We start from the raw sequence: 72,089 nt of genomic DNA on the forward strand, positions 1-72,089 counted from the left end.
TATATCCTCTTTTCATGAAGAGATCAAGAGCATGAGGCATACATGAGTGCACCGAATACTGACTTTAGGTTAATGATCTCTCCAATTGTGCTTATATCTACTCTACATTTGTCTTCTCACAAATTTGTGAGACGAATGCTGAATCACTTTGTAAATCAAGTAATCCCTCAACTGTATATGAAGATTGATATCGTGGTGCTCTAGAAATGCTATGTAGAGGCTCAGCTACAAGAAAAGGGAGATTGGTAAATACTTTTATATTTGTTTCTATCCTCCACCTCCCGATGTGTATGTATAGTGTTGGTCTTCTTATGAAGTTTTGTAACCGTGACCCACCATACCCCATTTATCATTCTTGATGAATCTAGTTGAAGCCTAGTCTACCACTGTCAAATGATGCTTTCTTGGCACCCATCAACTTGTCGGTCGTAATAATGAACTCCACATCAAACACATCCATGTTTCCATTATCTACTAAAGATGTCTTATGGAGTCTATCATATGGGCATGGTCATTATGTCAAATAGATTACATTCTTAGATTAACAATAACCTATCAACATCAAGAAACATCCATCGCATTGGTGTAATGATGTATATTGCCTTGGTACTTTATCAAACAAGTTAGTAGCTTTGCTTAGTAGAATCTTGACAACTATTGATCATGAAATCCATCTGAATACCTGCAGTTGCATCTATTTTTCCAAATGTATACAAAATTTGTAATCATGATGAACACTCTTTAGTGTGGAATTTGGTCAAATAGTTCACCTGCCTTGTTTATACTGCCCAAGCTGCAAGGATAACATCATTTTGAGACAATCGATCAACTAGTTTCCATGTCTTCTTTATGTTTCCACATAATTAGCATGTCACGTGGAGTGCCTGATCATGAGTAGAAAGTCTGCATCCTAGTGCATTTTGTCAAATAGGTCATAAACTTCATACTTTGGATAGCGCTTTCCTTAGACCAACATATGGCTTCACCAAGTTTTTCTCATGTTGATATTTGCAATCAAATAAAAAGTATGGGGTTTGGTTTCCATACAACCTTGTCTACATAGGCAAGAAAGCCACCACCCTTCTCTTATTATCAAAGGTTAATAATAACTGACTACCTATACATAAGCACCCAATTCTAGTCTCCTTCATTGATTTACATAGCTGACTCTTCAATAACCAACTTCACACTTTACTATCATGCCTCCTACATATCGGGCTACACCCTAACTCCTACTTGAGCTTCCTCCTTGAGGTTCTCTCACGACTGTTTCTTACCATTGAAGCTGCCACCTTTCTATCATCTCCAAAGCATTCTTGTTGGAGATTCTTCCTTTGCCATCCACCACCATCACCCTCGCATGCGACGATGGTAAATTTAGTGAAGTAAAAAAAAAATGTTCCAATGACTATTTAATCAATCATGGATTAGGGAGCACGAGCCAAGGAGTATCTGCAACAACTCTTTCAAACATTGTTCTTTCTCCTTCATCACACAACCCAACCCAAACCACTTCTTCATGATCTTCATGGCTACCTTGCATCTTTGTGTACATGTCATCCAATGCCAAATAACTTGGAATCATGCACATCATGGGTTTTGTATGGAGAAGTAATATCACTTTCCCTTGTAAATCAATAATCTTCACCTACTAATTTTTCTTGAGGAGGAAATCTGTTTCCAAGAGAGCTCTTAGGATTTCAACATTTCTCTCCCCAATGATTTCTTTGCACATTATCTTGCTTTTAGATTTTTGAAGCCTCTATCGAATACCTTGAAGAAATATCTTCGTTCTTTCATGACTGAGATGTATTTTCTATCATAGAGAGGCCTTTGAGATGACTCCTCTTTCGAATCTTATCTTTCAACATTCAAAAAAATGAGGTTAATAATTGTTTTTGAAATACGTGTTTTGAGCCTCTAGCCTTAACCTTTTTGGATGAGAGGTTAAGGTTAATGGTTCAAAATACGTGTTTTGGAAATTTATCTTAACCCCTTTTTGATGGAGAGGTTAAGATTTTAAGATGAAACACATGTTTTGGATCCCAAACCTTAACCTTTTTAGATGAGGTCAATGGTTGAAAATTTGTTTAAAAACACGTATTTTGGAAACTTATCTTAACCTTTTTTTGATGGAGAGGTTAAGATTTTGAGATGAAATTTGTGTTTTGGGAGGCATCATTAACCTTTGATAACTTAAGACTCGAGAACCAGATTTCAAAAATTCAAAGTGTTGGACAAGCCGGAGACAAAACAAATGCATCAAGATCAGGAAGTCATTAAAAATACAATAGATAATTGGCCCTTTCAAAGCTTGAAGTTTGATATGTTCAAATTTGTTTTCACTCAAAATATAGATGGAATTATTACAATTTAGCAAGTAAAAGATCCATGGCAACAATAATCAATTCAATTATATTTAATTAAAATTAAGATTAAGATTGAAAAGAAATAGTAGTTGATATTTTACTAAGATTATAATTAGATTTTCATATAAAATTGAAACTTTAATTAATCATATAATTAAAGTTAACCATTAAATAAGTATGAATATGATATTTATAATTATCTATTGTATTTTTAATGACTTCCTGATCTTGATGCATCTGTTTTGTCTCCGGCTTGTTACGCCGAGAGGCGTTCTATACAATGGCAGCACAAATGCCCAGCACGAGAATATGCCAAGATTCCTTGTCAATAAAAAAGAATTGGGAGCGGTTACAAACTTCCAAATTAAATATTAAAAAAGAATTCTTGAAATAATAGCTGGTTACGCCAAGAGGCGTTCTATACAATGGCAGCACAAATGCCCAGCACGGAAATATGCCAAGATTCTTTGTCAATAAAAAAGAATTGGGAGCGGTTACAAACTTCCAAATTAAATATTAAAAAAGAATTCTTGAAATAATAGCTGGCCGAAATAATAGGAAGCCAAATAAGGCCAAAATAATAGGCCCGAAAAAGTAGGGCCCGAAAAAGTAGGACTCGAAAAAATAGGGCCCGAAAAAAAGGGCGAAATAATTTCAATCTGATTTTTTTTTTTTGTTAAATATAATTTTGCATGCACATTCATGCTTTTTTTTTGCGGGGAGTGGGAGAATTTGAAACAAATTCGTGGAATGTGAAGAGACCTCTGTTGGGAGATATGAGGAGCCTCTCAGAAGTTATAAAACCAAGGCTCCTCATTTCATTTTCATTTTATGTTTTTGCAGAAGGAAGAGGTGGAGGTTATTAGAAGATTAGATTGGAGTTTTTGAATAGGAGTAAATTGAAGTTTTGGAGTAATATTTTTGCAGGTGAGATTTTTATTTTTTATTTACATTTTCATTTAGATTTAGATGTAGATGTAAATTGAAATTCAAAATTAGTTATAATATTCTACTTTGATTTAGATTTCAATTTTAATTAATTTTTAATTCTTCTGAAGATTATCTCTAAAGAACAAACGGGTTTTGTTCTAGTTTAATTTTATTGGTAACAATTCTCAAATTTTAAAATTAGAGGAAGAAACGTATTGCGTATTACGGTGTTTTAAGAATATGCATGTCTATTTTCTCCGAATTAAAAGTACTTTGACGTGTGGTCAGTTGTATATCTTCGAGACGAGTTTTTTTGATAGTTTCAAGTTGAGCTGCAGGGGTTCGAAAGCCAGTTTTCTTGATTTGTTTGTTTGATTGAGGCTCTCCTTGCCAGGTAAGTTCACAGCATCTTCACTGGTTTGTGTGAAATCTGAAAAAAAACTGAATCTGCTCTTGTAAACCCTTGAAAATTTTAGGGGGTAAGTTTTTAAAATTTTGTTGTAGGCGTGAATTTGAATTGGCCATTCAAACCGAGACATCAAACATGAGCAGACACGGTGAAAGAGGGAAGCAGTTCTCAGAGGGTGAAATTTCCTCGGAAGAAGACAGAAAGGGAGAGGATAGCGAGGATGAGAAGTTTGGAAGAGGCAGGAGAAATAAGCAGAAGATTGTGGAAGATAATTCTAGAATTAGGGTTTCTCCCGAGGAACGCAGGAATGAAAGGGATCGCGGCAGAAGGCACCGATCAGATGAAAGAAAATCCCGGGAAAAAGAAAAGCTTGTCGATTCCAGCGAAGAAAAGAACAACCGGCAGCTCTTGCACAGAAGTAGGGATGAAAAACATTCTGACAGTAAATGGCAACTATCTGATGACAATGAAGGCAGAACTAAATCGAGGGATAAAGGTGTTGATGGCCACACTAATAGGCATGACCTAGGTGGAGACAGGAACAGGGACAAAGAGAAAGAGAGGGGCAAAGACAGGGATAGAGACAGGGAGATGGACAAGTACAGGGACAGAAACAAGAGAAGACACGAAGATCCTGAAAGATATAGAGAAACGAGGAGTCACATAAAAGAGAAGCGTGAAGAAAAAGATGGTTATGAGAAAACTAGGTCTCATAAGGAGACAGGCAATACAAACAAGCGGGACAGACAGGCAGTGGAAATGAAAATTTCTGGTGTGCCTGCTCCATCTCATAATGGGAATGGCGAGGGTCCTGTAAGAGGAACGGAGAAAGGTACTGGAAGAAGTGGGGGGGTTTACATTCCCCCATTCAAGCTGGCGCAAATGATGCGCGATGTCGAAGATAAGAGTAGTGTGGAATACCAGCGAATGACATGGGATGCCCTTCGAAAGAGTATCAATGGGTTGGTAAATAAGGTAAATGCATCCAACATCAAGAACATCATTCCAGAATTGTTTGCAGAGAATCTGATCCGTGGAAGGGGTCTATTTTGTAGGTCCTGTATGAAATCCCAAATGGCATCCCCTGGATTCACAGATGTTTTTGCTGCCTTGGTTGCTGTAGTTAACACCAAGTTTCCTGAAGTTGGTAACCTGCTCTTGCGAAGGATTATATTACAGCTCAAAAGGGCATACAAGCGCAATGACAAGCACCTGTTGATAGCAGCAGCAAAATTCATAGCTCATTTAGTGAATCAACAAGTTGCACATGAGATCATTGCCTTGGAACTGCTTACTCTTTTACTTGAGAATCCTACAGATGATAGTGTAGAGGTTGCTGTTGGGTTTGTTAAAGAATGTGGATCTTTGTTGCAAGACCTTTCACCCAAGGGTCTCTATGGGATTTTTGAAAGATTTAGAGGTATTCTCCATGAGGGGGAAATTGACAAACGAGTGCAGTTTTTAATTGAAGGTCTTTTTGCAATTCGCAAAACAAAGTTTGAGGGTCATCCAGCTGTGCGTCCAGAATTGGATCTTGTAGAGCAAGAGGATCAGTTAACACATGAAGTTTTCCTAGAAGACGAACTTGATCAAGAAGCTGGTCTGGATGTTTTTAAACCAGATCCTGATTTCATAGAGCATGAGGCAACCTATGAAAAACTGAAGAAAGATATTCTTGGAGATGCTTCTTCAGATGAAGCAGAAGAGGAGAATGATTCAGGTGATGATTCAGATGATGATGATGATGATGAAGAGGAAGTTGAGGAAGCACTAAGAATACAGGATGAGACAGAGACAAACTTGGTCAATTTAAGGCGCACAATTTACTTGACAATCATGTCAAGTGTTGATTTTGAGGAAGCCGGTCATAAGCTATTAAAGATCAAGCTTGAACCTGGTCAAGAGATGGAGCTATGCATCATGCTCTTAGAATGCTGCAGTCAAGAAAGAACATACCTCCGTTATTATGGTCTTCTTGGGCAAAGATTCTGTATGATCAATAAAATTTATCAGGAATTTTTTGATAAGTGTTTTGTGCAACAGTATTCTATGATACATAGGTTAGAGACAAACAAATTAAGAAATGTTGCAAAGTTTTTTGCCCATTTACTTGGCACAGATGCCTTACCTTGGCATTGTCTGGCTTATATACGTCTGACCGAGGAAGATACCACTTCGTCTTCTCGAATCTTTATAAAGATTCTCTTCCAGGAACTGGCAGAGCAGCTTGGTATTTTGCTGCTGAATGAAAGGCTGAATGATCCAACAATGCAAGAGTCCTTTGATTCAATTTTTCCAAAGGACAATCCTAAAAATTCTCGGTTTGCTATTAATTTCTTTACTTCAATTGGTCTTGGTGGTATCACTGAGAGTTTACGCGAGTATCTGAAGAATATGCCGAAGCTGATAATGCAGCAGCAAAAGTCTATAGCGGAGTTAGATGTATCTACATCTAATGATGATTCTTCTAGCTCATCAGGCTCGTCAGATTCTGATACATCAGACTCAGATTCTGAGAGTGCGACTGATAGTGAGAGAAGTAAGGAACCACCAAGAAAGAAAAGTGATTCAAGGCATGAGAGTAAATATGAAAAAACGAGAAGAAAGAAAAGGGTGAGGATGTCTGACTCAGAGGATGAGAGTGACCGTGAAAAAAATGGAAGGAAAAGGAAGAGGAATTAAAATTCTGCATCTGGGCTTTAAATAATATTTATCAGTTGTTACTTTGGAACAGTTGAGGCTCTCTATCTTCTGAAGCTGTTTAATTGAGTTTTTGAATTTTGTTTATTATAATGATATTTTGGCCTGCTGCTACTAGATCTAAGTAAGCTTCCGAGTTCTTTTATGAAAAGGTAAAAATAGCTTCTTTTATAACTCTGTTTAATAGCCGTAGTCCTGTGGTGAAATGGTTGATATATTTGGATCTTTAATGATGCTTTGTGTTTTCAATAATATAAATTTGATGATTGAAAAATAATTTAATTTATTGGTTTGCTCAATCTTCTTTCTGTGTAGATTGAGCCCATTGCTGCAATTGCTATTAATATCCATTTACGAACACCAGTACCAGGTAAGATCTGGTGCTAAATTTAGCATGTTTGTATTATTCATTAGCTAGACTTTTTCTCTTATTTTTGGTCGTCTTTTGCTTTTGGTTGTGTGGTATGATGCAAACCTAGAATTCAGGGGAGAATATACCCTACAAATTTTGTATATTAAGGATATTTCTTTGGTTGTGAAATGGATCCTAAAAGCTCTTGATGACTGTGAAACCTGGAAACTTTTTGTGAGATATTGATAGTGGTTTCTCTTAATCTAAACCCCAAATGAAAAGAACTGTACTTTTTGCACCCGTTGTTTGGGAACTTTAAAAACCATACTAGTGAATCTTTGGTGTTTAGCTTAATCTAAAAGGACAGAAAACCAGTGAAAACTGAAAACATTTGCAGTGTAATGGGATGTGAATAATATCAAGATTTCTACTTCTGCCCTTTCAAGCTTATATGATAGTCTGTAAAATTATTAGTTAGCATTTTGCTTTAAATGAGATTCACTCTACTGTTAAGTATCGATAAAGAAGTTTAGTCAAACTGTTACATCCCTTGGCATGCCCCCAGACTTGAAATTTCACATTTCTGAAAAGCACTTTTAGCTTTATGAAGGTTTGCAGCTGCTGTTGCATACATTATTGCTGATTAGTGATTACACTAGCTACCCTAAATAAAAATCAGAACTGGGGTTTCTATGTTGGTGTTTCCATTTTTATTGCTACTGTCATATTTATCCAACAGTTGGTTAACATTATCAGATTTCCACAGTTCATTTGAAATCTGTGAATTTATATCTGGATTTTATTGTGTAAGTATTTTTAGCATCAACGTTTCGGATCGCACTCCATGATCCATTAAGTTTTTTTACCATCTACGTTTCGGATCACACTCCATGATCCATCATCAGGATGAGAGAATGCAAGAAAAGAAAAGAAAACTTACACAACAGTTGATTATCGGATTATCCAATTCCATTTTCATATATGGTTAATCTCAGTGTATAAGGGTTTCATATAAACAGTGGTAAATGACTCTATCACTGTTCATACAATATCAGTCACGATCAGCAGTCATATTTGACACATACAATTCATATCTTAGTATTTTACTATTTACTATTTAGTATTTGCAATTTTGTTATTTTACTAATTTACCACAGTTTCATTTGAAATGCGATTCTTATACATTCTTCATAACTAGTTTTTGAAGTACTATATCTATATTAGCTCTGCTCCAAGCCCCATCAATCATCCTGCCATCCCCAAATTTAGGCCCTTTGCCCCCCCATCTCGTCCCCTCATTCCCCTGTCCCAAAATTTGGTGAAAAATGATTTAAATCTAAATCAAGTATATAAAAATATTAAATGTTAATTTTAGAAAGACAATCAAAACATTTTCAAAATGAATGTATTAATTTTTTTAAAAATAACATAAAATCAAGGTGACAAGCTAATTATATGAATTTACCACCATTATTCAGAGAGCAAAGTTATCAAAATATGTAGGAAAGAAATGGATTCAAGGTTATTTCTCTTTGTTGAGCTGCTACACCATTGTCAAAGTTGCCACTCAACAAAATAACCCCAAACTAACTCTGCAACAATGAGCAGCTGTCATCACCATCACTATGTCAAGAATGCAGCCAACAAACAGAAATTCCTCTTTGCAAAGTTAGTGAGACAAAGATGGAATCTAGAAGTAACATTTAGATGCCCAGTGATGTAACTTTATGTGTTAAGTGAAATAATACCAAGCTGCTGGTTCGGATTCCGGTTCCGATGTGGGTTTGATATTCGGCTTGTAAGGTTGTTGCTATGATCGAAACTGCAGAAAAGACTGAGTTGGCCAAGAAGAAAAAGAATGATGTACTGTGATTTTATTCAAGATATCTTAATATCAAGCTCTGGTTAATTACTGTTATCTGAATATGTTGGGGGTCTTTTATAACTGTTGTTTTGCTGATATGTTAATGCTTCCAAAGATCTTTTGGCATATTGGAATACATAAACTGTTATAGCTTTTTGTACTTTTGAAAAATGTGAACCTTGTTGGGGTTTGTAATGTTGCTCTTAATGTTAGATGATTTCACAGGAACTTTTGATTTGTATCATTGGTCTTAGATGCTCTATAAGCTGTGTACTTTTCCTACTATGAATTATTGAAACTATTAAAAAAAAAATTTATAAAGCACAATGAAGTTATTGAACAAAGTCGGTCAATACAAAGCAGTTTTACAATTTTTCACTTCAACATTCTTATCCTTGTTTAAGGATATGCACAAAATCTAACTGTAGGGAGTACTTCTTTGCCTATTTTGTCAGAGTAAGTTTTATACCAGACATGGTTAAAACAACTATGTCCATCATATAAATATGAAGTTTTTGCCCACTTAGTGGGGTTTGTTAAAACTTTGCTTGGTCGATCAAACCCTTTGTTGCCTGCTATGATACTGGAAAAGAACACATTGCTTTATGAACCTAAAATATGAACATAAGAACACATGAGCATTGCAACATTCGTAAAAATAATATTTAATCATCTTAAATATTTAAATCTAATCACTATATAATAGAGTAAGATTCCATTTACAAGGCTTAAAATGCATAAAACATGTGAAAACATAAAAATGCTAAAAGACTGATAAAAACATGGAATGGAAACTGTATTGTATGAATATATTGTGTAGAAAGAGGAAAAGGTTCATGGCTCAAACTTAATGCATAAATAAAGATTCAATGTTGCCACTTACTTTCAAATATCTTGGAAAGTATCGAATTTTCTGTCAAGGATGCTGTACCCATCACAACATAAGTCTCAAAGTACAAAACAAAAGTTGAAAACACAATTAATCTCCAAGGCTCCACACTACAGAATGTGAAGTGGAAGCCAATGCCCCTGATTCTCACTTCTCTTCCACGTGACTGTGATCATATATAATTGAGAGCCTAGTTCAACATAGCCAAGCCATCTTCATTAAATGAGTGCTTCTCCTGAGCTGCAATCTTTTCCAATTCAGGATCATCTCATCAAGTTCAATTGGCTGACCACCTTTAACAAGTGCCTGAGTTTTTGACCTACTACTATGCTAGAAATTTGAAATGATTGAACTTGAACTACTAAAAATCATAAGTAGGAAAGTTAAAAACTGAGTATCATTGAACTTCCGTCTTTGGCATTATTATGTTCTTGTGTTGCTTTGTTAATATCTAAACTCTGTGACATAAAATTAAAAAACTTTCAGGCTTGCTCATGGTCATATCTCTTGGTCTGAGCTTCTAATTTAGATTTTTTTCCTTCATCTCAATTTCAAAGAATTCTAGACTTTGAAGCTTGTGGGAGTAGAGTTAGTTATTTTACCTTTTTACAGAGTAGAGTTAGTTATTTTACCTTTTTACAGTTTTCATGTATATATTAAAGGTATAATAGGGTTCTTTTTTGATGTGTCCATTAAAACTCATTGCCCGAACCTTCTGACTAATTATAGCGAGACTTTACTAATGTTATTATCCTTATGCAGGCCAGGAGATACAATTGTATTACAGAAGTTGATCCCCAAATAAACACTACCCAAGGATTGCAATCTTCAACCTTTTCAAATCATAGGTAAGTGTGCAGATCACTTTCCAGGCACCAATGAGAAACAAGATTATTGTTGAGTCTAGGCGAGCAGGAAAAAGTGTGAAGATTTGTATCAAAAAAGAAAATTAGATGTTTCTCTGGTGGATGCCATCTAAGGGGACTTGAAGATGCTAAACAAAGAAACACGAGTGGAGGAAAAGTAGGAGAGGACCAATCAACATTTCCCATGGGAATTAAAAGTGAGAATTTTCCAATTCATGAAGCAAGCATGGAATATTCATGGAACACTACAATATAGATTGAAAAAATTCTGAATTTGGGAAAATGAACAATATTTCTGAACTTCAAGCTCAACACAGAGGAGGAATGGCTATAGAGAGTGCTGCTGAGAATATTTGCAGTTCTGTCTCTAGTGGTGACAGCTTCAATGAATGGGATTGCATGTCTTTGGGAAAATGCAGCCTTCGAAGGCATTTTCCTGATATGATTGATAGGAATTTGACATCATATCCTTTATATATGAAAAGAAGGATAAGAAGATTGCATTAGGAGAAAAACAGACTAGTCAAGTACATGAACTTGAATCGCTTGCGCTTCGGTCTGTATTGAATGCACTGTGTTTGTGGACGTCTTGGCCGGCAGTAAGAACAATTTTTTAGTGGTCTTCGCCTTTCTTTGAACATATCAGTTGATGAACATAGACTGGAGCTGAAATATGTGTCCTGTACTGCGAGCAGAATTATATTGCGAAAAAATTTCAACTAATGTTATTCAATTTCATCACTAAAGTAGTGGACACCATCAATGAAGAAGACTATAATATGTTGCCTTGTTCTATTGAAGACTTGTGAGCACAACCACTATTATCGAAAACCAAATAAACAATAACACACCCTGCAGCTAGCAAACTAATGCAAGTATAACTATCAACCAAATAACAAAACTATGGCTCGAAGGTCGCGTATCCAATAAAACACTTACACTGCAAACCCCATGTCCACTAATGAATCTTTATCATATACCTTGCAAAACAAAATGCTACAAACTTAGTTCAGACCATTTACAAATTACAGCTGATTCATAATGCCAAGATGGCAAGCATCCAAAGGCTTGTAAGGACTTTTGAACACCTCCCTGTTTACATTTACGAATTACAGCTGATTCATGATGTCAAGATGGTAAGCATCCAAAGGCTTGTAAGGACTTTTGAACACCCTGTTTACATCCAACTACAGAAGTATGTTGCTTTAACTCTTACCACCATTCTGCTTCAAATTTACACTTTTGACAAACTAATATATAAAAGAAATTCAAGGGGAATTGACATCCAAATCACTTGCATTACAACTTTAAAACAGTCAACATTTGAGAGAAGTTTATTTGTTTTCTAAATTTGGAATTATTATAGAGTTTGAACCAAAAATTACCCAATAAACTTATTTATCTAGTATAATGCCATAGATATCTCTAGACATGTCCCAACCTAAATACCTTGCCATTCAAGGTCTTCTTGAGTTTTTTCTCATAAAACTGCTCCATCTAGTCTGAATTCAGGAATACAAAAAATGCGCATCACTAGAAGTAAATTCAAAGTCTTAGGGATGATATTTTCAAAGTAAAATAGCTGTATGACAAAAGCGGTGAATGAAGATGATGCACCAAACAGACAAGGATGTGTTCCAAGTATGCAGCTATTTTACTTTGAGAATATAACATGAAACTTGCAATACAAAGCTGGTTTTAGCTTTAAACGAACATTGCATCAAATATCAGAAATATGCGCATCTGGTAAATAGTACATAGTTGATGCAAGTGATAATACAAAGGTGGAATATTTCTGCATGATAAGTTGTACAAATCACAGAGGAACTTGAAGTTTGCCTTTAGAATCGAATATATTGAAACCCTGGGGAGCTGATGTAACTGGAAAGTATCCTCGTGTGTTGCAAGCAGCCAACAAACTTTAAAAACTTGTTAAAAAATGCTCAACTTGGGTTTAAAATTTGAAATGGAGGAAGATAAAGTCCCACATTTTTCACTTGGAATTTAGAGCTAGGTTGCATGGGTATGGACACCTACACCCCTAGGACATGTGCCCACGTACCCAATTACTGGGTACTTAGTGGAGAGCATCATAGCTAAGCACCTTGATTAAGATCTCTTATTTTGTTTCACTTTTTTGTTTGTGTATTTGTTTGTTGTTTATCAAGCTTAATTCAATACTTAATTAAGTTTGAAACTTTGATGTAACACTGATTAACAGTAACTTTATCACTGTTCAACTCAGAAGTTCATCATTTGTAATATGTCATTGTTATATGATTTATGATCTTCTTGTTCATTTTCAAAGTTTCTCTTTTCTATTATGCATCTAAACATTCACCATATATTATTATTACAAACATATTTCAAATCTGAAATTGAAAATAATACATTATATTTCCAAACTGTATCACTGGGGGAAATAACCCAATAGCTACCTAGGCTAACTTCACACACTTACAATTACTAATATATATATTGAAATTTAGTTGATTTCGATGAACCTCTGTAGGTGAGTGAAGTGCTTAAAGCTAGTTTTTTGGCTTTCCCAAATTTATGGATCTCTCTATAGAACACGTAGAGTGCAAGGTGGTCTAAAAGTGCCATTTTAAAACGTTCTCTTGGAAACTCTTACGTTCACTCCCCAAAAGGCGCTCACCAAAAAAATAGTACCTTTTGTACAAATGGACCAATTAGAAACCAAGAAAGCTAAAAAATGATCAACTATTATTGCATGTGTTATTGACTATTAGTTTCTGTGCTACCATTTTTTGAGTTTTTTAAGAGTGGTAATTTGGGGAGGGGGGGGGGGGGGGGTAGCTTACTATAGGAGGCAGTGGTAGTACAAACATGGGCGACAACTAGCTCATTTTCCCTTTTCTTGTTTAGAAAAACCATTCTCATGAATCATTGTTCAGATTTTCTATAAATAGTAAATTATATTAAAAAAAGTTTGATGTGCCTAGGTACATCCGTCCCCTATTTTGAATAATAGCTATACCCGTACCCGTATTGGTACCTTGAGTAGCCAAGTACCCCATCCCCTATTTTGAAAAACGACTGTACTAGTACTGGTACTCTAAGTACCCCTGTTCCCATGCAAACCTTGATTTAGAGTGTTTTGGGTGTTTTGCTTGGTGAACAAATAGAAATTGCAATCACTGAGTGAAAAATGGGCAATGTGCTTGATAGGAATAGTCTTGATAATAGACTTGTCTTTCAAGGTATTAGGGCTCTTTCTCTTTCGAGGGTATTTGCCAACTACATCTTGGCCTTTTGGAGAGGACTATCACATCTCAAGACTTCTACCTTTTTGTGTTGTTTCCCAATTAACAAACTCATGGCTTCCTTGCTCACAATGCCTCCAAATCTATGTAGTTACATTGTAGCATTGTGGAGGCTCCTTCCTAAGACTCAAGGGAATGTATTTAGCTCCTTCAACTGCTTTCTAGGCAATCTTCTCTTACCGATTTCACAAAATGGCTCCAAAATGGCTTCTATGCCTTTTAGGTCTCCATTTAGGCCTTCAATTCCAGTTTTGGGCCTCTAATTCACAAAAATCAACCTTTTCAATGTTCCTTGAGATTCATGAGGTCTTAATGCTTAGTATGGCTTGCAGATACCTAAACCCCAATATGAGGGTTTTAAGGGTTTATTGTGTTTCACAGACCAGGCCTGAACTTTGGCTTCTAAAACCTCATTGAATGGATTGGTCAAACCTTGTGCTTAAACATGGACATTCTTCATTCATCCCTCTAACACATCCATGAACCAAAATCAACTTTCTTGATCACTTGTGCAAGTATTTCACCCTGTCACTGTGACAACACCTAGCTGGGTAATCACCAGACTCATGTAGGGCTTGTTGTTAGATTGTGGTGACTGATCAGGAAAGTACTGTACATACTTCATAAATTCTTTGGGGCTTGTCGGTATTTTTTTTGGGGCCCTATTTTATTGAGATTTTGGGCCGACATGTAATTATTAATTATAACCCTAAAGCGGTTAAAATACTTGTATAGAAGGGCTTAGGGTTAGGGATTGTTTCATAAGGTGTGATGCGAAATTGGTTCTTGCGGTGGTATTGAGCTGTAAGGGATTACAAATTCTAATTAGGTTGTAATCATTGGATCATAAAAATATTGGACTTGCTGTTTGGTGGACATAGCCCAGGGATTGGGTGAACCACGTTAAATCTTGGTGCCTTGTGTTCTTTTCTGTGTGATCTATTATTTTTTGTTATTGTTTATATTTGCATGTAATTGTTATTTCTGTCCGTGGTTTAATCCTAACACTTGTCACTAAAAATAGAAAATCGTAACATTTCACCTCCTTCCAAAAATGGAATAAAGTACAGAGGGTCTACTATCAACTCCCACAAGGCCATGCAATTTTAATAGTGGAATTTGATTCTAGACCCCATTCTTTTTAGTCAACTTGGTTTGGGCCAGAGATTGGCATATTAAGAATACTTTTTATCTGTCTTATCTGTGCTAACTAAACACTTCCTGATCTATGTACAGAGTTACAAGAACATTAAACTATCTATTGGAAACAAAAAAACTCACAACCTAATGCATTGGAAAGAAAATGCCACATACACAAATGCATAATCGAAATTGCTTAAGGTTGATTCACTTTCTATTCAAAATGGCAACATCCAACCTTGCTAACTGGTTTGGATGAGCTTAAGTAGGCTTCTTACAACTTCCTCAACCAACTTTTGGGTGTGGGTAACCAACTAGACCCATATCTCATGAAGTTGCAATTCTTGCTCAAAAAGTTGTCAAAGTTGCAAAGTTGCAACTTGACAACTTTTGCAACTTTTGACAACTTTTGCAATTTTATCCAATGCATCATACCAAAGTGTGTAGAAGATTGCCAAATGTCATCTTGAAGCTATTTGGACCTCTCCCATGCCATTTGACTTCTAGGTTCAATATGACTAACATGTCAAATTTTGCTTCTATGATGCAATTTGAGCATTCTGTTACAATCTTTTGCATGTTGGTTTGCATACATGCCATATAGGCTTTGACTCACCACATAGCCTCACCTAGACCCTTATTACATACACCTACCCTAATTAGGGCTTACACAACCAAAATTGTTAAACTTGACTAGGTGCTTCTGCACCATTCTCCCCAACAAACTAAAACCCATATGGGACCGTGGGAGATATGAGAGTGAGATCAATTCCTTATTTCTTGAAGTCAATTTTCGATATCCAAGTTGACTCACTATTAGGTTTACCTTTCCATTTTATGACGTATTCCATGTAGATCTTGGATCTGGTCTTCTTGCCCACTCTGGAACTCAAAGCTTTGTCATCTTGGAACTGCATGAGTTGGTTTTGGCAAGTTCGTAGTAAGTGTTTAGAGATCCACATCCTTTGAAGTATTAGGTGGTGCAAGTCCCTTATATGCAATCATGTCTGCAACATTGAAAATGGTGGACAATCCCATGTCACTAGGCAAATTCACCTTGTATGCATTATTACCATACTTGTCAAAATTTGGCACGGACCTATTCTCTTCATTTGTAGCTTGTGAGGTTCACCTTTTTGGAATATGACTTTGTTCAAATGCACCATGATGAAGTCACCCACTTGGAATCTCTCCTTCTTTCATCAACTCCCCATTTCATTTTAGTTGTATTGTCAATGAGGTTCTTCCTTACCATGTCATGCACTTCCTTCATGGTCAGAGCAAAGTCTTCAACAACACCACTCCTATCTGCATCTTCTCTCAACTTTTTGAGCTTACATATAACTCTGGGATGTAAACCATATACAAGTTCAAAATGACTTTTCCCTATTGTCTTGTTTATGATGTCATTATAGGCATATTCTTCCTATGGCAAGATAAGGTCCCATGTTTGGCCATATTCCTTAGTGAGACATCACAGTAGATTACTTAGGCTCCTGTTTAATACCTTAGTCTGTCCATTAGTTTGAGGATGGCAGATAGACCTAAAAGAGAGGTTAGTTCCCAACTTATGTCATAATGTCTTCCAAAAGTGACTCATGAGCTTGGAGTCTCTATCTGATGCTATGTTGAGGGGTGATCCATGAATCCTAACAACCTCCTTGAAGAACAAATTTGCAATGACACATGCATCATGGGTGGTCTTACATGACACAAAGTGAGCCATCTTGCTAAACCTATCCATTATCACAAAAACACTGTCAAATCCTTGTTTAGTCTTGGGCAAGCCAGCTACAAATTCCATGCTTAAGCTTCCCAAGGCCCGTTAGGAATGAGAAGAGGTTGACACAACCTTGCATTAGTGGATACTCCCTTAGCCTTCTAACAAACTACACATGTTTCAACATACCTCTTCACATCTCTACTCATTGTAGGCCAGTAGTAGAATCTTTGTACCAAGTCCAAAGTCTTGTGCATACCAAAGTTTCCACTCATGGCTCCATTATGTTTTTCCTGAATTAGGTTCTCTCTGATGGAACCCTTTGGAACACACAGTTGCCTTCCCTTAAATAGAAGTCCATCCTACAAAGTAAAATTAGAAAATTCATGGTGGAAATGATTTTGGAATTCTAAACAAACCTTATATGGTCTTGAAAAGTCATCATCAATGGAATACATGTCCTTAAGACTATCAATTCCAATGCTCCTTAGTTGTATCTTTTGAACTACTAGAATTCCCCTGCTCAATGCATCTACCACTTTAGTGGCTACCCCCTTCTTATGCTTAATGGTGAAGGTATATACCTGGATATACTCCATCCACTTCATGTGTGTGTGACTTAGTTTATCTTGGGAGTTTAGGAAACTTAGGGCTTGATTATTAATGTATACTACAAACTCCTTAGGTAATAAACATTGTCTCCACTTCCTTAGGGCCTTAACTAGAGCATACAATTCCAAATCATAGGATGAGTACTTCCTTTTAGCTTCATTAAGTTTTTCACTGTGAAAAGCTACTACTCTCCCTTCTTGGCTTAGGATTGTTCCTATGGCTAGATTGCTAGCATCACACTCAATAGTGAACAATTTTTCAAAACTAGGCAACATTAGTACTAGTTGGGAAGCTATCCTTTCCTTCAATGTCTCAAATCCCCTATTGGCTTGCTCATTCCACTTAAATTTAACTTTCATTCCACCTTTTATGGTGCCTAACAAGGGAGCAAAAATTTCATTGAATTGTCTAATAAACTTCCAGTAAAATTGGGCTAACCCATGAGAACTCCTTACCTCAGTAGCTGATTTAGGAGCTAGCCAATTCACTATAGCTTCCAGTTTGCTAGGATCCTTTCTCAAATTCCCTTGGGAGATCACAAAACCCAAGTAGACAAGTTCCTATTTCATGAAATCACACTTCTCCAAATTAATAGTTAACTTCTCATCATGCAACCTTTTCAAAACTAATTGCAAATGTTCTAAATGCTCTTCTTTTGTCCTACTAAAGATTAAGCTATCATCAAGATATACAACAACAAACTTACCTATAAAGTCATGTAGGACCTCATTCATCAGCCTCATGAATGTAGAGGGAGATTTTGTCAAACCAAATTGCATTACAAGCCACTCATACAATCCTTTTGTAGTATTGAAAGAGGTTTTCCATTCATCACCCTCTTTGATCCTTATTTGATGATAGCCACTTTTGAGAACTATTTTTGTGAAATACCTTGCTCTTAAACATAAGGTCTTCTATCCTTGGTATAGGGAACCTATACCTTATAGTAATCTTGTTGATTGCTTTGGAATCTGTACACAACCTCCATGTACCTTTTTTCTTGGGGGCTAAATTTGATGGCACTGCACATGGACTTACACTCTTTCTAATAAGTCCATGGTCAAGTAATTCCTTGACTTGCTTAGCAATTTCTTCATTTTGCTGGAGAGTCATCTTATAAGCTACTTTATTTGGCAATAAAGAACCTAGTTTGAATTCAATTTGGTGACTTATGGCTCCTTTTGGTGGTAAGGTGTTCAATTTCCCATCATTGATTATGTCCTTGAATTGATCTAGGATCTCTTGTACCTCTTGTATAATCACCTTTTGATCCATCTTCTCCTCTATAGGCTTGGCTATTATGGCATACCACACTCCTCCTCCTTGTAATGTTGATAAGAATTCCTTTTCACCTACTATTAACACAATAGGACATGTGGGTTGACTCTCCTCTTCATCTAACAAAGATTGAATTTTGTAGGTGACTCCATCTTTCTTGAAGGAGTAGGCATTCTTCTTATTGTCATGTATGAATTCCCTATCAAATTGCCATGACCTTCCCGAAAGAAGTTGGCATGCATCCATGGGTAGGACATCACTTAATACCTTTGTCTTTATACTTCCCAATGTTAAATTCTAGCCAAGCTTTCTCATGCACTACCGCATGTTGCCCCTTTTTCAACCAAGTTACTTTGTAAGGATTGCTATGGGGTATTCTTTGCAAATTTTGTTTTGTTACTACCTTATCAGATCTATATTGTCGGTAGAACCAAAATCTATAATCACTTTGCATACATTATTAAGCATCTTGCACTTGATCCTGAAGAGCGTCCTTCTTTGGCTTGGTTCCTCCTTAATTGGGTCTTTGATGAGGGTTCTTCTAAGCATTTAATTTTCTCCTAACTTTGAGTCCAATGGTACTTCACCATGCTTGTTGCTACTTGCTTCCTCTTGCACATAGGTGACTCTCTTTTCACCTCCTTGTGTACATGATTCCTTCTTAGCACATCTATAGGTTGGGTGCTCATATTGGTTACAAGTGTAACACTTCATTGTAGAAAAGTAAGAAAGTCCTCTTCCTTGACTGTTTGATCTTCCCCTAGGATTATTGCTTGACCCCCTACCTCTGCTTTGTCCACCTCTAGAACTGCTTGCCCCACCCTGTTCAATGAGTTTGGCTTCTCCTTGTGCTCTTGGCTCTGTAGTTCTACCACCAAAAGTTCCCCTTGGCTTCTTCCATCTTTACCTCTGCCTCTTCCTCTTGAATTGTATTCATGCTACTTCTTCAATTTCTCCTCCAATTTGAGAGCTAACTGATAACATTTGTGGATAGTATTGAGACTCCATACATTGATTTCTTCCTGGATGTTCTATCTCAAGCCATTGATGTACCTAGCTACTGTGATACTCTTAGCCTCTTGTATATTAGACCTCAAACAAAGTTTTTGAAATTCCTCACTATAAGTGGTCACATCATTGTCTCTTTATTTCAAGTTCTACCTCCTAGTATGCAAATTGAACTTCAAAGTCTTTAGGGAGATAGGTTTCTCTTACCTTGGTCACCATACCCTTCCAACTGACTATAGGGATTTTCCCTTCTCTGGTCCTTCATCCTGGATAAACTTCCACTAAGTCAATGCCGGTCCTCTCATCATTGCTTCTGTTACTTTTACCTTTTGGGCCTCATGATGTTTTCACATTCAAAGTAGTTCTCCATACCTTCAATCCATTCCATGACATGCTCTGCATCCATCTTTCCACTAAATAGTGGCACTCCTTCAAGGGCTTTACCACTTAAAGCCTTGATAGCTTTGAGGAAGGGTTCCTCATTCAATATTGGATCATGGTAGGTACCTCGTCTTCCATAGATGATCTAAATTATGATTCCAGATTACAACACTTGGTGTGATACCTGCGGTATTGATAATTCTAATGCAAATAGAACAATTTTAGTACAACAAATTATGCAAGCCAAAAGTGGTTCATTTCATTCAAAACTCAAGTTTATACAATGTTTGAAGCATCTGAAGGGCCACCAACATCCCTTCAAAAAGAAATGAACAATTCACATAATGCTTATTACATAATAAAATATTATAACTATGAAAACTATTTAAAAACTATTCCAAATTTTATGTCTACTTGTAGAAGTCACAACTTTCAGCACATAGCTTGAAAATGTACGCCACCTACACCATTGGAAAGGTAATCAAATTGTTTATCTCCAAATTTGACTCTTGGAAGCTTTTAGATCCCATAAATGCTCTGAAGGCCTCCAAAAATGCAAAATACAAAAATATAGAAAATATTAGAAAGATTTTGATATTTTCCCATTTCTGCTTTTGTCGGCCTCCTTTGGATCATCATGGACCATGTTCTGATCATTCCTCTTCCCTTGAGAGGCAATGGACCCCATTGCATCCACACTTTGTAGTAGATGTGGAGAATTAATTTGAATTTTTTCACGTGTAAGCCACTTCCCCTAATGAGAAAACTAACCTGCTTTCACCACACAATACAAGTAAATAGTTTGGTTCTTCATTGACTTCTCCAAACTTGATTAGTTTGGAGTGGATTATCCACTTCTGGATTTAATTATGTATGGTTGATCTCCTCAGTAACACTTACAATGTCTAGTAATGGAGGAAAATAAGGCTTCAATATTTCAACATTGAAAACAAGGCGAATACCCAAGAATGGTGGCAAATTAAGTTCAAATGCATTTTCACCAACTTGTTTGATAATCTTGTATGGACCATAACGAAGGGGACACAACTTTTTGTGAGGTGCTTGCAATGTATCCTTCTAAAAATGCAACCACTTATCCCCAGTTTGAAAATTATGAGGAGTTCGATGTTCATCATGCTTCTATTTACACTTCTTAGTGGTATGCTCCAAAATCTCATGAAACTATTGTTGCAAATGATGAATTCTATCAGTGAACTTCATTGCTTTTTCCTTCTCTTTATCCAAGCATAGGATCAAATTAGGATGCATAATTGGGATAGAAATATTTATTGGTGCCAATGGATGATATCCAAGACAAACTTCAAAGGGGCTATTACCAGTTGAACTGTGAATAACCCTGTTGTAGCTATGTTGTACATAGGGAAGACTTTTATCCCATTTACGAGGATATTTTGAGTGATACATACACAATATTTGAATAATCATGCCATTGACAACCTCAAATTGACCATTTGTCCGAGGATGGAATGCAGTGGACTTTGATAGTTTTGTGTCCATCATTGCCGATAATGAAGACCAAAATCTAGTTAGAAACTGGCTATCTCTGTCTCAAATAATATTGCTTGGTAGCCCAAAATGAACCCAAACATGCTCAAAGAAGAGCTTTCTAGTGTTTTCTGCAGAGATTTCCTTTCTACAGGCTACCAAGATAGCCATTTTTGAAAATCTATCTACAAAAACATATACACAATCATGCTCTTGTCTAGTGGTAGGAAGGCCAGACATGAAATCCATAGAAATTGAATGTCAAGGCTTCTCTAGAATAGGAAGTGTTAGATATAAACCGTACTTACGATTTGTAGGATTTGTAATGGAATATGTTGTACATGATTGAATGTATGTAATCACATCATTTTTCATTTTTGGCTAGTTAAAATATCTTTGAAGTATACCTGTTTGAGCTTCTCCTACTCTTCCTTCTTAGTGACTTGGCTTACCACTTCTTCAGTCTTGAGGGCTACTTCCCTAAGCTTGGCTTCCAAGGCTACAATATTTTCCTTCACATCTTGGTTCTCATCTTCCTGATCCTACACTTTCGCTAACTCTGCATTGGTCACCATCATTGACTCTCCAAAGGATTTTGGTGTAGGTATTCCAAGGGGTGCTTGCAGTGCTCTTCAAGAGACCTAGCTTGTCTCTTCTAGGCGCCTAGTCCACTTAGGTCCTTGATTGGCTTAGGCAATTAACTAACACCAATCCAAAATCCTCTCCAAGAGTTTGATCCTTTGTGCTTACCCTCAGAAGACTAACACTCTAATTTAGTACTCTTCTCCACACACACTTATAGAGCTCTAAGTGCAACTTGCTCACAAACTTCATCCTTCATTGCAGGGTCATCCATATATAGGAGATCACTCAATTTTCTTGCATTCGAGTCCATTTGGAAAGATCTTTAGGCTTCTTCCTTATTGATTTCAAGGTTTTGTCTCTAGGAAGCCTAATTAGGCCTAATTTCAATTAGCCCTTGAAATTGACTAATTTCTTTTTCTTGCAAAAACTCTCCAAACAACTTGGAAAAAAAATTCTAGATTCAAGCACCCTTTTGAATTTCATAAAAGATTTTGTAGGACTCCAAAGTTGTCTGTACAGGTGATTCCTATTATGTAGGTCTAATCGAACTAAAAGGCCTATTTCCTAGAACTTGACTATAAACTAGTTTGGAAACCCACTCAAAAGGATTGATATGACCTTAATGACCAAGATATATCAATACACAACTAACCCCTTGCTGGAACTGTACCTATTTTGTACAACACTTCTATCCCCTGCACTTAACCATTGGATTTAGCATTGTTAAACCTCTAACCAGACCTTCCTAGCTCACCTAGGGCTTGAGTTTTAAAATAGTAGCTTAACTTCCCTAGAATCCTACCTTGCTATACATCATGTACAATGGCTCCACTATAAGTTTCATCCAAAATGTCAAAGTTTCAAGGGTTGAATCTTAAGTAGGAGCCATGAAAGCAAAAACTATCTTCTCAGAACCAACACACTGTCAAAACTAAACTAATTTTTCCCTAGCTATAAGAGTAACTCAAATCAAATTGTCTATTGAATGAAAAAGTCTCTACGTTAACCTAGTATCACTATACAATCATCAGATCGATTCTTTCAATCCATATAAAACCACATAAGATGAAAATGCTCAGTCTAGACACTAATCACAATCACAGTCACTATTGTATTCACAAAACTTCTTACAATCCTCTCTCTCAACTCAAGATTGAGCCTTCAATAAGTAGTAGATGCCTTTCCCTAGATTTTAGGCCATCTTAGTGGATTTTCCACTCCTCATACTTAGGGAATCCAAGGTAACTGAGTTGCATGCAATATTTGCTATAAATTTTAAATGTTGCATGACAACTTTTTGACAACATTTGGCATCTTTGCATTTATGCCATGATCCTTTTTTCTAGGACCTCTAACCCCTCTAGGTTGATGCATAAACATCATAAAGGACCTTAAAGCATCTTTTTTACCTATTCTACCTATTAGGACACATTTAAAGACTCCAAATCACTATTACCTTTAAACACTAAGAAATTGAAATAACAACTAACAATGGTTATATGTGTGACCTTATTCCTAATGACTAACCTAGCCAAAAATGCAAATGAACTTCTAAGATCTACAACCAAACTAAACTATGCTCTTGACTTGGCTAGAGTCAAGTACAAGCCAAAAATGTTTCAAACATAGGAGGTAGTCTAGGTGTGCTCCTACACCATAACTTCTTGAACTTTGATTCCTTTATCCATACCGCATCAACATTCAACTGTCCATGCTTCTTTATCAAGTGTTCCTTGTGCTCTTTTGTTCTAGTCATTTTATAGAATCTAGTGTCTAGTATGCTATCCAGTTCTGTAGCTATAGTAGTAGGTAATTGGAGATCCTCTACATCTTTGAACACTTCATGAAGAGTCTGATCCACTTCTTGTTGTGGTCCTTTATAATGGACTAAGTTTTCAATGTTGAAGATTGGTGACAATCCACTATCCTCTAGTAGTTCAACCTTGAATGCATTGTCACCATACTTAGCTAATATAGGACAGGGTCCTATTCTCTTCATTTGCAACTTGTGAGAGACTCCCTTCTTTAGTCTTGACTTGTTAAGATGCACCATGAATAAGTCACCAATATTGAACTCAATCACCCTTCCACTTCCATCCACCTTTGCTTTATGTTCCATGGTGTTTTCTGTCAATGTTTTCCTCATTGTTTCATGAACCTCTTCCATGACATATGAAAAATCATCAGCATATCCACCTGCCTTCAACCCATCTTTCAAATCTCTCAACTCATAGACACCCCTAGGATGTAGTCCATAAATTATCTCAAATGGACTCTTCCCTGTAGATCTATTTATGGTATCATTGTAGGCATATTCAACTTGTCTAATCAGTTGATCCCACTTTTTTCCGTACTCCTTAGTCAAACATCTTAGAAGATTCCAAGGCTCCTATTAACAACCTTGGTTTGACCATCAATTCGGGGGTGGTAAGCTGATCCAAAAGACAAGTTGGTGCCCAATCTTTGCCAAGAGTCTTCCAAAAATGACTCATAAACTCAGTGTCCCTATCTGACATAATGCTGATAGGTAACCCATGGATTCTCACAATTTCTTTGAAGAATAGAGAGGCTATTTGAGTGGCATCATTAGTAGTCTTGCAAGGCACAAAGTGAGCCATTTTTCTAAACCTATCTACAAACACATACACACTATCCATGCCTCCTTTTGTCTTGGGTAATCCAAATACAAAATCCATGCTTAAACATTCCCATGTCCTAGTAGGAATTGGTAGTGGTTGGTAAAGACCAATATGTGCAAAGGTCTCCTTCACTTTTTGACATATAGCACAACTTTCCACATACCTCCTAACATCAAGATTCATTCTAGGACAATAATAAAACCTTGAAACAAGGTCTTGAGTCTTAGTGATCCCAAAATGACTACTCAAAGCTCCATTATGCTTTTCTTGTATCAAATTCTCTCTAATAGAGCCTCTAGGAACACACAATTGATTCCCTTTAAATAAGAGATCCCTTTGCAAAGTATATTCATCATACCTACTATGAAAATGATTCTTGTATTCAACACATACCTTATTTATGCCAACAAAGTCCTCATCGTCTGCATATAGATCCTTAAAATGATTTATCCCCATGCTCTTCAACTGAATTTCTTCGAGTGAGTGCTCTTCTAGACAATGCATCTGCCACCTTGTTTAGAACAACCTTCTTATGCTTGATATTGAAAGTATATGCTTGTAGGTATTCAACCCACTTCATGTGCTTGTGACTTAATTTTTCTTGTGAATTCAAGAAACTAAGTGCCTAGTTGTCTGAATACACAGTGAATTCCTTGGGGTTAGAGCTTGGACCAATGCATACATTTCTAGGTCATACAAGGAATATTTTCTCTTAGCCTCACTCAACTTTTTAGAATGAAAAGCTATTGGTTTTCCCTCTTGGCTTAGAACAGCCCCAATTGCCACATTGCTAGCATCACACTCAATGGTGAGAAGATTTTCAAAGCTTGGCAACACTAAAGGTTGAGTAGCTATCTTCTCCTTTAGAAACTCAAAGCTCTTGTTAGTATGTTCATTCCATAAAAACTTAGTTTTCATTCCTCCCTTTATAGTATTTAACATAGGAGCACAAATTGCACTAGACTTTCTTATGAATTTCCTATAGTATTGTGCAAGACCATGAAAACTTCTTACCTCAGTTGACCATGTGCAAGAAAAAACCCAAGGTACATTGGCTCTGTTTTGATGAACTTACACTTCTCCAAGTTGATCATCAACTTCTCCTCATGTAGCTTCTTGAAAATAATGTCAAGTTATTCTAGGTGCTCACTCCTTGTCTTGCTATAGATTAGTATATCATCTAAATATACAACTATAAACTTTCCTATATAGTCCTTGAGAAATTCATTCATTAGTCTCATGAATGTGGAGGGGGCACTGGATAATCCAAATGGCATGGCAAGCCATTCATACAACCCTTCATTGCTCTTGAAGGCTATTTTCCACTCGCCTCCTTCATGTATCCTTATTTGGTGATAACCACTCTTCAAGTCTATCTTGCTATAGTACTTGGCTTCACTTAGACAATCCATTAGGTCTTCAATCCTAGGAATAGGGAACCTATACCTAATGGTTATCCTATTTATGGTTCTTGAATCTACACAAAGCCTCCAAGTCCCTCCTTTCTTTGGTACAACTATAGTAGGTATGACACATGGACTAATACTCTTCCTAATTAGGCCTTGGTTTAGGAGTTCTTGTATTTGTCTTGCGATTTCCTCATTTTGTTGAGGGGCCATCTTGTAGGCTGCTTTGTTAGGTAGGGTGGCTCTTGGGATAAGGTCTTTCCTATGGCTTATGGCTCTTTTAGGGGGTAAGATTGATGGTTGTCCATCGCTTACAATACCTTGCTAAGCTTGCAAAATTCCTTGAATCTCCTTAGGTAACTTTACTCTCTTAGTCTCTTTACCTTCATTTCCCTTCTTTGGTCTCAACACCAATGCAAAGCCTACACCTTCACTTTCTTCAATGGTTTGTAGGAACTCCTTTTAACTCACCATGAGTACATTTGGACCAATTGTCTTTGCTTTAGCCTCTTCCAAAAATGTTTGCATCTTGAAAGTTACACTGTCCTTCTTAAAAGGATAGGAATTATTTCCTCCATAATGGATAGCTTGGTGATCAAATTGCCATGGTCTACCTAGGAGCAAATGAGATGCATCCATAGGCAACACAACAGATAAAATTTTATCCTTGTACCTTCCAATTGAGAACTCCACCCATGCCTGCTCATTTACTAACACATGTTGGCCTTTATTTAGCCATGTGGCCTTATAAGTATTAGTGTGAGGTATCCTTGTCAATTTTAGCTTATTGACTAATTCCTCTGACATTATGTTGTTAGTATACCTTGAGTCAATGATGGCTCTACACACTTTACCCATCATTCTACACTTTATCCTATTTAAAGATCTTCTTTGGCTTGGCTCCTCCTTAACTAGCTCTTTGATCAAAGTTCTCCTCATCACAAGGTTCTCTCCTTCTTTTGAATTTAGTGGTATTTCATCATGCTTGTTTGTTGTATTGGACTGTTCTTGAACTAAGTTTGTCCTCTTGTCACCTCCTTGTAATGAACCACCTTTCTTTGGGCATCTATAAGAAGGGTGCCCCATTAGATTGCAATAGTAGAACTTCATATTGGAAAAGTAGTTGTCTCTTCCTCCTTGTCCACCACTCCTTTCTCTAGAATTAGAGTTTCTTCCTCTACCACCTCTACTTGAGCTTCCTTTTTGCTGTTCACTAAATTTTACCTCACCTTGAGCCATTGAATCTAAACTTTTCCCACCATAGCCACCTCTATTATGCTTGCTCTTAGCTTCACCTTTAGAGATTTCTTGCTTCCTCTTCCTTTTCTCTTAAATCTTCAAGGCAATTTGGTAGCATTGCCTAATGGTTTTAAAATTTACTAGGCTCATTTCCTCTTGAATAGACCATTTGAGGCTATTCAAGTATCATATCAACTTGATGCTTTCATCTTCAACTACCTTGGACCTCAAACACAATTTTTGAAATTCCTTGGTATATGCTTGGACATCCAAATCTTTTTGTTTAAAATTTTGTCTCCTCCTATGAAGCTGAATTTCATAATCATCAGGAAGATATGTTTGCTTTACTTTGTTTACCATACCCTTCCATGTAACAATAGGACCTTTTCCATCCTTTCCTCTCTCGGTTTGCACAAACTTCCACCAAGTAAGAGCTGAACCTCTTAATCTAGACTTGGCCACCATAAATTTTTGTGCCTCAGAGATAGCATCACATACAAAATGGTTCTCAATGCTGTCAATCCAATCCACAACTAAATTTGGATCCATTTGTCCACTAGATAGTGGTACTCCTTCTAAAGCTTTGCCACTAAATGCTTTTAATGCTTTTAAGAATGGCTCTTCAGGAAGAACAGGGTCAGGGGCTGGTTCTTCTTCTTCCAACTTTAATTCCTTCTTCCCTACTTCCTTTTCTTCCTTTAGGTCAATTTTCTCTTTGACCCTATCAGTTTTGTCTTGGACTTCACCCAAGAGTTTCTCTATTTGAGCTAGTCTTTCTCTTAATGACTTCTTAGCTTCTTCTTGTTCTTCAAACTTCTTGGCTAACTCAATGTTAGTCACCATGGTGTTGTTTTCTATTTCTCCACTTGGTGTATTCTCTCTGACTAATTTAGTAGGTTGCAACTGTAGACACTTAAAAATCCTTTGGAAAATAAAGTATTTTTATTTTCTAAAAAAAATTCTTGATGACATCATCATTTATTAATTAATTAATTAATTTATTTTTATGCTATTAAATCCCTTTATCCTAATTAAAAAATATTTAATTAAGGAATCCCTCCCAAAAATGTTTAAATCTTATTTAAACATTATTTCCTTATTTATTAATTATTTAATTAATAAATTGATCAAAAATCCCAAAATAAATAAACAATTTATTTTTTGCCCAAAACTTGGCCAATTTCCTTAAGACCACTAACCTCTTCCAAAATCTTCTAATCCTTCTTTAATTTCGATTAAAGGCTAATCCCATCATTTCCTAACCCTAATCCCAACTCAAAATATTTAATTAAGATTAAATATTATTCCTCATGTTTATTAAAAATATTTTAATAAATATCTCCTCAACTCAAACCCTTGAAATAAATAAAACTTTATTTATTTCCTAAAAACCTTATTTATCCTCATCCTAGAAGCCTAGACTCTTCTAGAATATGTTAATCCTTATCCTAATCCCCCCTCTAACCTTGTCACATTCCCTAAACAAGGTTAGCCAACTCCTAAGCTAATCCTAATCCCTCTTCTAATCATGTGCACAACTTAAGCAAGGGTTAAGACTTGCTAACCGAAGCCAAAGTCAACAATCTCATCCTCCTCCCAACCATTTCTATTTATAACCCAAGCCAAAGTCAACAATCTCATTCACCTCCCAACCATCTCTGTTTATGACCCAACCATCTCTATTTGACCCAACCATCTCCATTTATGGCTCAACCTCCCTCATTACTCCTTTGACCAACCTATATCCTACCCTCTCACATCCAATCACCCTGTGACATGTGTCACCTCCTAACTGGCTTCAAACAAGCACAATCCATGTGCTCCCCTTTGAGTGCATCCTAGCCTTCCCTCACCATCTTGCCATCCTTGCATCCTAACCGTCCATCCTTCCACCCCTTGGCCTATAAATAGAAGCCTCTCCCTTCACTAAAATCATCCACTTTTGAAGCAAACTTATAATGCTATTTTGAGAGCCTAAAAACTACCAAAATACTATTATAATGCTGAAACCCCTCCATACCTTCATTGTTGAATCATTCATCCACACCCATATTTGATTATCACTCATCCACTTGGAGCTTGAGCACATCATGAGCATACATCCGCTATCCATCAGGGACATAGCTTCGTCATCATGAGAAGCACTTGAGGAGTTTACCATCTTTGGTCTACTTTCCTCAATTTTGTCTTCTTTGGTCCTATCTTAAGTGTTTATTTGTTTTTAGTATTGAGAATGGTTTTTATAGATTAGTGTTCATTTTACTCTACTAAAATAGGTGATACATTTTGGCATGCCCAGTGGGACCCACTTCACGAGTTCTTTGCAAACATGCTAATGCAATTTAGAGTGTTTTCAAAATTTTCAAGCTTATATGTGGACGGAGCACTTTGAATTCTTCTTCCTCTTCTTGTCTATATTTTTCTTCTATTCCGTCTACTTCTTCTTGTGGGATCTTGGCCATTTTATTTTATTCAAAAAAAAAAAAAAAAAAAAAAATCTCATCTTCTCTCTTCTTCAAATTTTCTTAAATAAAAAAAAAAAAATAAAATAAAATTTGGTACACCTTTTTTTTGTGGAAGTTTGGTAAAAATATGCAGATTCATATATTTATGTGTTGTAAAAAAAAAAAAAAAAAAAATTCAAAAAAGTGTAAAATACATGCTTGTCTTTTTGGGGTGGCACGGATTTTGGCCCCCAATTTTTTTCAAATTTCTTGCAGGTACCATCCAGACCCATCCAGACCGACCTGGCAGCCACCACAATGCCATTTCTAGTCATAGCCTGCGGCCTTTAAAGACCACCAACACCGTTGCTCTCATTCATTGGGTTCTAGCCATTGTAGTAAAGCATCATCATATTAAAACACTATCTAATCATGCATAGTCCACGCCCATTGGATCTGCCATGTTAGCAGGTCATTCTTTTTTTATGCCTATGACAACCATATGGCCATGAACTTTAAACTTGCACTTTGATGATGTCAACACGACATCATTTCTACATGCCTTTTTAAGCCTTGAGAAGCAACATTTGGTGTTTTGCTCATAACTTGAGCATCCGGACTCCGTTTTTAGAAAAGGAAATATCGTCGAAAAGCTGGTTCCAAGCCCATCATGATGGTATTGGTTTTTATCATATTTTGCAGCCTTTTAGATACTTATTTTCACTATCAATGACTGAACTTTGATGATTTTGGCAGGGATATTTGTTAACTCATGCATTATCGGTTGAAGACTTCTATGAAACCACTAATCATGTTTCTTGCAGGTTCTCCTTACATGGTTTAATGCTCTTGGAAAATGAACTTGAAGGTTTAAACACTTGTCTTTGAATGCATGTTGCTCAAATTAAATCTTGAATGCCATGGATTAAAATATAACATTTTCATTGGAATGCACGATCAACACAATCTTGGATGCTAAAGGTTAAAAAGAATGAATGCGATGAACATTTGATTTTGGGTATTAAAGAACATTGCAAATCAACACACTTCAACTTTGGTGCTTAAAATGAACTTCATTCAATCTTGAATGCTCTAAAGTGAAAACATTCTTTCCCTCCTTTTTAAAAGCTTTCATGTGCACAATTTACTTATGTTGACGATCTCTCGATTTCCATTATGTTGACAATGCTATCAAGTTGGAATGAACATTGTATGCCATAATCACAAGTGTCTTCAATCATAGCTTACAAAATCTAAATCATCAATTGGAATGAATGCGTGTCTTTTAAACCCAAGATCATGTATGTGGTTTTGTTTTACACTTTTTAGGAGGCTTGCTTGGGGATTTCATCACCCCTTGGGACGACCTCAACTCTAGCATTCTGGCGGAGTATAAATATTGGGAGGTGAATCAAAATACACCTTTCTTGGAAGCATAATCTTGTCACTCTTGGCTAAGCCCCAAAGAACTTTATACCTTTGGGAAGTGAAGGTGGAGATTTGGGTTACCATCTCCTCCCGGCTGAGTGGCATTATTTTCTTTCATATATAGATTTGGGCCTCACGTACCTTGCGTATATCAAGGACACCCCTAACTAATCTTGTATATCCTAACAAACATCTTATAGGGCTGTTGGTGTGTTTGATATGCTTGAATGTTCAAAATCCTCCCAATGTTTCAAAAACAATCAAGACCATTTGCTAAAGAGATCACTTATACACCATTCGCAATGATTGTTAGCAAGTTCATTTGCAACAACCCAACCATTGGTCAATCATTCAACCCAAATGAAGGGCATACTTAGCATAGTTACTACCTCATCCAAGATTCAATCAAGCCTCCAAGCCTTCCTCTAGTACCATCATTCCAGAGGTCTTCCATAGAGTCTTCCTCTTCTCTCCGTGTCTTAAATAGCAACATCCCATCCCTATCCAACTCATCATCCAAATCTTAATATGAGCTTCCCAACTTATCCTAATTTACATTTCTGTATTCATCCTTCATCCCAAAAACATCATGTCACAATCATATTATGATGAGTTTTTCATCCCACCTTTTCTCCCACCTCATCCTAGTCCAATGATGATGATGATCTTGTCGACTATGACGGGTATATTGAAAGCCTTAGAGATATTCCTCCAAACATCCCCCAAAATCCAAACATTCCTCCAAACTGCTCCATCCTTCCTCCATGTATACCCATTAGTACTCCCTACCATACCTTTGACAAGGGAAATCCATTACTATCCTCATCTTTACCACCTTCCGATATTTTTCCCACATATTCCTCTTAGACAACAGTCATATCTCCATCTTCCTCTACCTTAATCTCCCAGTCTCTGCCATTCCAGAACAATTCTAGTAGCTACATCCCTAGTCCAAATCCACCATTCCAATATCCTTCAAACCCCTTTCCAAATCCTCCAATCAATCCTAGTCCTACAATGCATCACCCCAATCCCCTTACTCCTCCTAGTCCAACACACTTGTCTCCAAGGAATTTTACAAGGAAACCCAAAGCAAATACATCTCCCACACCCATCATTCCTCTTACATCATCCTATCACTACCATCCCTATCGCATTCACCCCACTTATCAAACCCCTTCCATCTCCTACCTCCCATCCATCGAATCCCTCCAAATCCTATCCACATCACCTCCTCCTAGCATTACCCAAATCCCATGTAACAAACCTACTAAGTCCACTCCCCATCAACCCATCTCCACTGAAGAACCTCCCACCCATCCATCTACCTCACTTAAAGAAACCATCCATACTTCTCCTATCATACCATTCACTCCCATCCATCCTTGTTAGGATCTTGTCCAAAAGCATGTTGAAATATCCTACAACACAAAAGAATATCCCACCATCCCACTTATTCGCCTACATGATCCACCTTTACCATTTACTCCATCCAACGACCAATCACCATCCCTCCCATATCCAAATCCTACCATCATACCTAATCTGTCTCAAGATCCATTTCCATCCACTGATCCAAATCAAGATCCTCTCCTTCCATCCCCTTTGCTTTATGATTATACGTCTTCTATACTTCCTGGTGATAGATCTGCAGAAGAAACACTTAGTATCATACCTGAAGCTTTGACTTCTTCAGCTAGTAATGGACTCACATCTTGCTTTCCAAATAATGAACATCATATTGAAGAAATAAATAAAAGTGTATCTGTAGATGTTGGTATCCCTCCTACCCCTTCATTGTCAGAAGTCCTTCCACCTTTACCCCAAAGTTCTCCTCCACCTTGTTCTTATCCTACTACTTTTTTTCAACCCTCCATTTTGGGTCCGTATATCCCTTATCTAAATCCCCCACCCTTTCCATCCCTTTTGGGTCCTTATATACCTAATATGAATCCTTTATATCCTCCATCTATTTTGGGACCTACACCTTCCCCGTTTCCATCTATTTTGGGCCCATATCCTTCATTCCATCCATCCATCTTGGGAAATTATATCCATCCATATCCTATGTTCCAACCTATCCTTCCATCCCCTCAAATCCACCAGCTAGATCATCAAAGGCACTCATCCTTGAATCCCTTCCAACCTTCAGCCTCTATCTTTCCATCCACATTTCCTCCATCTCCTCCATGCTCTTGTTCCCATCCCATGGCTAATAGAAGCATATTGGATGCCAAAATAAAAAAGTATAAATCCAAAAATCCACAAAAATCCAAGTCTTGACATGTCCCTTCTAAAATACATGTTCAAGAAGAGAAACATTTGATACAAATCAAAGAAAAAGTCAAGAGGCCACAAAGGCCCAAGCTGCAAAAGTCAAAAATCATGTGGATACCTAAGATGCTCATAAAAGAATTGCATCTCAAAGAAAAATCTCAATTGGCATCCATTCATGCTACTTAAAAAGCCTCATCCATTCATCCTTTATCCAAATCTCCATATAAACATCCTTCATCCCCCCAATCCACTCTTAGTCCATATGCTTCTTATCCTAAAATTCCCATCCTCCATCTTCCGACTCTACTTTTAGTCCTTATCTTTTTCTTCCTCCATTTTCTCCTCAACCTCGCTCAATACCATCTTTTCCACTATTTCATCACCTTTCAAGGTGTGTGCCGATGATGATCTTTCCATTTTCCTCATTCATTTACCCACAAGCCTCATGTCTTTCCATCCGTTACTAGCCAACTCTCAACTATCGTTCTGCTTTGTATAATCCAATCCTTTTCAACTCCCTCCCTTCCTACCAACATCTATGATTCAAAAAGTCAAAAAAGTCAAAAAAGTCAAAAAAAACAAAAAAACAAAAAAAATCATCCACTAGTGAAAACTTGGCAATTCAAGCGCCATGGATAATACCATGATGAAAACTTGGAAAACAAGCGTCATGCGTAGTCCCTTTATCCAAATGCTCTATACACTTGGGGGCATGTTCCTTCACCCACCATACCCACCACATCTTATCCTTTTCACCCACCACTAGATACATGCTTTTGGTCATCCTTTTGACATCCATTCCCCATTGAAGTTTGTCTCCACCTATCCTTTCTCCACTCCCCCTTTCATCCATATAAATCATCCCTCATCCTCATCCACTGAATATTATTATCCCCTATCTTCCTTGCTCCTTCACCTTTTCTATCCTAGCTTCCCTCTTACCATCCACCCCTCTATCCTATCACACCCCTCATAAAAAACTCCTCCTAGCTTCCATATATCTCCCTTATCCTCTTATTGACCAATCTTCCATCCTATCACTTCCCTCATAAATCCTCCCCTTGAATCATATAGATTGGGGGCACTTTATTCCTTGGAGATCATGTCATGTTCATCCTTCTTTTCCCCCCATCCTAGCCCTATTTTTTCTCTTGCCATTCCCAAAACCACTCATTCCCTTTTCTTCTATCCTTGCACTTCTCACCATCTCTTCATCATTCCCTCGCTTGGTACATCCCTTGTCATTGGTATCTAGCTCTCAGCTATCCCCATATACTCCAACGTCATCCATAAACTCCCTTCATTACCTCTTTAGGTACCTCACATGGTCTTCGTTAGCCCTGTATTCCAACAAATCTCACTCACATCCTTCGTTTCACCGCCACAGCCCCAAAAATCATCCAAAAATATCAAAAAAATTCAAAAATCATCCAACAATACCAAAAAAATTCATAAACTACCCAAAAATACCAAAAAATAATTCAAAAATCACCCAAAAATACCAAAAAAATTCAAAAATCATCCAACAATACTACCCAAAAATACCAATTTTTTTTTTTTAAAACTTGCCCAAACAATAAAAAAAAATACAATAAAATTCCAAAACATTAAAAAAGGGGTCATAAATACCAAATATGGCCATAAAAGCTTGAAACATTAACATGCCACCCCCCATTTCCTCTCAAATTCTGATATTAAGAAAAGGCGTGGTAATGTCCTGAAACATAATTCCAAGCTTAGGAAAATCCAGCACAACTCAGATAGCAAAAGAGATGTCACAAAGCCGATTGTCACCTTCCTTCCATGCAACCATTATTAATGTGAATCAAGAAGAATTTTTAGTCTTATTTAAGTTGCAGTGGCCACGTTTAGTCTACCCAGTTTCACAGATATATCAATACTGTCTCAAAAGCCCAAGTGTCCTTTTTGGACCATTCTAGCACCTTTTTAGGCCTTAAATATTTTTTCAAAGCCCAAGTGTCCTTTTTGGACCATTCTAGCACCTTTTTAGGCCTTAAATAATTTTTCAAAGCCCAAGTGTCCTTTTTGGACCACTCGAGTGCCTTTTTTAGGCCTTAAATAACTTTTTCAAGGCCCTTTTTTGACCTTTTTAGGCCCCCGAAATGCCTTTTTAGGCTCAAAGCACCTTTTTCAAGGCCCTATTTTGGCCTTTTCAAGACCCCCGAAGTGCCTTTATAGGCCCAAGCGCCTTTTTCAAGGCCCCATTTTGATCCTTTTACGCCTTCAAGATGCCTTTTTAGGCTCAAGCACCTTTTTCAGGCTCCTGAGACAAGTTTTTTTGGCCCACACGCCTTTTTCAAAGTCCTCTTTTGGCTTGTTCAAGACCCTATTTGAACTCTTTTGGCCATCACAAGCCTTGCGTAGGTCCCAATGCCTTTTCCATGCCTCATAAACATCCATCTCATCACGCACCTAGAGAAATGTCCCCACATTTTTGTCTTATTATTGTTTGTCATACTTGCTAAATCTACACAGACATTCTCGCCTATGAGTCATGGTTACCCTTACTCTATAGATTGTATTGTTCCCACTTTTCCAAGAGTCAAGTTATTTCATTTTTTATCCCAAAAACACAAAAACATTCAAATATATATCAAACATCCCAAAAACATTTAAATATTCGACAAAAAACACAAAAACATCCATATATCTTCCATAAAAATCCCAAAAACAAAACATGACATTACATTATGAACGACATCTATTGTCCCTTTGATTGCCACAACAATAAGCACAAACTTTCTAATCTCCTATGACAACAACAACATTTCATTTAACTTATAATGTTTGGCAGATTTTTTATTCTGGCCTCCCTGGGGGAGGTTGCAAGACAAGGTGTCCAATCAATGGCATTCCTTTAGACCCAGTCCTAGATGATGATGCCCCTGGAGTCATCCTCACACCTGCCCAAAGTGTATCCATGGGGATCGGGATGTTCTCACACCTCAAGAGGGTGTTTATCTGCTCCATAAAATGTTTCTTAGAGTATACAACTCCTCTCCTTTTCTCCAAAGGGACCACTTGGTGATATAATCCCATGTAGTATGCCGCCTCTTGCGCAACCCTCACTAATTGCTCCATGACATCTTTCATTTCTGCCTGTAGTCTTTCTGCTCCTGGAATAGTTGTTATCCTTTGCGCAATATCATGTTCTCTTTCATATCTATTCGCTAGCATTTTCATTGACTCTCTCTCATATTTCACTACATTCAATTGATTTTGGTACCACGTAATGTGCACATTACTTGCATTCAACTGCTCTTGTGACCTCCGAGATAAACTATTGGTCTACACTGCAGACTCCCTAACTGCTTCTACTTGCGACTGCAGGAGCACTAATTCATTTTCACATCTCTCCATTGCCACTCTCTCCACTGCCAAAGTTGCCTCCATAGTCTCCACTCTTGTTTGCTCCATCATTACTATCATCCCTAGGCACTCAGCTTTCGTCCATGCACCATCCTCTCACACTCTTTCAATCAAGCCTTGAAAGAAATTTGCATCTTTCTCCGCCTGGTCAGCTCATTCTTTTTCCACTACCAATGCTTTCTCCATCGCCACAGCCTCATCATGAGCCACTTGTACAGTAACATTAGATTTCAATGCTTGAAATGATCGAAATGCAGACAACACTAGGTCACCCTTTTGTTCCCCAAAGCTTTGCATCTTATCCCCTAAATTGCTTTTTTCCTTCTTCCATATGACCGCTGTTGGTTGCATCACGAATCTTTGTTCTTCTTCTGGAAGCATCTCTTCTACAAATGGCTGATCTTCTGCACTTGCTCCCTCTAACCACACTCCCACACTTGGTAAGTTTGTCTCCTTCTATTTTTCCCTCACCTTTTTTTGTTGCATCACACCTTCTGCTAATAGCTATAGCAAGGTTGGATCTTCTTCTTCCTCTTCTGGCTGATTTTGAGCTAGATTAATTTTTCTAGCCTCCACCACTCCTCGATCATAATGCCGCACACTTCGACATGGCAAGGTTTCTTTTCCTTCTTGTTGGCTCCGCTTTACACCCCACTTCTACGCTTGCAACCCTTTCCTTTCTCCTTGGCTTTCATTTTCCTCTTCACTCCATCCCTCTGTTCCTCCTTCTATCGCCTTTGGCATTTTTTGCCTCTACTCTTGCAAATCGGCCATTGATATTTTACTCACATCTTAATTCTTTGCTCACACTTTTCTTATGCTTCAGCTAACACTTCTTGTTGTTCATCTTTCATCAAATTCACTCACCTTTTATAGAACCAACAACATTCTCCATCGCTTCCATTACATGCTATCCATATCTTCAGCAACAAGCTTCAATACTTGCCATCATAATCGTCAAGTCGGCAGCTACTTTCGTTCTTTCCACACCTCACCTCCCCTATCGTAATAGTATGCTATATCCTATCTCTTTCCACTAGCTTCTCATCCCACGCTTTTCATTGCACTATCTACTAATCTTCTCATCTTCATCTTTCTCACCACTATCCTATCATGTTGAACTTTTGTATGGTAATCCCTTGTAAATACTCTGATTTTTCCACTGTACCATCCTTTCATGTCATTCCTTCACTTGGTATCCTTGTATATCTCTCCTCTCTTCGTGTTAGTTCATGCTTGATCATAACTTGTAGTTCTCTTGGTTAGGTGCTTTAGCGAATCCTCGTATGAGATCCCTTGTCATCAAAATGTTGTCCTCAATAGTTCTGATTTCCCATTTTGATCCTAGTCCTCGATATTACCGATAGATCTTTGTAGGATGCATCCTTGCTCTCATCTGATCTTGGTCCCTCAGTATCCAGTCCTACCGATCTCTTTGGAAAAGGGTTACTTTTTCATGGATTTACATTTTTGTTCGATTTATTTTCTTTTCAGGATTTCATGTTTGGTTCTTAAAGTATCTCTTCCAAGTGATTTGGGTTGTTCCCTCCTCATGGTCACCACGATCTTTTATATCATGGTGTGCTGTGAATGGGGCAAGTCAAGAGCAAGGTTTTGATTGTGTCTTTTTCTTTTTCTTTTTTGTTTGTGAGTCAGTCAGATATGACCCTTGCATAGTCCAAACATGTGATCACTTGTGGTTACATGGTGCACTTGGGAAATATTTTTTGTTTGTGGGTTACCTAGTATCATTTCCACTTTGATTCTTTCGGGATTCATGTGTGATGCTGAGGCAATCCTTGTGTGTTTGTTTCCCATCAGTCCTATGTAATATTGGTAAAATGGCCTTGATGTTCTTAGTAACCTTGGAATATTCCCAATATTCCTATATCAAAATAAGTACTCAACTACATGGTGGTACTCCCCTTTGGAACACCCACATGCTCAAGCTTCAATGGATTACTTAATACTCCCATTTTATCAAAACATCCCATCCTATCCAAGCATCCCATCCAATTCGTCTTATAATTCTGATCTAACAGTTTTATCCATAGCCCAATCATATCTCCTATCAATCCCATGGTATCTAATCCTGTATCAATCATAATCATACCTCCTCTATCCATCATAATCATAGCTCTTTCATCAATCATAATCTTCGCTGCTTCATCAATCATAATCTTAGCTTCTTCATCAATCATAATCTTAGCTGCTTCATTGTTGAATCATTCATCCACACCCATATTTGATTATCACTCATCCACTTGGAGCTTGAGCACATCGTGAGCATACATCCACTATACATCAAGGACATAGCTTCATCATCATGAGAAGAACTTGAGGAGTTTACCATCTTTGGTCTACTTTCCTCAATTTTGTCTTCTTTGGTTCTATCTTAAGTGTTTATTTGTTTTTAGTATTGAGAATGCTTTTTATAGATTAGTGTTCATTTTACTCTACTAAAATAGGTGATACATTTTGGTGTGATAGCTCTTTCATCAATCATAATCTTCACTACTTCATTAATCATAATCTTAGCTCCTTCATCAATCATAATCATAGCTCCTACATCAATCATCATCATAGCTCCTGCATCAATCATAATCTTAGTCATCACCAATCATAAATCCTTGAATCATAATCTCCCCAAATCTCCCATCTTCCAACTCACTTCCCTGGGTTCAATTTAGAAAACCAATCACCCTCTCCCCTCTCCCTCAAGTCCGTATTCTTACCCATTGGTTATCCTTGCACACAAGGTTTTCCTTTGTATCATTCCCCCATAGATTCCTTGAAACACCTGTATTAGCTACCCTCAGTCCTCCTGCTCGCCCTAGATTCTTGTACCTTTCAAGAAGCTATCGGGCCTCACCTTCTCTCCCTGCCATCTTCTTGAAGGGGCATCACACAGTCCACTCTCTTCATCACCACAGTCCACTCTCTCTTCTTCTATTCAAGACTGGGGCAATCATGTTGCTTTCAAAGTTTCCTTCGTGTCATCTATCTTCAAACTTTTTTGAAATAGTATTGTTCCAAAACTATCTCAAAGAGGGGCAAAATGTAGACACCTAAAAATCCTTTAGAAAATAAAGTATTTTTATTTTCTAAAACAAATCCCTGATGACATCATCATTAATTAATTAATTAATTTATTTTTATGCCATTAAATCCCTTTATCTTAATTAAAAATATTTAATTAAGGAATCCCTCCCAAAAATGTTTAAATCTTATTTAAACATTATTTCCTTATTTATTAATTATTTAATTAATAAATTGACCAAAAATCCCAAAATAAATAATTAATTTATTTTTTGCCCAAAACTTGGCCAACTTCCTTAAGACCACTAACCTCTTCCAGAATCTTCTAATCCTTCTTTAATTTTGATTAAAGGCTAATCCCATCATTTCCTAACCCTAATCCCAACTCAAAATATTTAATTGAGATTAAATATTATTCCTCATGTTTATTAAAAATATTTTAATAAATATCTCCTCAAGTCAAACCCTTGAAATAAATAAAACTTTATTTATTTTCTAAAAACTTTATTTATCCTCATCCTAGAAGCCTAGACTCTTCTAGAAGATGTCAATCCTTATCCTAATCCCCCCTCTAACCTTGTCACATTCCCTAAACAAGGTTAGCCAACTCCTAAGCTAATCCTAATCCCTCTTCTAATCATGTGGACAACTTAAGCAAGGGTTAAGACTTGCTAACCCAAGCCAAAGTCAATGATCTCATCCTCCTCCCAACCATCTCTATTTATAACCCAAGCCAAAGTCAACAATCTCATCGTCCTCTCAATCATCTCTATTTATGACCCAACCATATCTATTTGACCCAACCATCCTCATTTATGGCTCAACCTCCCTCATTACTCCTTTGACCAACCCATATCCTACCCTCTCACATCCAATCACCTTGTGACATGTGTCACCTCCTAATTGGCTTCAAACAAGCACAATCCATGTGCTCCCCTTTGAGTGTATCCTAGCTTTCCCTCACCATCTTGCCATCCTTGCATCCTGACCATCCATCCTTCCACCCCTTGGACTATAAATAGAAGCCTCTCCCTTCACTAAAATCATCCACTTTTGAAGCAAACTTATAATGCTATTTTGAAAGCCTAAAAACTACCAAAATACTATTAGAATGCTGAAACCCCTCCATACCTTCAGTGTTGAATCATTCATCCACACCCATACTTTATTATCACTCATCCACTCGGAGCTTGAGCACATCGTGATCATATATCCGCTATCCATCAGGGACATAGCTTCGTCATCATGAGAAGCACTTGAGGAGTTTACCATCTTTGGTCTACTTTCCTCAATTTTGTCTTCTTTGGTCCTATCTTAAGTGTTTATTTGTTTTTAGTATTGAGAATGCTTTTTATAGATTAGTGTTCATTTTACTCTACTAAAATAGGTGATACAACAACATCCACTACAAGCTTGATCAAAACCAAGCTCTGATACCAATACGGTGTAAATATTCCAAGGGGTGCTTGCACTACTCTTCAAGAGACCTAGCTTGTCTCTTCTAGGCACCTAGTCCACCTAGGTCCTTGATTGTCTTAGGTGATTAACTAATACCAAGCCAAAGTCCTCTCCAAGATTTTGATCCTTCGTGCTTACCCTCAGAAGACTAACACTCTAATTTAGTACTCTTCTCTAGACACACTTAGAGAGCTCTAAGTGCAACTTGCTCACAAACTTCATCCTTCATTTTAGGGTCATCCATAGATAGGAGATCACATTCTTCTCTTACCGATTTCACAAAATGGCTCCAAATGGCTTCTAGGCCTTTTAGGTGTCCAATTAGGCCTTCAATTCTAGTTTTGGGCCTCTAATTCACAAAAATCCTTAATGACCCCACAAGAAAATGGACTTTAAAGACATTCAATTTAGTGTTTCTTGATATTCATGATCTCTTAGTACTTAGTATGACTTGCACATACCTAAACCCTAATATGAGGGTTTCAATGGTTTATTGTGTTTCATAGACCAGACCTAAGCTTTGGCTTCTAAAACCTCATTGAATGGATTGGTCAAACCTTGTACTTAAAAATGGACATTCTTCATTCATCCTTGTAACATATCCGAGAACAAAAATGAATTTTCCTGATCACCCCTAAAAGTATTTCACCTTGTCACTATGACAACACCTAGTCGAGTAATCACTAGACTCACCTAGGGCTTGTCACCAAAAATAGAAAACTATAGCATTTCACCTCCTACCACAAATGGAATAAAGTAAAAATGATCTACTATCAACTCCCACAATGCCATTAAATTTTAACCACGGAATTTGATTCTAGATCCCTTTCTTCTTAGTCAACCTGGTTTGGTCCAGAGAATGACAAGTTAAGAATATTTTTTATTTCTCTTATTTGTGCTAACTAAATGCTTCCCAATCTATGTATAGAGTTACAAGAACATTCAAACTATCTATTGGAAACAAAAAAACTCAAGACCTAATGTATTAGAAAGTAAATGTCACTAATACACAAATGCACAATCAAAATTGCTTAAGGTTGATTCACTTTCTATTCAAAATGTTGACATCCAACCCTACTAACTAGTTTGGATGAGCTTAAGTAGGCCTCTTTAAAATTCCTCAACAAGATTTTGGGTGTGGGTAACTAACTAGACCCATATCTCATGAAATTGCAATTCTTTCTCAAAAAGTTTTCAAAGTTGCAACTTGACAACTTTTGACATTATTTGCAATTTCACCTAATGCATCATACCAAAGTGTGCAGAAGATTTCCAAATGACATATTGAATATATTTGGACCTCTTCCATTCCTTTTTACAACCCTTGACCCTTGGTTTGACTTCTAGGGTCAATTTGACCAACAAGTCAATTTTTGTTTCTATGATGTAATTTGAGCATTCTATTACAACCTTTTGCATCTTTCTTTGTACACATGCCATATTGGCTTTGAATCACCATATTGGCTTAATCTAGAACCTTATTACACACACATATGCTAATTAGGGCTTACACAATTTTTTTTTAAGGACTATGTTAAGTCCTAGGCGCTCCTGCACTAGTGCTTGTCTCTATTTAGATTGTGCAACAAAGTCTATTATATAGATTTTTGGTTCAAATGGAAAGTTTTCTAGTAACCTATATGTTCATATTTGTAAGAAGGAGCAATTTGTTGATATAGTTATTTGAAAACATTTTTTCTAGTGATATACTACTAACTTTTGTCGTATGCTTTCAAAACAATAGTCTTTGTTTGCCTCTTTCTTAAACAACATTCAAAACTGTTCCAATTTCATGTTATTTTTTTATAATTTAAGATAAATGCAATTTGATGGAAAATAATCTGAATTATTGACAAAACATTTTTACCTTATTTTAATATGTTTAAATATGAATAATGATTAATAGAAACAATCTTAGATACTATTATAGTAGAGAGTAATTTTGCAAGGTTGAAACAGGTTCTTCTAGAGACTATAGGAAAGGAATCTCAATATTATTTGATTTCAAATATCTTGCAAGTTGAATACTTGTGGAAAATAAATCTGAATTACTGGCATGAAAATTCGATCTTATTTTTATATATTTTAAGACAAGTAAAGATTTTCAAAAGAAATCTTAATTAGAAACATTTGGTTAGCACTGTGCAAGTGGCATCTTTAGTTAAAGTAGTGAGGCAGTCACTCCTCAATCACTCCTCATGTGCTCACACAAAGTGGTTCTAAAAGGATAAAAATTAGAAATTGTATGAGTGAAGCTTTGTGGTTAAAATTGAAGGAGAAGAAAAATGAGGAAATTGAGCATGCAAAGAAACCATCAAGCCTTTAAAAGCATGCATAAATAATACTATCCTAAATATAAGATAATTTGAGACAGAGTGCATAAAAGATAGTAAATGAATGTAAATTCTCTCTCAACTTGACTACAATGTCCTTTCTTTCTTCTCAAAATTTGATGTTGCTCCCATTATAACAGAATGCACCTATAACATGAAAGAAAGAATTTGACAATAATGACGAGAAGATTCTAAAGATGATGGTTAGCAAAAATGAAAGAAATGATCTCAATTTATAGAATTTGCAAGAGGAATTGCAAATTAGAAAATAAGTGCAAAAGAGACAATTGTCATTGACTATGACAATTGTCAAATTTGATAGAGGAATTTTTTCATTGATAATGACAACTTATGACAAGTTGAATGCACAATTAGAGATTAAAGAGGAAAAATGTAATAAACTATGACAAAAGAAAAAATAAAAATGGCCATAAACTATGATAGCTATGACAAAATGAAAAAGGAAATTGTCATAATATATAACAATTCATGACAAAATGGAAAAGAAACATTTAAAAAAACCATGACAATTTACCACAAAATGAAAAGGGAAGGTGGAGGTTGAGAAAGAAGAAGTGGAGGATGGAAAATAGGTTACTAACTCTTTGCATAGAAGGTAGGACGATAATGCAATCCCTTTGCATGAAAAAAATAGCACACAAGGAATATTTCCATCCATTTTGAAGAACATGATATACATGCACCAAAACTTCTTGGAAAACACCCCACACATAGAAGAGAAAACAAAAAGAAAGGACCATGAACCATTCTGATCACTTTCATTTCTCGGTGATATCTTTGAGTAACATAAGAACATGAACAAAAATAAATCAATAAAAGATCAAACTCACTAACCAAATAAGAGAGCACCTATTCTAATCTTGTTATCAAATTTGATAATTTATTTTTTTGATGATAATGTTAGTATATGGTTTTAGGCTTGAACTGCCCCATCTAAGACTAGTTGTGTCAAGTTTTTAGTGTACCACAACCTGTATGAGACAAATGTCCAAACTTTGTAATTTATCCATCAAGAATTTATACCAAAGAATTTTAGATTGAATACGGTGAGGTTATGCAAAACATTAAGATTTGTGATTGTAGATATTGATACTCTCTATCTTGAATCATCAAAATCCATCACCACATGTCCTAACACTATAATCTAAGGGATTGATGATATTTATTCACATGCTCCCCCTAAGGCCATGCTTGGCCAATCAAGATTATGTTGAACCAACACTAGGTGATGGTGTAATCAAACTAGATGATTCTTCCTTGCTCATAGAATCATTTGACCATTTTCCTTCCAAAATTTTTACTAGCATCCTTACTTTGTTTAAAAAATGTATCATTGAGATTGCCTTCATACTATGAATTTTTAGGTTTAGTGTTGTAAACAATCATTTTTCCATTGTTATTGTTTCTTCTACCATTTGGTATTATGTTATTGTTACTATTTCCATTGAATTTGCAATATCTAGCTATATGACCTAGGTTATGCGTTTGAAACAAGTAACAACTGAATATCCCTATCTTGGTCCACCTTGCTTTATTTATAGTAGGCAATTAATTGCAATAGGCCCAAAGTATTTTCTTTTATAACATGTAAAACTAGTAAACATAACATTATTTCCTCCAATTGGTCCTAACATTAGATCTAGGATTAGATTTTTCATTAGTCTTCAAATTTGACTTAGAATTGCAAACATGTGACATGTTTCCATAAAGGAAAAAATTGAAACAATACACTACGAATGGTTTGGAATATGTATTGACTTTTCAATCCTTCTTCATGTGTCCATACTTGTTGCATGCAAAACATATTCCTTTGATCCTTTTGTTTTTATCCTAATATGTCTCATTATGAGAAGGTGTGTGAGCTATATTTTGTGCTATCTTCTCTTCTTGAGAAGGATATTATTGAGGAGGCTCAACACCACTCTACAAAATTTTACTGGTGTTTCTTAGACTTTCATAAGGCTTTTGACATTGTCCTGTAGGTGGCCATTTTCTAGAGGTTTAGAGACAGTAGGATTTCAAAGATCTTATTGACAACTATTATGAGGTTATACGAGAATGTTGTGGGTAGGTTCAAGACTCCTAAGGGTTTTTAGCTCCTACCTAGAGCACTATTGGGGTGAAACAGGGTTGCCCTCTTTCCCCCACACTGTTTGGCACTTATGTTGATGATCTTGAGACCTTTCTCAGAGAGTCATCGCTCCCAGGTGATGGTTGTTACTTACACTAGGTTTTGATCTCCATTCTCCTTTATGCTAACGATGTGGTACTTTTAGCATCCTCTCCCAAGAGTCTTTAGAGGCTCCTAGATAGTTTGGGTTCCTTCTATGACTTACAACAACTGACTGTGAACTTGAGTAAGATTTTGGTTATGGAATTCAACTGACTGAAGAACTTTGATCTACATTTTTACTTTTAGGGGTAGGAGATTGAGATTGCCTCTTCCTACACATACCTTGGTGTCAAGTTCTTGAGAAATTGCCTTAGTATGAGGCCAGCCATCCAACCCAGAGTTAACAAGGGGATGTGCTCCCTTGATATGCTCGAGAGAAAATGCTTTAGACACCACTTGTAAGACAAGATGTCCAAGTTGCCCCTTCTAGACTCCTTGGTTAGACTGACAATGCTTTATGGTTCAATCGTATGGGGACCATCTCATCTTGACTTAGATTGGGCCTCTATTGAGCATGTTCAAACTCTACTATTTTGATGCATTATTAGATGCCATAGATTCATTTCTCATGGCATTATTATGGAATAATTCAGAGCTCATCCTTTCATTTTGGGTGCCATTTTTGATCTGGTTTGGTTCTTCATCAGCTTTGTGGCTTTGTAGATTCTACAGATGGATGTCACAGATATGTTTACTTGGCCTATTGCTCTTGTGTTGTTGTTGCTACCTCAAATCCATCCCCTAGTGGTCGATGTTGGTATGCTTAAGTGACCTCTTTGTTGAGCTCAATAGGGATTGATATTGACCACCTCCCTCCCTTCCAATTTTTATTGGATGCTCCCGCTCATCTCCTCCCATCAAAATAGGAGCTAAATGGGCATGTCAGGATAGAAATTTACAGACAGTATATCACCATGACCTAGAGTAATCTGGTTGGGGGGTTACATCCTAAGACAACCTTTTACACTGAGCACTTCTTGGTTATTGTTGTGATATTGCTATAAGGATTTAACTGTGTTATTTTTGACTCAAACTCATTGAACCATGTTTCATGAGTAGTGATTCAACATGAATCCATCTCTCATGAGAATAATGTATCACTTAGCACTCATTAGATCTAGGTGATGCTCACAGGGGTGAGGCATCGAGACTTCTCGGGAGGTCACCCATCCCAATACTACTCTAGCCTAAGTGTGTTTAATAATGGAGTTTCCTCCATGGTTAAACCCAAAGCTTGCAACCCCATTTGAAAAACCTTCACCAAGTGTTGTGCCTTATGAACCATTCATTAGAAAGCCCCTTAAGCTCATCAATTGATAAGTAGGAGATAATTTCCACAGCAAGTCAAGTTGTGATATTGCTAACAGGATTTAATTGTGTGATTTTTGAGTCAAACTCATTGACCCATGTTTCATGATTAGTGATTCAACATGAATCCATCTCTCATGAGAATAAATGGAACACTTAGCACTCATTGGATCTAGATGATGCTCATAGGGGTGAAACACTGAGACTTCTTGGGAGGTCACCCATCCTAGTACTACTCCAGCCTAAGCGTACTTAACTACGGAGTTTCCTCCATGGTTAAACCCAAAGCTTGCAACCTCATTTGATTAAACTTCACCAAGTGTTGTGCCTAATGAACCATTCATTAGAAAGCCCCTTAAGCTCATCAATTGATAAGTAGGAGATAATTTCCATGCAAGTCAAATTATGATATTGCTATCAAGATTTAACTGTGTGATTTTTGAGTCAAACTCATTGACCCATTTTGGATGAGTAGTGATTCAACATGAATCCATCTCTCATGAGAATAAATGGAACACTTAGAACTCATTGGATCTAGGTGATGCTCACAAGGGTGAAGCACCAAGACTTCTTGGGAGGTCACCCATCCCAATACTACTCCAGGCTGAGCAGGCTTAACTACAGAGTTTCGTCCATGGTTAAATCCAAATCTTGCAACCACATTCACAAAACCTTCACCAAGAATTGTGCCTTATGAACCATTCATTAGAAAGCCCCTTAAGCTCATAAATTGATAAGTAGGAGATATTTTCCATAGCAAGTCAAATTGTGATATTACTATTAGTATTTAACTGTGTGATTTTTGAGTCAAACTCATTGAACCTTGTTTGATGAGGAGTGATTCAACATGAATCCATATTTCATGAGAATAAATGGAACACTTAGCACATTGGATCTAGGTGATGCTCACAGGGGTGAAGCATTGGGACTTCCTGGGAGGTCTCCCATCCTAGTACTACTCCATCCTGAGCGCGCTTAACTACGAAGTTTCCTCCATGGTTAAACCCAAAGCTTGTAACCCCATTTGCAAAACCTTCACCTAGTGTTGTGCCTTATGAACCATTCATTAGAAAGTCCCTTAAGCTCATCAATTGATAAGTAGGAGATAATTTCCACAACAAGTCAAATTGTAATATTGCTATTAGCATTTAATTGTGTGATTTTTGAGTCAAACTCATTGACCCATGTTTCATGAGTAGTGATTCAACATGAATCAATATTTCATGAGAATAAATGGAACACTTATCACTCATTGGATCTAGGTGATGCTCATAGGGGTGAAGCACTGAGACTTCTCGAGAGGTCACCCACCCCAGTACTACTCCAGCCTGAGTGCACTTAACTGATGGGATCATTACACGACCTAGCTACTTGTCATGTCATTGGTGTCATGCCTTATGCATTTCTCTAGGATCTTTTAGAGTTGACTCCCACTAGTTACAGATCTAGAATGATCATCATATGGGTAGAGTGGACCAAATCTATTGCTTGTGCTCCTTGTCTGAGGCTAAGAATGAGACCCATTTCATCTTCCACTACTCTATGAGCATCACCTAGATCCAATGAATTCTAAGTGTTCCATTTATTCTCATGAGAGATAGATTCATGCTGAATCACTACTCCTGAAACATGGGTTAATGAGTTTGATTCAAAATCACACAGTTAAATCCTGATAGCAATATCACTATTTGACTTGCTGTTGAAGTTATCTCCTACTTATCAATTGATGAGCTTAAGGGGATTTCTAATGAATGGTTCATAAGGCACAACACTTGGTGAAGGTTTTGCAAATGGAGTTGCAACCTTTGGGTTTAACCATGGAGGAAAGTCTATAGTTAAGCGCACTTAGGTTGGAGTAGTACTAGGGCGGGTTGATGCAAGCGCATCTCATTACTAAATCATTTCAAAGGTCCAAGATTCTCCATATATTTTAAATGGTCAATTTTAATAATTTAGGATTATGTCTTAGTAGATAGAATTAGGTGTTTTATTAAATAAATGTTATAGTTTTTAGTCAGATATGTTAGAGAGTTAGAGGAAAGGGTTAATGATGTTAGTGTCGGTTTTAGAAAGGATAAAATTAGTAATAGAAATGCCATGTGGTCAATAATTAAAGAGAATCCCATCGAATACTAATGACAGATAATAGGCAGTTACAAGAATACCCATGATTGCTGCATGGTATTGATGGTAAAGCATCTTTCAGATTCCTATTCTTAGCAGTTACAAGAATATCCATGGTTACTGCATGGTATTGATGGTAAAGCATCTTTCAGATTCCTATTCTTAGCAGTTACAAGAATATCCATGATTGCTGCATGGTATTGATGGTAAACCATCTTTCAGATTCCTATTCTTAGCAATTACAAGAATATCCATGATTGCTGCATGGTATTGATGGTAAAGCATCTTTCAGATTCCTATTCTTAGCAGTTACAAGAATATCTATGATTGCTGCATCGTATTGATGGTAAAGCATCTTTCAGATTCCTATTCTTAGATGGAAAAGAAAACATTTTTATTACTACTGGACAGCAAGGCCAGTCAGACTTTGGTTATTAAAAAGCCAATCTTTTATGTAAAAAAGGATTCGAACTTGGGGAGGAATGGGAAGTTTTATGTCTCCTTTGGTCTCCTGCATTTTTTTTTCAAGATTATGGTTCTACTGTTATGCTTCATATATTTCTCATGGCAATCAGTTTAGGGAATAACAATTGCAGAAAAATGTACTATGATGCAGGGTCAATATTTCAAGTTTGAACCGTTGGATTTCTCTCAAATTTTTATATGTTGTTTGAAACCTAGTTACGACAAATATCAATGGTTGGATTGAGTAAATATTTTTTGGTTCAAAAGTTATTCATGTCTGAGTGCGGGTCTATCCGAAGGCAGCAAGAAGATATTTTGGGAGATTTATTTTCAAAAAAAATGTACTCTGATGCGGGGTCAATATCTCGAGTTTGAACTGGTGGATTTCTCTCAATTTTTTATATGTTGTTTGAAACCTAGTTATGCCAAATATCAATGGTTTTATTGAGTAAATCTTTTCTGGTTTGAAAGTTATTCATGTCTGAGTGTGGGTCTATTCGAAGGCAGCAAGAAGATATTTTGGGGGATTTTATTTTCAAAGTTTTTATTGAATCTGATTTTAGTGTGTGATCCTGAAGGTTGTAGATGCCCCTTGAAGCAACTCAGTTGAGTGACTGATCCCTCTTGAGGTTTCCAAGGTGTGGCTCTACATCACAGGTGACCTCCCAAGAAGGCTCAATGCTTCACCCCTGTGAGCATCACTTAGATCCAATGCGTGCTAAGTGTTCCATTTATTCTCATGAGAGATGGATTCATGTTGAATCACTACTCTTGAAACATCGACTTGCACCATCATTCTATTGTGGGTCCCTACCATTTTATAGGACCCCACCATTCTATAGGGAATTGAGTGCCCCTAGCCTATGAATAGTAGGGTGCAACCTCTGCAATCATAGCAGACTAATGCCATTGGGAAACTACCATAGGGCAGGTGTACTTGAGCCCACATAGTTAAATCTTGATAGCAATATCACAATTTGACTTGATGTGGAAATTATCTCCTACTTATCAATTGATGAGCTTAAGGGGCTTTCTAATGAATGGTTCATAAGGCACAACACTTGGTGAAGGTTTTGCAAATTGGGTTTCAAGCTTTGGGTTTAACCATGGAGGAAACTCTATAGTTAAGTGCACTCAGGCTAGAGTAGTACTGGGATGGGTGACCTCCCAAGAAGTCTTGGTGCTTCACCCTTGTGAGCATCACCTAGATCTAATGCATGCTAAGTGTTCCATTTATTCTCATTAGAGATGGATTCATGTTGAATCACTACTCCTAAAACATGGGTTAATGAGTTTGACTCAAAATCACACAGTTAAATCTTGATAGCAATATCATAGGTACTATGACATTGGAAACAATAGTTAAATTGGTTTAGTTTTTGATTAACTGGGTTAATTACTTCATTATTATATGATCCAATGATAATGTTAGTTATTATTTTGACATACATGAAAACATTATTATTATTCATTATTATATATACATACATACATGAAAACAACAATGCACTTTCTAAGAGTTCACAATTATTCAACAAAATTAATGTTTTGCAAGAAAATGCACTTGAAGAACTATTAGCTTAGAAGTAAGAACATGGTGTTGAAACAATACAAAAAGTGTTTGACATGAAAGTTTTGCAAGTGAGGGTGTTAACCAATCTTGAAAAATTGAATGCTGAAATGAAAGCTATCGATGATCAAATACCTATGCTAGAGTTACAACACAATGTAAAGTTGATTTTCGATAAGGTAGAGGTAGATATTCAGAAGTTTGATAATCAAAATTTAAGGCACAAGAGCAAAGGAGAAGGAGTGGCTTTAGAAAGAGAAGGAGAAGGAGCGACTTTAGAAAGAAATTGCACGATAGAAACAACATCTAGACAATATAGAGGATATTATGGAATCCATTGGATAAAATCTAGGAAAGTGTTGTGGTAGGTAGTATGCCATTGGAATCACTTGTAAGTGTATTTGAGAATTTACAGTCCAAATATCAAATGCTCATAAGAGTGTTTCAAGTATTGTCACAATCTTGCTGCGATGATCCCAAGTATCAAATGCTTACAAGAGTGTTTCAAGGTTGGGAACCACTTCAACATGCTTTGCATGGTTTAGAGGTAATGTCATTGTGGCAGAGGCTTCAGAAAGGGAATGAGCCTCGTGATTATGGAATTTATGTAGAAGTAGAACTTGCTTCTTCAAATCCTTACACTCAACTCTTCACTGAAGTTATTCTTCAATTCCTTGCATATGCAATTTTATCACCTTGGAAATCTGTATTTGAACCTACTAGCTAGGAACAAATGATTGTTCATTTTATTGTACCTAATTTGATGATAGTTCTACATGAATTTGTAATCAACCCAGCTAAATAGAAACTAGAGCTATTTAACTGGTTATGATTAGTTTCTTTCTAAAAATATCTACTATGATATGTTTTGTAAAATTTCTTGCGAGTTCTACCCATTTTTCCTACTCTGCATTATTGTTGTGAAGGATCTTGAGGTAACTCACTTAGCACATGTTGAGTGAGTTTTATTTTTTATTTATTTAGATTTTGAAATATGTATGTAGCTAGATCAATTTTTCTGATATGCTAAGATGTAATAAGAACCATAAAAAAGATCTCTAAATATACATGTTTAGAAGGAGATATAAAGAGATACATGTTTAGAAGGAAAATAAACCAACATTTACATACTATTGAAGAAAATCGTAGAGCTAGGATTGTTGAAAATAGATTAATACAAGTATGATAAATATGTTCCAATCATTATTGTCATTGATGTCAAACCTGCTATATACTAGTAAGACAATTGCTTATATAAGTTAAGTACTATCATTTATTTGATTGATAAAGAGGATTTGATCAAATGAGGTAACATTAGCACCTAGAGGAAAGGCTATGATATGAAAAGGAGTACAAGACTCAGTTAAGATAGTGATATTATAGTGCATTAATAATCTACTTAAGGTTGCAAAGGTTGGATACACTGATTAAGTTTAGAAGAACAAGTTAAATAGAGTTTTGTCTACCAAGCTTGACCAAGTGGATAGTAGGTGCCGAAAAAAGTTAGTGCAAGTCAAGAAAAAAATTAGTTGGAGTGGAGAAAAGCCAATTTCAGTGTAAGCCAAGTAAAGTTTAGTTGATGATGAGAAACAGTAAAATTTAATTCATGCTGAGTGTTTTGACAATGAATACCGAGCAATGCAGTGTGTGCCGAGCATTAGAAGTCAATTAATGCCGAGTGTCAACATCATGAGAAAGATCAAGAATTTGATGAATTTGAGTTGACAAGTTTGATTTCTTGGATTGTGTGAACCATGTGGAAGATAAGATTGATGAGGTGGTGGTACAAAACTCAATATGAACCATTTTGAGGTGAATTCAAAGTGAATTGAAGGAGAAGTTTCTAGAAGGGAATACAATAAAATGAGGGGTAGATTCATTGAATCCTACCTAATCTAACCTAACCCTAAAATGGATGATGGAGGATGAATAGAAAAGATCTTAATTCTCTATTTATAGAGATGGCTAGTCAGAAGCAAGGGTTGTCATGTGCGAGAACCTAAAGAAGAATTGAAGTCTAGGGTATTGCTTCATTCAGTGACCTAAAAGAAGAGACTACACTAAAAAGAAAAGAAAGAAGGTTTAAGGGTATGGATGCTTGCAAAGTGAACAAGCTATTAGAGTTGAAGTGTATGAAAGCCAAGAAGAATCGAGGACTAAAATAGAGATTTGTAATCTGTAAATGGAGTTGTAAGTTGTTATCAGATCAAGCCTTACTGTTACCTTCTAATCATTGTATCAGTCTAGGGTAAATCCTTTGGATTAAGGTTGACCTAACAATCATATGTAAATCCTTTAACTAGGTGACATTCCAAGTGACTAATCTAAACTCCTTTAACAAGGCTCACTCCTAATAGGGTGATTGAAATCCTTTAGCTAGGTCACATTTAACAATGTGCATTGTAACCTTTAATAGGGTTTTCCATTCATAGGGCATTACTTCAAAAGAGTGAGAAAGAGTAGCATGTGACTGATGGTTTTTCCCAAATTGGGTTTCCATTTTAAATCATTATATCAAATGTGTTATTGAATCTATTATGTTTCATGTTTACATTTCTGCAAATTGATTTGATAGTAACCTAGAAGTTTTAAGTGATTGCAAAATCTTATGGATACATGCATGGTGAAAATGTTTTATGGGTTCAATAAGCTGTGAAAATATATAATACTAGATCTAGACCTTGGATAACTGATTCACCCCCCAATTATTCTAAAGAATTCCAACAATTGGTACTAGAGCTGTTTGCTTAAGAGGAATAGTTTGAAGGTACTAGAAGCACAAAGATCAAGATGTCAAAAAGAGAAGTACCTAAGCTTAATCGAGATAACTTTCCTGTATGGAAAAGTCTAATGAAGCTACACCTAGGAGGTCTTGGAGATCATGCATGAACTACCATTACTATTGAGCATATTGATGGACTACTAGAGCCCTAACTGCTAAAGATTTGAAAAAGAAGAAAGAACACAACCAAGAAATGTTGGAGATTTCCTATACCCTAAGCTATGATGAATTTGATGATATCAAAAGTCTTGACAGTGCAAAGAAAATGTGGGATTCTCTACACACTATCTATGAAGGTGACAAGAATGTTCTAAAAGCCAAAGTTAAGAGTGTTAGAGGTAATTCTGATGATATGAGAATGCAAGAAGGTGAAAATATTTCTTAGTATTGCTTGAGGATAAATTATGTCATTAATGCAATAAAAGGAGCTACTGGTACAATAGATGATGATATAGTATAAAGAAAAGTATTGAGAACACTACTGCCTATATATGCTATTAGAGTTTCTGCAATACAAGATTGAGATGTATACTAGGGAATACTCAAAGTCTTGAAGGATTGGTAGGTAGGCTCACTGCTTTTGAGCTATTTGATTTTGATAATTATAAATATGAAAATATGGAATCTTCTTTCAAATCTAAGCTGTCATTAAAGGAATCTAATGAGAAGAAGAAGGAAAAGGAAAAATATGTGTCCAGTAACAGTGATACATATGTAGATCAACTTGAAGCACTATTAGTAAGGATATTTCATAGAGGTAAAGACAAGTTTAAAGGTAAGTTACGTATCATGTGTTTCAATTGCAATGAGGTTGGTCATATTGCTACTAGATGCCTAGTGAAGAAGAATTTTAGGTGATGACAAGTACAAAAGTAGAAGAGATGAAGACAAAAAAGATTACAAAGATAAAAGCAAGAAGTCTTGCTACATTGCTATAGAGGAAACAAAAGATGAATCTAATGATGATGATGATGAAGTGGTGTATGTTGTAATGAAGGATGAATCTGATGAAGATGAGGCAACTACACTAGTGTCTTGTGTGAACAAGAATGATAGATGGATCATTGACAGTGGCTGTTCACATCACATGACTGGAGATAAAAGTAAGTTCATTACCTTGAATTATTATGATGGAAATAGTGTAAGGTTTAGTAATGATGCACCATGTTTGATAAAAGGAAAAGGTTCAATCAAGCTCACATAAAAGATTTTATGTGACAATGCTTACTATGTTGAAGGACTTAACTATAATTTATTGAGTGTATCACAACTAAATAATTTGGGATGTAAGGTTGAGTTTGAGAACAAAATTGCTAAGATATATGATACTAATGGAAAATTGATTGGAAAAGGTGATCAAACTAGAGGTAATCTATGCTACCTTGATATAGAGGATGCTACTTGTTTAGTTGTAGAATTTGATGATGTGCAGCTATGACACAAGAGGTTATGTCATATTAATTCTAATAAATTGGTTAATATTAGTTAGAGGTTTGCCTAAGTTGAAGAAGCCTGACAATATAATGTACAAATAAATGTCAATAGGAAAAAATGACAAAGTCAAGTTTTAAGAGTAAGACTTATACCTCTAAAGGAATATTAGAGATTGTTCATACTAACTTGTGTGGACCAATTGAAGTGCAAAGCTACAAAGGAGATAAGTATATTATGCTGCTTGTTGATGATTATTCTAGAATGATGACTATTATGTTTCTAAAATAGAAATTTGATGCTTTCCAAATGTTTAAGTATTACTTAGGAAGAGTTGAGAAGGAAATAGGTAAAAGTCTAAAATGTTTGAGATTTGAGGGAGGAGGAGAATTTACATCGAATGAGTTTGAGGTGTTTTGTAATGACAAAGGAATCAAAAGACATACATCTACTCCTAGAGCCCCTCTACAAAATGGAATTGCTGAAAGAAAGAATAGGTCTGTAATGGACTGTGCTAGGACACTCATGATGGAGAAAAATGTTGCTTTGAAACACTAGAGAGAAGTTGCAAGTACATCTATTTATACCTTGAATGTGTACAAGTCAAGAAAGGTACTCATTCAACACCTTTTGAACTATGGTATGAATACTCACCCAATGTAAAATATTTTAAGGTATTTGGAAGCAAATGCTATATTCTCAAAGATTTTAGGAATTTTAAACTAGATGCAAAAAGTGAAGAAGGTATATTTCTTGGTTATTCCACAAGAAGTAAAAATTATAAGTGTTTAAATACTAATGCTAACAAAGTTGTGGAAAGTGAAAATGTGAAATTTGATGAATATACAGAACTATATGAGGCTAAACCTATGAAAGAACGAGAAGAATACAAATCATTTGTATACTTTTATGAAGGTATGCTTACTGATGAAGATGCTATAAATCAAGTTGTAAACCAATATCCAATTTCAGTGATTGCTGAGTCACATACTATGAATATTGAGTTGCATTTAGGAATTGAGTTACATTTAGGTGCTAAGTTACAAAATTAAGTTGAGGCACATTCTTATTTTGAGATTAGTGTACATGAAAGAGATGATGAACTACCTGATAGAGAGGTACATAGTGATTCATAAGTTGAGAGACCAAATGAAAAAACTAGAGCTGAACCAAGACTATCTAAATATGTCAAGAGACATCATCCTGCTACACAAATCATTGGAGATAAATATGCTAGACCAATGAAAAGGAAAAAAGTTGAGAAATGATACATGTTTGCTGAATATGAAAGAACCCAAAATAGTGAAAGATGCCTTCGAAGATGTGGACTTAAGTAAAGCCATAGAAGAAGAGATTGAATGAATTGAGAAAAATAAAACATGGACTCTAGATCCTAGACCAGAAGACAAAAATGTCATTAGCACCAATTGGGTATACAGAAACAAGTTAGATGAAAATGGTGAAGTTACAAGAAACAAGGCACAATTAGTTTGTAAAGGATATGCACAAGAAGAAGGGATAGATTATGGAGAGACATTCGCTCCTTTTGCAAGATTGGAAGTACTAAGAACTCTGCTTGCTTACTCTACATATAAAGGTTTCAAAGTTGATCAAATGGATATTAAGTCTGCATTTTTGAATGGTGTATTGGAGGAAGAGGTTTATATAGAAAAATTGGAAGGATTTTTTGATAACAAAAAATGTTAGAGTAAATAATTAATAATTAATTATTTATTCTATTTACTTAAGCTTACTTAGGTAAATGTAGTTATTTAATATTTTGTATTTAATGCATGTAGTGGTTAGTTGATGACAACACGAGAGTTTGTTCCCTTCTAGCATGTTCCACCTTTTTGTGGATATGTGCTGAGTTGTCATCCTTATCTTCTACCACCTTCCAGCTTGTTCTACAAGCTTCCATGAGCTCTTTATAAGAGGGCTCTCTCATTGTATAACATATCACATAAGGCATTGTATATTGTAAATACATTTTCATTATATTTGCATACTTGTTGTCTCTCATGTTCGTTTAGGGTTTTTCCCTTGCTCCATGCTCTTCCTCTCTTTGGCTTCTCTTTGACAGGTTCTCGCATGCAGGTGATTTTGAGCATCTTCAGAGTTGGATTTTCTTAACTCCTACATGGTATTAGAGCCTTCCTACTGCTACTTCGTTGAAGAATTTTGAAGCCGTGATTTGAAGTCACAAACTTTAGTTTGTTTGTGCATTTTTTCTTCAAATCAAGGGATCAACATTTTTTTGGAGCACTTTGGGACCAAACGAACATCACCATTGGATCTAGAAGGCCATTTGCAGTCAGGATTCATATAAAACTCTTCAATTTTGGAGATAGAGCTCCGGGAGGCAAATTTTTTTTTACTCTAGGCCCTTCCGTACGGTTGTACAGACGATCTCGGCGATTTAAAAAAATAAAATTATTTGGGTGCGTTGCCCAGCTGCCACTGCCGCACCACCGCCACGAGGCCCCTAGCAGTGACCACTGGTGGCGCCACCCTCTATTTCACGGGCCTCGCCGCCTGGCAGTGCTTCAAATTTTTGCTCGGTGGTTCTGCGTTTCTCGCTGCCTCCGCCGGTCTCCTCTTCTGCATAGCTCCGCCTCTGCCTCTGGCTCACCACCGATCTACACACACAGCGCCAGCTCTGCATCATCTATTTTGTAGCATAGTCATCAGCACCCACTCAGCATTGCCATTTGCGTGACACATGGCAGGTTTGCCATGTGGCACTTTGCCATGTGGCCCCTGTCACATCAGCATTTTGACACGTCACGTGGCACTTTTTTTTTGCTGCAATGATAGTTTGGTCGTCAATTTTAAACCAGTAATTTGCTGACATCAGCATGATGTCATCCTTGCATCATCCATCCTTGCATGCACCTCTCCAAGTTCTATTTTGGACCTACTTGTGGTTTTTTGGCCATAACTTTTGCATACAGAGGTATTTTTTCGATTCGAAAGAAGTGATGAAAAGTTGGTTTTGAGACAGAGAGTTTGGTGCAAGTAATTTTTGGTTTTGATGCTTTTTTATTGCCCATTTTTTTAGTCAAAGTTTGAAGTCCTATTTTTGACTTCGACAAGCATATCTTCTGCGTCCCATGCCTATTTTTTGAAAACTTTATATTTTTGGAAAGTTGGTTCTGTCATCTTTTCAGAAATGTGGTCCTTTTCTTGATTTTTTGGCCCATGCTCTTTCTATCATAGTTTTGGAATTTTAGCTATATGGTGGATATCTTGAGTGTTTTAGGCCTGAGGATTGTTTTTCTGGCATGGTTTCTCTTGTTTTAGGCTGTACTTTCTTTTGTATCAGCTTGTTTTTAATTTTGATCATTGTAGCTATCATTTTGAAGCACTTTTTTTGTATTGTACTGAGATAAAGTGCCACTTTTACATTTCGGGAGTCATGAACATTGTTTTGAGTCAGTTGTACATGGACTATTTTCATAAAGCACCATGGGGGGATCTTTGTTTGCTGTTTTAGGCATTCTCCCTTTGTCAAGTGAGTGTCCCTTCCATGACATTAGCCCCATGCAGAGTCAGTTTGACTGTGTCTTTATCGGTGTCTGTACCTCTTTTCCTCTCTTGCCGTTCTTGGTTCGTCTACAAGAGATTTTGGCTCACTTTCTTAGTTGCCTATCATCACACCCTATCTGCATTAAGGGGGGGTTATGCTATTGTTCTAATACATCCATGGTTCAATGGTTCGATAGTGTGAACTATGTATTCAGTGGTTGATCCTACATACAAGGCGATTGCAGTGGTTGGCTACCTATGCATTTCGGTGAGATGGATCATCTACCATATAGACATGCTTAGTTCATGATTTCTTCTTCCATGGAAGTTCTTTAGATAAGCAGTTTGACAGATTTGCAGCTTCTTCATGCTTCAGTGATGCTGCTTCTTACATGATCACTCCTTGTTCCTATTTTAGGGGACATTTCCCTAGTTGGAGACTTCTTCAATTCTTCACTAGGTTACCTCTTTTTGGGGGAGGGTTTTTCCCATGTGGTTTTCTCTCTTTCCCCATTTACAGAGGTTGCATCTTTTGTTGCATTGTACTTGGGTACCTAACATGGCCTTGTTGTTGAGACCCATTTTGCATTCATCTTAGTTTTGTGAGCTTAAGGCATTTCCCTAAGTTGCACTTAAGGGGGGGTGTTAGAGTAAATAATTAATTATTAATTATTTATTCTATTTACTTAAGCTTACTTAGGTAAATACAGTTATTTGATATTTTGTATTTAATACATGTAGTGGTTAGTTGATGACAACACGGGAGTTTGTTCCCTTCTAGCATGTTCCACCTTTTTGTGGATATGTGCTGAGTTGTCATCCTTATCTTCTACCACCTTCTAGCTTGTTCTACAAGCTTCCATGAGCTCTTTATAAGCAGGCTCTCTCATTGTATAACATATCACATAAGGAATTGTATATTGTAAATACATTTTCATTGTGTTTGCATACTTGATGTCTCTCATGTCTATTTAGGGTTTTTCCCTTGCTCCATGCTCTTCCTCTCTTTGGCTTCTCTTTGACAGGTTCTTGCATGCAGGTGATCTTGAGCGTCTTCGGAGTTGGCTTTCCTCAACTCCTACAAAAAAAAAAATGGCATGTAGACTATAGAAAGCTTTATATGGTTTAAAGCAAGCACTGAGAGTATGGATTTGAGAGGACTAATGATAAAAAAAATCTATACTTGAAGACAGAGAAAGGAAAAGGTATTTTGTTATATGAAATTTTTGTAGATGATATCATATTTGGAGGTCAAGATACTTTATGTAATGCTTTTGTAAATGAAATGAAGAAAGAATTTGAGATGTCTATGTTTGGAGAGATCAAGTTCTTTGTAGGTTTGCAAGTACATTAGATGAAATATTGTATATACATCACTCAGTCAAAGTATGTTAAGGAGATACTAAATTTTTTTGGATTGGAAGATTCCAAGTCAGTAAGTACACCTATGGTGACAAGACATAAATTGCTAAAGAATGATGATTCAACTGAGGTGAATCAAACATTATATAGGTCTATGATTGGTAAATTACAATATGTAGTATAGAGAAGACCTGATATTACGTTATCTATAAGAATAGTTGCAAAATTCTCTAGTAATTCCAAGGAGAAACACTTGATGGTAGTAAAGAGAATAATGAGTTATTTGAAAGGAACAAAGGAATATGGTCTATACTAAAAGAAAAATGAAAAATTTGAATTGAGAGCCTATACTGATGTCGATTGGGCTAGAAATATTGATGACAGAAAGAGCACCAGTAGAGGAGCATTTTTCTTAGGCAAAAGGATGGTTACATGGACTAGCAAGAAACAAAACTGTATTTCTCAATCTATTGCTGAAGTTGAATATGTTGCTCCTATAGTAAATGGTACAAACATTGTATGGATCAAATAGCTACTCAAAGGTATGAAGAAGGATATCACTGAACTTGAGATACTTTTTTGTGATGCATCTTGTGATGCATACAAAGACTAAGCACGTTGCAATCAAGTATCATTACTAGAGAGAATTAGTTCAAGATAAAGAGGTGAAGATGGAATATGTCAACACCAAAGAACCAATTGCTGATATCTTCACAAAAGCATTACCTAAGGATGATCATGAGTACCTAAGAGGTAAACTAGGGGTGATACCCCTATCAAAGGCTATCTAAGAAGCATGAGGAGTGCCCTACATCAAACAAGTTGATTGACATATGTTACATATTGATGCAGTGGATCTTACTCCAGGAGCTGCCTAAAGTAATCAAAGAGCTAAAGTTGCAAATTAGTCACAAGCTAGGTGACTGAGGGAGAAACTAAAAAATATTCATATCTGCATATGAAGATGACACATCTTTGGCATTGTTGTCAAAGAGGGAGAAATAGTTTGGTTTTCAAGAAAAGTGTAACGAATTCAAGAAATCACAAAGGGAGAAATTTAGATATAGAAGATACATGATTATGGAATATCTACTCAAATAGAGAATGTGTACAAGCATACCTATTGATTACATCTACTTAGTAAGAGGGAGATATAACAAATGATCAAGTGGAAGTCGTAAGGATGAGGTGATTGATTGTCTATTGATCAGAACATAATTTTGTAACCTATTTAGAAGATGGAAGTTGCTGATAGAGGGAGAGATTTCAATACAAGGAGTCATTTTCTTTTTCATATTTTGTTGGTCATACTGATTAAGTTTGGTCAGTTTGGTTTGCTATCAATGCTAAATAGGGAGATTGTTGAAAACAAATTGATACAAGGATGATAAATATGTTTCAATCATTATTTTTTCATTGATGTCAAACCTACTATCTACTGGTAAGATAATTTCTTATATGAGTTAAGTACCATCATTTATTTGATTGATGAAGAGGATTTGATCAAATGAGCTAAAAGTAACACCTAGAGGAAAGGTTGAGTTATGATATTAAAAGGAGTACAAGACTCAGTTAAGATAGTGATATTATAGTTCATTAATAATCTACTTAAGTTTACAAAGGTTGGGTACACTGATTAAGTTTAGAAGAACAAGTTAAATAAAGTTTTGTCTGCCAAGCTTGACCAAGTGGACAATAGGTGCCGAGGAAAGTTAGTGCAAGCCAAGAAAAAAATTAGTTGGAGCTGAGAAAAGTCAATTTCAATGTAAGCCGAGTGAAATACTATAAGCCAAGTAAATTTTAGTTGATGCCAAGCACCAGTAAAATTTAGTTCATGCTGATTGTTTTAACAATGGATGTCGAGCAACGTAGTATGTGCTAAGCATCAAAAGTCTGTTAATGTCGAGTGTCAAAATTATGAGAAAGATTGAGAATTTGATGAACCTGAGTTAACAAGTTTGATTTATTGGATTGTGTGAACCATGTGGTAGATAAGATTGATGAGCTGGTGGCACAAAATTCAAGATGAACCATTTTGAGGTGAATTAAAAGTGAATTAAAGGAGAAGTTTTTAGAAGGGAATGAAATGAAATGAGGGGTAGATTCATTTAATCCTACCTAATCTAACCTAACCCTAAAATGGATGATGGAGGATGAATGACAAAATATCTTAATTCTCTATTTATAGAGATGGCTGGTCAGAAGCAAGGGTTGTCATGTGCGAGAACCTAAAGAAGACAAGGAGTCTAGGTTATTTCTTCATTCAATGACCTAAGAGAAGAGACTACATTGGCAAGCAAAGAAAGAAGGCTTAAGGGTATGGATGCTTGAAGGGGGAACATGATATCAAAGCTAAAGTGTATGAAAGCCAAGTAGAATGGAGGATTGTACAAAGATCTATAATCTGCAAATGGAGTTGTAAGTTGTTATCACATCAAGCCTTACTGTTACGTTTTAATCATTGTATCAGTCTAGGGTAAACCACAAAATTAGATGAAAATTACCACAAATTAGATTGCCATCACAAATTGCAAAAAAAAAACATTAAAATCACCACAAATTATATTATCGTCATAATTTGACCCCAAATGTTGTAGTGTGACCTCATTTAAGAGCCCATCCAAAGCCTTTAATAAGGCCTTCAAAATTGAGCCTAAAGTTTTTATATCAAAAATTCACACCAAAAGTAATAACTTCATGAATACCCATGATATGACACCCAGCCTCAACTTGGCAGGATGATATATCCAGGATGAACCTTTACCTCTGAAATTGGGACATTTTGATCTCATATAAATGACTTACTAAGTAGAAAGCCTCCAAAAACAACAACTTTTTACTGAGACAACCCTCATTTAAGAAACATAAAGGAAATATTTTTGGGTGATGCAAGATTGCTCTTATACCTAGGATGCTCCTGCATCAGATTCCTAAGGTAATTTGAGAAGTGACACAGACAACCTCCTCCCTTGCTAACCATGATGAATCTTCTACTAGTCTCCCTTTCCATTTGAGCATATACTCTTCATATGTTTTGTTCCTTGTACTTCTTCCAACATGACTATTCAATATCTCCTCAATATCCTTTGTAGTTGAAGTAGTTGCTAGAATACTCCACTGTGCTTCTACAACCTCATCTCCAACACCTCCTTCATAATATTATGTCAAATATAAAATTTTAAATGCTAGTAAAATATTTAGTTTGATAGGCAACTCAACTTCATAAATATTTCCAGAATCATTCTTTTTCAATATCTTGCATGGTCCAAACTTATTTATTTTCAACTTATTATATGTACCCACTAGAAATATCTCATTTTCCAAATAAACTATGACTTTAGCTCCTATCTAAAATTTCTTATACCTCTTTTTCACATCTGGCTTAGTCTTATATTGAGTATTCATTCTTATAATGTGCCTCTTCACCTCCTCATGGATGTTCTTCAAATGCTTTGCAAAATCTTCAACCTCCACACTACTTATCTCTCCCTTACCCAACTTCCTCAATTCACATAAATTTTTGGGTCTACCCCTATATACAATTTGGAATGGTGATTAAATATTATTTTATTGAAATAATTATTGCATGTAAATTTTTCGTATGGTAGAATCAAATGCCATCCTTTTGGCTTGTCTCAAGACAAACATTTCAACAAGTTTCTCAAACTTGTATTCACAACCTTTGTGTGTCCATTAGTCTATGGATGATGTGATGAGCTAAACTTCAAATTTATCTTCAACTTCTTCTACAATGTACACAATAAATACCCAATAAACTTGGTATCTTGATAAGAAAATTTACTCTTTGGAAAACCATTTAGTCTCACCACTTCTCAGAAAAAGAAACTCCACCACATAAACAACATCATTAGTCTTCTTGTAGGGAATGAAATGTGCCATCTCTGAAAACTTGTCAACCACCAAAAAAATTGAATCATGCCCTCGATGAGTCCTTGGTAATCTAAGAAAAAAATCCATGTTGACATCCTCCCATGACTTCTTTGGTACAGGTAATGGCAGATACAACCCCTTATTCTACTTAACCTATTTCACCATCTGACATACTCTGTAACTCTGTAAAAACTTCTTGACATATTGCTACAACTGTGGCCAGTAATAATTCTCAACAACCAAATATATAGTTTTACCTCTACCAAAATTTGCAACCAATACTCCACTATGCTTCTTCTTGATGAGATTACCTCATAGAACTTCTTGAAATTTAAAGCTAACTTCCTTTGAACAATATACCATCTTGTATTATGAAATACAACTGCTTTGTCCTGTCCAGTGTAATAGATTTTATGCAAGATTTCCAAGCTTCCCCAAATCCATATACAAATCCTTGAGTTCCTTGAACCCAACCTCCTCAATTTGCATTTTTGTTAGCAAAAGTTGTCTTCTGTTAAGAGTATTTGCAACCTTGGTAGATTTCCCACTCTTGTGTTTCAAAATAAATGTATAACTCTGCAAAAATTGAACCCATTTCAAATGTGTTTGGTTCAATTTTCCTTGATTATTCAAATATAAAAAATCTTGATGATTTGAATTGAAAAAAAAGTTAAGGAGAAGATAATGTTTCCACTTCTTTAATGCCTAAACTATAGCATAAAATTCTTGATCATAAACTGCATAATGTCTTTTGGCATCATTCAACTTCTCACTAAATAAGCAATAGGTGTACCTTCTTGGTTCAATACAACTCCTATTGTAGTACCACTAGCATCACAATATACTTGAAACACCTTATTGAAATTTGGAAGTGCTAAAACGTTCTATAACTCTATGTTTCAACAACTTAAAAGTCCTATCTGCTCCTATAGTCCAATTAAACTCTTTTCTATCCCCTCTCATTGTTTTAGCTAAGGGTTCACAAATGCTACTAAACCTTTGATAAATTTTCTATAAAAACTAGCTAGTCCATGAAAATATCTTACCTCCATAACACTCCTTAGAGTAGGCCATTCGAGGATAGCCTTCACTTTCTTAGTGTCCATTTTTAGACCTTTTATTGAAACTGCAAATCCTAGATACACAAACTCCTTCTGACATAGTGCAAGGTAGGAGAATCCCCAAAGGATATGTCCTAGCCCTCAAAAAACAAACATACAATAGAATATAAAAAATGATACAAAGATTTAGATTCACGCAATGCCAATTCTCATAATAAGATTTTCATCCAACATGCCTAGGTGTAAGGCCTTCTAGGTTATGACCAAATACATAAATAATTACAATAAAAGTTCAACAAGATCTCACAAGACCCAAACCACTAGCTAGCCTATATTTACAACCTAGTAGAGAACTCCAAGAAGAATCTAAACTTGCGCTCACAAGCCTCCAAGAAACCTCCTTATTTCCCAAGCCAATACTTAGCTACTAGCTCTGCTCAAACTTCACTCCTCTCGGCTACTCCTTCTGCATGTTGAATTATAATGACTTTAGAATCCACAAAACCTTCTACTTATACTAAACCAAGCCATAGGTCAACCTAGCCAATTACATTATTTAAATGCACCTACATTAAATACACCCTTCAAGCCACAAGTCAAATTGGAAAGAAACATTAAATGCATGACATAAATTAAATACTTAGGACAAGCCCCAAGTTTAAAATGCACAAGTGACTCATAAGAATACATTATAATACACACACTTAGTCATAGGTCCATGTGTCAATTAAATATCCATAACCAAGAGTGCACACACCAACTCCCTTGGATCAAAGCTCAAAAATACAATCTGTAAATCTCTACCAGTAAATAAGAACACATTAGGAGCAACCAATACAATGTCTCTAACTCCAAGAGGATGACTCCAAACATCACGTGCACTTAAGGAAAGGTTACCCAATATGAATTGAAGAGATCCCCAACCACATGAATCATAATTCCATAAAATCAAGAATGAAGCCCTTGAAAAAGCCCCCTTGTGAACATACACATTTATCTTCAATTGAGTTACCCAACATGTTGAAAAATAGCCATCTGATACTTTGGGGTTGGTCATTGATCAACTTTTCAAGAGGAAGATTCAAAAGGATTTGTATCATTCAACATCATGTAAAATGACCACTCAACACCTAGGATGCTCTTGCATCAGACACTTGAGGTGAGAAGAAGAGGTGTTCTTAATAGCTGGAAGAATATCTTTTAGGGTTCAATACATAAACCCCAAACTAGTTCTTCACATACATGTCCTCCACCACATCAAATTGTACACTCTTGCCTCTATTCTTCTTCTACAACTTCTTTTCTATAATTGTCATCTTCACATTTGTCTTCGGTGCACAACAGGTTTTCTTTCTATGCCGATCTCTAACCCTCTCAAAATCCTTTAACTCAACATGGCTACCAATACTTAGGTTCCTTCTACCAAATTCTTCATTTTGAAAAGGAATCATGTAATTCTCCCTGCCACCTTTCTTAACCATAAACACATTCTTGAAACAATCATGCACAACCCTACAATCATACTGCTAAGGTTTACCAAGTAATATGTGATAACTATGCATGTCCACAATATCACACAATACTTGATCCTTATACTGCCCAATCTAGAAATGAACAAGACATTTCTCCCTCAGTTCCAAAATATGTTCATCTTGTAACCAACCAATTCTATAAGGACAAGGATGTCTTACCCTCTTCAAACCAAGTTTCTAAACCATTTCTTCAACAACTAGGTTATTAGTACTACCACCATCCACAATCACATTGTAGATCTTACCTCCAGATTTATAATGAGTCCTAAACAAGTTCATCCTTTGATAAGGTTCAAGAGTCCTCTTTTCGAGAAACACTCATCGAATCAATAAATTCTCCCCATCCTTCTCAGGTTCATTCACCAAGTCTTCAATCTCTTACACCATAATACTTCTTCTATCACCAGTCTTGGGACATTCAAAAGATCTATGATATTCTTCACCACATCTATACCAAGTACCCTAAAATGCACCTTTGTCTATCCTCTTCCACTGTTCAATAGGTTTCAATTGATCTTCATCAATTTATTTGTTCTTCATCAAGTGATCCTATTTCTCCTTTCCTTGAGGATTACCTTGGTGTCTCCTCTTCATCTTCTTTTCTTCTTTCTAACATATTGATAACCATCCTGAAGTGAAGAAATATTTAGAATACCAATCTCATCCTGAATATAGAATCTCAAACCTTTAATATTGTTGACATATTAGTCAAGTTTGTTATTAGTGACACACACTTATTCAGACCATATATAGCTACCAAGCTCATTGTATAGTTCACAATGTTTTCCATTTATTTCAATTATCACCAAGTTCTATAGTTGCTATTGAGTCCTCTGGACAAATCTCAGTGGTTATCAAGGAGTCATAGTTACAATGAAGATCAACAGTGTAAACTGTGAATCTCAGTGTATGCCAAGTTTACTAGTGCAAGCTGAGCCATGTAGTGTTCACTAAGCTTGTAGTGCATGTGATGTGAGTCTAGTGTTAACTGAGCTTCCTAGTGTTAACCAAGTGACTCAGTTGATACTAAGCTCAAGGTGAGAATGTTTATTGAGTCTTTCCATGGTAAACAAGTGATTTAGTTTATATGACAAGTTTCATAATATCTACTAAGTCATTAGTGTAGACCGAGTTTAGGACTACTTGAAAGTGATCAGTATGGACTGAGCTTCTACATCTACCAAGTGCATGATGATGCCGAGCATTGATAGTGGATGCTGAGTATCAAAACCTCATAGAGTTAGTCTTCAGAACCCAAATGTCTTCATGTAGGCCAACTTTGTAATATTTGTGGTAGCTTGTATTGTGGCCAACTTTGTAATTTTTATAATTGGATTGATATATATGTAATGCATTGTATCATTTCCGAAGTGTAGATGTGTATGAGTATGTGAAGATGTGAGTGTGAACTAAATCAGATGAAAGCCGAAGGAGTGAATTACTAAGGCTATAATAGTATAAGGAGCAAAAAATTCATATCTATCACAAGCAAGGTGATCAGTACCTAAAGGAATCTCATTCAACAAACCAAGTTTCAGATAAGAGATCATCTACTATTTCATCCTAGTAGGTGGATCAATCAAATCCTTTCACAAGGTAGACCTTACTATCTTTAGTAAATCTCTTTACCGATTGCATACTTAATTGTATGTTTGTAAATCCTTTTATAAGGCGGACCTTGCAATCCTTATTGCGCCTAATGGGGTAGGCCATCAAAAATGATCAATATAAGCTTTAATAGGCTAACTTTATATTGTAGTACTAAAGTTGTGGGTGTCATCTCCACCCTAGTTTTACTTTCTATTTGGAAGGTTTTTGGGTTACCAAATTCTTTATGCCATAGTGTTATCAATGCTTTCATATTTTCAGTTTCTTATGAATGCATTTAGGTCAAAGTTTATATGATGGATTAAATGCTAAATGGTTGAAGAGTTGAAATTGTTAAAGTCTTAGAAGTTACTAATTCACCCCTCCCCTCTCAGTTACTTGGCTTAGTCTTGAATATTTACAACAATTGGTATCAGAGTATTGTGGTTCTTAGGAGAAATCTTAACAACTTGAGCAAAGATCAAGGCTATGGAGATATTTAGACTTGACAAAGCTATTGATAATGAGAAGCTAGATTTAGAAATGGCTATTACCCAACTCAAGAAAGCAAATAAGCAACTCTCTCAATCTTTGAAAAGAAAAAAATAACTTGCAATTTAGATGAATGATCATCTCTACATTGAAGAAAGAATTAAAGATCTCCATTCAAGAAATTTAGATGAATCCAATGAAGCAATCAAAGAACTCCTAGCAAAGAATGGTTCCCTACAAAAAGAAGTAAGGAAAATAAGAAGAGAATAAGAAATTTAGTCATTAAGGTTATGTGAAGTCATGAAATAGAGAAACAAGATAAAAGAAGAGATAGATGGAAGGAACAATGAAATTTAGAACCAATCCCTTTAGCAAGCAGACCTTATTGATCTACTCTCTAATGCAAATGAAGAAATCATGAGCCTAAGATTTGAAAATGAAAGAATGAGAAATGATCTAAATTCTAAAAGGAAAATCAATGAAAAAATGAGAAATGATCTAAAATCTGAAAGAAAAATCAATAAAAGATTAAGAAATGATCTAAACTCTAAGAATCAAATCAATGAAAGAATGATGAAATCTCAAGTAGACATGAATCAATTGATTGAACAAAAACTCTATAGGAAAAAAGGAAAAGCAAGAATTGGATATATAGAAGAAGGAGAATCATCCAAGCAAGGAGCTCAAAAGAACCAAAGGCCTACCTGCAATAACTGTGGTAAGATAGGTCATACATCAAAGAAATGCTAGAGTAATGTAAAAGCAAAATTCAATGGAAAATACTACAATTGCAATCAACATGGTCATAAGGCTAATGAATGCAAAAAGAAACCAAGATTTGAGGGTAAATGTCACGAATGCAAGAAACATGGACACAAGTCATTAGAATGAAAAACCAAGGTATTGAATCCAATAGAGAAAATTATGAAAGCAATATTTGGATGGGAATACAACACTTGGTGTAGGTGTCATTACCGTGGAGAATTTGGACACATTGGTATAAATTGTGTAAAGCATCATTTGAGGAAAAGAGATACTACTAAAAGATGTTTCACTTGTATAGAACTTGGTCATCTTGCCAAGAACTGCATGAATATTGCTAGAATTGAAGATGAAAAAAAGGAAAAAGCTGATAACATCCAAAAAAAGATGAGACAACAATGGGTTCCTAAGTCTACTAAGGATACAATTCTAAGCAATGATCAAGTCACTCAAGAATTGGGTGACTCTATCATTTCTGCTTAAGTGCTCATAGGAGAAACTGTAACTATGCTATCAAAGAAGACATCCAAATTAGTTCCAGATTGAAAGAGTAAAATGATCCAAATCAGTATCCAGATAGAAAGGGATCACTGAGTACAAGTGTCTACCAACTTATCTTCTCTACCGAATAAGGTTGTGTCACAGAATCTACCAAGCAAGGTTGGGATGGATAAAGATGTTCATGGTTGCTGAGTCACAAAGACTTCATTGAGTGTTCAATAGAAAGCATAGTGGATGATAGTCTATCAATGTGATGTTAGTCGATCTACCTTTGTACTGAGCATTTATGGAAATTTTTTAACAAAAAGCATGAAATCAAAATAATTTCTTACCGTGAAATTTTGAGTGCTATTATGAAAGTATGATCTTTAGAGCTTCCAAATGATTTGAGCAAATTTCTAGCAAAAGTTTCTGAATTTCTTCAAACCCTATTGAGTAAAGATGGCATCCAACAACAAAAAGGTTAAGTGAGGATCTGACATGTTGGTTCATGGAGGGGAGTGGAAAGCACTTGATTTCAAGCTCACTCCTGCGATCACCAAAACCCTAGATCCGAGTTGAGCTCAATCTCAAATCCTTCCAAAGGTACTTCTGGTTAACAATATTCACACTCATTTCAAATGTGTTATTCAAGAAATTGGTACATCGGAAATGGATGATGCCCTAGGTCAACTATGTGTGAATGGAGTTTTGAAACCTGAGCACCAACACCTAAAAACCAATGGGTTAACTCATATCCGTCACATGCCCCATTAATTTCAAGGTAAATGGATTAGGTTGATCCTTAGATAGGTGCATAATGATCAATTGTGATTGGAGAAACCAGTATTGATCACAAAGAAGATGTTTCACTGAATTACTGGCCTCCCAATGCTTGCCAAGGCCAAAACAATAAAAACCCTAGGTTAGGTAGAGTTGGAAAATATAACCCTAGTAGAATGGGATGACAGGTGAATGAAAATCAGCAATGTTTCTGATATTGAATTGAAGTTTAGTGTTCACATTATTGCACATAAGATTTATAGCTAGTAGGTTAAATAGTGTGTCATGTGAAGCTATAGACTTGGCATACAAGGTGGTGAAGAACAATTTGTCATTTGACTTGCTGAGCTATTGTTGAGACAGGCTCAACAAAAACATGGAAAGCATTAGAAATTCAAAGAATAATCCATGTAAGTTTGGTTCCTTGTTGACTTCTCTATTCTTTTATGTTTAGAAATTCTTTCCTTCTAAAGGTACTATAATATGGAGAAAAGATTTGCCTGTGCTTTATCAGATAAATGAGTATATTGTAGAGATGGGTGAAAATTATAATAGTATCATGGATAATTATTTTGATGTATTCAAAGAGAAATTGAACAATAGGTTCTGAATCCCCAAGAAACTAGTTGGAAATTATAAGGATGATGTATGTTTCATGGTGGATTGTGACAGTTTACATTCAGGCAGTTAAGCCTAGAACTATATGGGTAAAACCTCTTGGTTACAAGGTCAATATTGATGAAACAAAAGATATTATTGAAGCCCTTGTAAATGAGCTAGTTGATCCTAAGGTTTCATATTTTGGAACATATGATGAAGCAAAAGCTAGGATTGAACTTGAGATAAAACTTCCTCAGGTGGTAAACAAAGGGAAGAAAAGAATTGCAAAATTGAAATCTAGTTCAACCGTTCAACCCTTTTGTTAATTGAGGGTAAAGGAGAAGATGAGGAAGCAGAGGATGTGGAAGTAGAGAAGGAAAAATATGAAGAAGAAGAGCCACTGAAGAATAAAGGAAAAGTAATTATTACCAAGCCAACCAAGCAATCGACTATAGTTTTCACAAGGAGATCTTCAAGGAAGAAGTTTGACAAGGAAGGAAGAGACATTGTATTTAGAAAAGCTCCACCCACCTTCCAAGATAGACTAAAAGATCTAGAAGTAGGGGCAAGCATAACAAATTTCAATTC

At 36.2% G+C, this 72,089-nt stretch overlaps 1 long non-coding RNA gene and 1 pseudogene across 5 annotated transcripts; both read left to right on the forward strand.

The window, feature by feature from the left end:
* The first annotated feature begins 3,509 nt into the window (after nt 1-3,509).
* LOC149559593 (uncharacterized) lies at nt 3,510-6,980 on the forward strand (annotated as a pseudogene). 4 transcript variants are annotated; one of them, XR_016365211.1, is made up of 2 exons: nt 3,510-6,560; nt 6,724-6,980. The product of XR_016365211.1 is annotated as an uncharacterized LOC149559593, transcript variant X2 (transcript). The 4 variants fall into 4 exon arrangements; XR_016365212.1 differs by having other exon boundaries at nt 3,510-6,441; XR_016365210.1 differs by lacking the exon at nt 6,724-6,980 and having other exon boundaries at nt 3,544-3,693; nt 3,804-6,532.
* Nucleotides 6,614-30,316, forward strand: LOC149559594 (uncharacterized). The gene is made up of 3 exons (XR_016364812.1): nt 6,614-6,649; nt 6,724-6,778; nt 29,901-30,316. It is a non-coding gene; the product is annotated as an uncharacterized LOC149559594 (long non-coding RNA).
* The last annotated feature ends 41,773 nt before the right edge of the window (nt 30,317-72,089 follow it).

This window comes from Cupressus sempervirens, chromosome 5 (assembly GCF_028749045.1).
Source record: "Cupressus sempervirens isolate cs-2001-9-10 chromosome 5, ASM2874904v1, whole genome shotgun sequence".
NCBI lineage: Eukaryota > Viridiplantae > Streptophyta > Pinopsida > Cupressales > Cupressaceae > Cupressus > Cupressus sempervirens.